Genomic DNA, 72,089 nt, shown 5'->3' with positions numbered 1-72,089 from the left:
TGTAAGATAATATTAACAATTCATGTAACATTTATCTCAGCGAATAGAAGCTTTTAAAAATTAAAATTGGTAAAATCTTACCTAAGATCAATAATTCTCAAAAAAAATTAAATGAGTTGGCCATATTATCATTCGAGAAAGAATTATTAGAAGATATCGAAATTAAAAAAATTAATAATAACTCTACATCTTAAAAGTTAAAAAATAGATTTTTTTTTTTTTGGAAAAAAAAAGTGTTTTCATTTTTTAAATTTAAGACCTCCAGATAAATTTTGGCTTTAGGCCACTCAAGTGCCATGGGCCACCCTTGTATAATGGAGCAGTCACTGTAATTAGTAATATCATCCTTTTTATTTATTTAATTACAATTAACGTAGTAGCATTTACTTTAGAATTTTTTGATGCTGTAATTTTAAAATAATAGCTGTAGCTTAACGTGGATAGAGTTAAAAGCAAATATAACATTCATTTCATGTTGGACTTCTTAAAAAAATTATTTGAAGAAATAAGATAACTTTGATTTCTCTTTTAGTATAGTATTAATTTTAAATCATGTCTGCATACAAAGAGCGGAAGTTTCAAAATGCTGCAGATGAAGGGCTTGGATTAGTACTTGTGCATTTCTCAATTATTGCCTGTTTGAGCTAGGTACTTTCTAATTTTTGAAAATGTTATTCATTTTTGTTAGAGCTCTAGATAAATATATTGGTTCTCTCTAATTACATAAAAGTTTGAATTTTAATATAAGATACCAAATATGGCAGTAGTAATTTACTTCTATTTGTAGAGAGCTCATTATGATAAATGATTAGTTACCTCCTATAGCAAAAGTTGATAGCTTATTTATTAAATAAATACCCTTTTAAAAAATTATATTTCATAGCTACATTTTGAATTTTTATAACCTAATATATATTTATGGTTACCTCCTACCCTTAAGCCATAAAATAAGCTTTGTATTATTTTTCTCTCTCATTCTTTCACATTTTTCTCCACCCTCTCTCTCAATGCCAGTTTTTTCAATGAATACAAACTCATGGATTCTCTCTCATCAGTTCCTCCGTCGATCGGTGTTCTTCCTAGAAAGCTTCACCACCAACAGCGACGAATCTCCGATGGAATTGGAGAAATTGGGATTGGAGAGAACGTAATTCGGAAGCTTTGATAGCAGAAGCTTGTTGCTCTTCTGTTGTTGGAGCTTTGCGTGGTCTTCCGTGCATTTTATTTTCATACACAATTAACATGCAGATGAGTTATCAGGGGAAGTTTTTGCTTTGGGTTTAAGGAATTCTCTGCAAAGCTGCAATTTGGTTGTTGTGTGGTGGTTTTGAATAAAGGTTAGATGTGCTTTGCAAAGATGTGATCTGCAAATTGCAATTCTGTTGATTGGTTTGTTCTCGCATAACTTTGCTTTCTATTGCCTGAATAGTATCACAGTAACGGGAACAATGATGTTTTGTGTGAGAATCGCGGCCCTCTCGACGAGACGACATTAGGGTTGTTCTTGAGTAAAGACGACGGAGTTTGGGGCTGAGCAACTTGAAGATTCTGTTACCTTTTTTTTTAAGTGTATTTCAATGTATCTCGCTGTATTTCCATGTATTTCGTTGTATTCATTGTCTTTTTTTTTATATTGTATTTCAGTGTATCTCGCTGTATTTCATTGTATTCACTGTCTCGCTATATTCCATGAATGTATTCATATATTTTTTTAATTAATATAATTTATGTATTCAGATGTATTATATAATTTCTCTAAAGATTGCTATGTTTTTGGGGTGTTTTTCGCTTTAGAATCTTTTTTATAACTGGAAATACAAATTTTGTGTGTTATAATTGAGTTTTTTGAGTTATATTAGGAGTCTATTATGTTAATTGATTCACTTTCCGTTTAAAACAGTATAATCTCCTGTTTCACGCCGTGAATACAATCGATACAATAATCTGTCCAGCTGTAATCCCATATTTCACGCCATAAATACAGTCGAATATAAAAATCTGTCTAGCTGTAATCCCCTGTTTCACGCCTAGAAATGCTACTGTATTCATGAATACAGTAGCTTAAATACATCCAATACACTCTAATGAATACAGTAGCTTAAATATATCGAATACACTCTAAAGTATCTAAAAATATCGCTATAGAAAGTAATATAGCAAACGCTATCAACTAGCCAATAATCACTAAAACATAATGATTTCCGAAAAGTTCTTTATGATTAATTAACTGGGGCCCGCATGGTACGTTTCATCACTAGGTTGCTACTGGAGCCCATGTTTGAGTACATCTATGAAGAGATATGCACGAAATGATGTTCAAGTGGGGCCCATAAGGAAAAAGGTACTCACATTATTGCACTTAGCACATCATAACTGAAGTATGAAAATCTATTAAAATACCAAAAATGCCCCTAATGAGCAAGCTAGCATATTGACGTAGAGCTGCTAAACTCTCACTTATAAGATTGTAGAATATGATGATAGTGGTTAAAAGCAATAAGAATCCTACTTAGGGAGATTTGATTGATTATAAATTAAAGAACTCAGAATAAAGGGGTTGGCTTTGCTCGTAAAGAGTAGGTAATCCGTTCCGTGTCTTTGTTTCTATTGCATTCTATCTCACGTCTTGGTTAACCTATGATAGCAAATCATTTATCATTTTTATCAGGTCATCAATTAATAATTATTATAAAAATTTATTTGTATATTCTATAAGTTTTATATATATATATATATATTACAAGATCAACGCATAAAACTTAATGCCTTTTTATCTGAGTATTTTACATTCCTGATCCTTTTTAGCGGTTATTTAAGTAAATAGAATATATATCATAAATAACATATATTATTTTTCAGTATTAGCATATTACTAAATTATCTTCAATATTTAATGAGTTAATGGAATGCAATAATCACGGGATCTACTTTTATTTTACATTATACCATACTCATCGATTTGCATAACATCATAATCCTCTCCATTGGAAAATCCTACGAAATATTGAAGTTTGATTCGTTAAAAATTGTATTCGAGCATAAACCATCATTAGCTTGCTCCTTTAATATTATACGCAGAGGATAATCAGTGAATGACATCTTTTTCCTTTTTAGTTTCATGTACAAGCCCAAACTTCTATCGTCGTATATTTTCATTGGCAAAAAATTCTCTTTTACAGTATATATAATAGCCATCATGTCCATGTTTGCATCAACTCCAAGAATCTTTGATATCTTAGAGAGAATGGATTTGAAATCCCTATCTGTATTGATCAACACCCCATCAACGCTAAAATTCTTAAAATTGTGTTGTACATCCTATTCCCCTCATGTTGAACCAAAATTGTGATTTTGTTATCCATGACAGGACAAATAAATCAGATATTTTTTGTTTACCCGTAAAATAGTACAGTTAAATTTATAGCGTGATTTATAGACAAGTGAATCGATTTGATAAAATAATAAATAAATAAGAACGAAAATAAGATTAATGACTGAAATTACAGGAGATAGACAAGACTGACTTAGAATTTAGCCTTTCCAAGAGAAAAAGTAAAAGCAATTGTGAAACTGTTTAAATCGAACGTAATATAAGTTATAGCTTTTGTGTGTAGAATGTTTTTTACGTCCTACAATGGTTGTTAATCTGCTATTTATAGCTCTACTCAGGGGAACAAGATCCTAAAATCAAGCTCCTCTTGAATGAGAATAAAAACGTCATTGATGGGTGCATAATGGCTGACTTTGAATGCAGATACTCTCTGTAACGGCTGCTCATTAAATGCTATCCTATGTCAAACCTTTGAATCTTTATCATGGGCTATGCTATCTTCGGGACCCATCCTATACCGGTTACACGCTTCGTACCCGGTACCAATTATTTGCTAACTCGTCTTTTGTCTGACTTTGGTTCCATGTGCCACCTTGCTGTTTGACCACCTGTTATCAACCAATTACACCCTATACAAATGGTCCCTTTTCTTTCTTGTGACGCAACTCAGTGTTACCGGGAAGCAGATGAGAATTCTTTTCTTGGCGGGAAATTTCCTGAACGGTCTCTGACACATGAAGGGACACATGTCTCCTCGCATTAATACCCCGAACACGTATTGCCCCGTGATTCAGCATGTATTTTTTGTCAATTTTTGAGGTAATCTTGACCACGATATTTTCCGTTTATAACTTCTCTGCTACTCATCATTTTTACTTCTTCACTTTCACAACCTTTCCTCTCTCTCTCTCTCTCTCTCTCTCTCTCTCTCTCTCTCTCTCTCTCTCTCTCTCTCTCTCTTTCTTTCTCTGAGTTTCCTTAGAACATTCAACTTTCTCAGCAAGAACCTCTTCACTGATCTTTTACCACCATGTCTTCTTACGATGCTAACTTCAGAAATACTGGTCTTCTCTTCAGTGGAGGCCCAAAGAAAAACAAAACCAAAGAGGTTGACATCGAGTCTAAACCTCCAACCATAAACACCATTATACCTCTTCATCTTAGCATATCATCCAATGTCCAGGAGAAAAAAGCACCTGCAAATTCCACAAGTGGAAGGTTTTGGCATGTTCGAAGGTACCCCTCCTCCATCCGTCCTTCTAGTATCCCTGTTGTGAAGGAGGACTGCAACTGCTCCAATGTTGAAATCTTCACCACATATGGGATAGAATGAGTTACCTACCCTAAAGAGGGGTTTATGTATGTCTATACATATCCCTTTACTTAGGGTCCCTTCACTTTGGGGTCGAGTGAAGGACTTGACCCAATAATTATGGAATTTTGCCATCGGTACCAGATCTGCTTGGCACAAGTAGGCTCATCCATATGGTGTACGATGGCCTGCCTTCGCTAGTTGTGCATTAAGACTGGGGAAACCCTAACCCTTGCACATATGATAAATCTTTACTCCCCCAAGATTTTCCGTGGGAGAATGTTAAACTTCAGCAGGCATGGTCACCACGCTCTTCTCACCAGCGTAGATAGTGACAATGATCGTGGATGGATGGAGCGATTCGTTGTAATTTCTACTAGGGACATCATCCCGACCACAACTCCAGCTTTCCCCGAATCGTGGAATCTTTTCCATAAGTCCTCGGATATTCGTTTCCTTTCTTCGTAGAAAGATAATTTCTTGCTTTGCTGGGAACCACCACGGCTTTACGGTCTGTAACGATAGGTTCAAAAAATTCTGGATATTATAACTCTGGAATTCCGACGGTGGAAAGAAATGGATTCCAAATACGGGTGGAGAGCTAAAATCACGGTGAGCAAAATTCCTCTTTCTGTCAATCTTAATAGTTTAAGAACAATTTACTAACCGTCGTTTTGCTTGTATAGGGATCCTGAGGGGTTTGTCGTGTGCCCCCACATCGACACTCTCGATGACCTAGAGGAGGCCGAGAGGGTATTGCAGAATGCCCTCAACCGAAGCAGGTCTCATGGATCTCGAAGTCCCCAGCCCAGAGGGTGCCTTATCTCAAAGTCCCCTACCCAAAAATAAGAAACCGAAGAGGAGACATTTCTCTTCGATTGGGACTCAGGAGAAAAGAATAAATAAAACACCAACCGAGCCGGCCACAGTGGTCCTCGATGATGAAGATGAAGGCGATGATGAGGATGCTTACTTTTAAAGAAGAAAAAGATCTTCATCAGCTCAACCGGATACTCAGCCAGGAGAGCTCAAAAATCCACGAGCAAAAGGAGTTCAGGCGCTCTAGGGGGGGATGGACTTGGTTGAGAGCCGCCGTTTCCGGTCAAAGGAGCTCGGCCCCTGACCTCCTTCTGCCATCAACTTCTGAGCAAGCAACAACTACCACTCCTTCTGCCACAATTGTTTCTTCTCCGTCCACACCAACAGCTCCTTATCCACTGACACCAGTTGCCCCTTCTTCACCAGCACCAATAGTTTCTCTTCCACCGGCTTCAGCCAAGCAAGTAGGGGATGTTTTTCCTCCACGGTCTCCCGACCATGGGAACTTGGGATACACGTACTCGACTTCTTCCCAAGATCCTCGTAGGAGGCGAAGTGCTACTATTTCAGTTTTGAAAGAGTGCATATTCTCTCCAATACGGTGGAGCTCGCTGATTACCTAAAGCGGTTGGCTTCAGCGAAGGACTGGAAGAAGATGGACTCCTTTCTGGGGAGTGCTTAATAAACAACAGCATGCACTGCTCAGCGCAGGTAACAATGTCACTTTTTCGTACCTCCTTAAAATTTATGCTTCAAAGTAATAATCTTGATCCCGTTCTTTTTTCATGCCAATTTTCTCGCCTCCGAGGGAATGCAAATGTTGATTCTGGACAAGCAAGTGCATGCTTCAAAATGAGAACAACTGATGGCTGAGAGGAATTACCTCGGTGAGAGAATATTCTGTGGTTGATTATCTAAACAAAACCCCTGCTCAGATATCCATTCTATCACTACTACAAAATTCTGAGACGCATAGGAATGCATTAATAAACATGTTGAACGAAGCTTACGTACCTAACAATATCACCAGTGGAGAGATGGCTAATATGGTAGGGCAAGTATTGGAGAGCCACAAGATCACTTTTCACGAAGACGAACTGCCACCTAAAGGACTGAGTCACAATCGGGCACTACATATCACAGTGCAATTTAAGGACAAATGCATCGCCAGGGTCCTGATAGATGGGGGTTCAAGCCTCAACATTTGTCCATTGACTACTTTGAAGAGATTGGGTAAAGGTTTGCATGAAATACGAGCAGGAACCATGAACTTGAAAGCATTTGATGGGTCCCAAAGGGCCACGATCGGGGAAATCAACCTATGTTTGCAGATGGGCCCGACCTGGTTCGATGTTGAATTTCAAGTGTTGGATATATCCGCCACATACAATCTGTTGTTGGGACGACCTTGGATAAATGCTGCTGGAGACGTAGCTTCTATGCGACACCAGGCCATGAAGTTCGAATGGAACCATCAGGAGGTGATCATTCATGGAGACGGGAGTAACCCCATTTACACCAATCAAACTATTCTGGTTATCGAGAATAGAAGGAAGTTGGTTGGAGAAACGTACCATCGCATCAAGCGCGTCAATGGAATTGAGAAAGACAAGTGGTGGAGTAATAAGATTGAAAGCATACTGTTATGGACAGGGTATGAACCCGGCAAGGGTCTCGATAAGAATCTTCAAGGTATCACTAAGCCAATCCAACCAAAATGTCACGGTACAACCTTTGGACTTGGATATCAGTATACCTGGAAAGAGTACGATGATTGGTCGCTGCCATGGCGTGGTATCTATTACCCTTTTGAACAGCCAATACCGCATTTGCACCAGACGTTTCAACAAGCTGACGTGATATGGGGATCTGAAGAAGATGAGGCTTTAGCTGGCCCGAGAAATCTATTTCTGGATGATGAAGACATGGACTGCAATGCAATAGTTGAAGAGGAGGAGGAGGAAGACCTTACAATTTAGACCGTGGGAAAGGGAGATGTTCTCAAGAACTAGACTGCTGCACTGTCCTGGGGGGCCCGTCGAGTTCCTGGGTAGCCTGGCAATTATCATGATCTATTTTTAAAAGCGATTTTCAGTATTTTGTTTTAGATGCATTTTATTTTGAAATAATTGCTCGATCATCGTGTCGTACTTGTTTTAACGTTTCAAGACTTATCTAATGCATTGCTATTTTAGTATTTATTATTATCCTTTATATTTTTTTTCTCTACAACATTATTATTACTTGTCCTTATGAACCGACGACTGTGCCATGTAATGAGACAACGCAACATAAGGATAGTGATTCAGAGGAAATAGAAGAATAAGATACAATCACTGAGGAAATTTTCAGAGAGGTGGAAAATTTTGAGAATAAGCCTAAGTGAAATTTGGACAAAACCGAGATAGTCAACTTGGGAGTTTCTGAAACAGTCAAAGAAACTCGCATAAGCATCCACCTATCACCGTCAGAGAAAGAAGAGTACACCCGTTTCCTAAAAGAATACGAAGATATCTTTGCATGGTCTTACGATGATATGACCGGGTTGAGCACATCTATCGTAGCTCATAAACTACCTACCAATCCAATGTGTCCGCATGTAAAATAGAAACTCAGTAAGTTCAAGCCTGGTATGAGTCTGAAAATCAAAGGGGAAGTCACCAAGCAGATCAAAGCTAAAGTTCTCAGCGTGGTCGAATATCCTACTTGGTTGGCCAACATCGTGCCAGTTCCGAAGAAGGATGGGAAGGTCAGAGTATGTATCGACTATCGAGATTTATACAAAGCAAGTCCCAAAGATGATTTCCTGTTACCCAATATACACATACTGATCAACAACTGTGCCAAGCATGAACTCCAATCCTTTGTAGATTGCTTCGCAGGATACCATCAGATCTGGATGGATGAGGAAGATGCTGAGAAAACATCCTTTATCACTCCGTGGGGGATGTATTGTTATAAAATGATGCCGTTTGGCCTGAAAAATGCTGGAGCCACTAACATAAGAGCCATGACGACTATTTTTCATGACATGATTCACAAAGAAATAAATGTGTATATGGATGACGTCATCATCAAATCTAGAAGAAGCGCAGATCATATAGCAGATTTAAGGAAATTCTTTAATCGGCTTCGAAGGTACAATCTGAAACTGAATCCTGCAAAGTGTGCCTTCGGAGTCCCTACTGGAAAATTGTTAGGTTTCATCATCAGTCGCCGAGGGATTGAATTAGACCCTTCAAAGGTCAAAGCTATCCAAGATTTTCCGCCTCCGAAGAGTAAGAAAGATGTGATGAGTTTCTTGGGGCGTCTCAATTACATCAGCCGATTCATAGCATAATCGACTATGATTAGTGAGCCAACTTTCAAAATGCTGAAGAAAGACGCTGCAACAAGATGGACTGAAGAATGTCAAAAAGCCTTTGACAGAATCAAGGAGTACCTATCCACACCACCACTCTCGATCCTGCTGGAACCTGGTAGACCTCTGCTACTCTATTTGTCCATACTAGATGGAGCTTTCGGTTGTGTCTTGGGACAACACGACGAGACGGGAAAAAAAGAACATGCCATATACTATCTGAGTAAGAAGTTCACACCCTATGAGGCACGTTATTCTTTGCTGGAACGCACCTGCTGCGCCCTGTCGTGGATAACTCAAAAACTTAGGCACTACTTCTGTTCCTATACAACAGATCTCATATCAAGGATGGATCCTGTGAAATATATTTTTTAAAAACCAATGCCGACGGGGAAACTAGCAAAATGGCCGATATTATTGAGTCAGTTTGATATCGTCTATGTGACTCAGAAGGTGATCAAGGGACATACTTTAGCAGATCATCTCGCAGAAAATCCTGTAGGAGGAGAATACGAACCACTGAAAATGTATTTTCCCGATGAAGAAGTATCATTTCTAGGAGAAGATATCACCGAAACTTACGACGGTTGGAGAATGTTCTTCGACGAAGCTGCAAATTTCAATGGAGTGGGTATTAGAGCAGTTTTGGTGTCAGAGACAGGTCAACATTATCCAGTATTCGCGAAGCTCAGGTTTTCGTGCACCAACAATATGGCAAAATACAGGGCTTGCATCATGGGGCTCAATTTGGCCATCGACATGAATATTCAGAAATTACTGGTAATCGGTAATTCAGACCTTCTGGTACATCAGGTTCTAGGAGAGTGGGCAAACAAGAATACCAAAATATTGCCATATCCGTGGCACGTACAAGAGTTGATGAAGAGGTTCACAAAGATAGAATTCAAACATGTTCCGAGAATCCAGAACGATTTCGCAGATGCACTAGCTACTTTGTCTTCCATGATACAACATCCGGATAAGAAATTCATCGACCCTATTCCAGTCAGAACTCATAATCAACCAGCTTATTGCGCTCATGTTGAAGAAGAAACGGATGGGAATCCGTGGTTCCATGATATCAACGAATACTTGGCAAAAGTAGAATACCCGTAGCATGCAAAAATCATACTCAGAAATGCAAACTCCGAAGATTATCCAACCATTTCTTCCTAAGTGAAGGAATTCTGTATAGAAGGACTTCAAACCTAGGATTATTACGGTGCGTTGACACCAAGGAAGCTTCCAAACTGCTCGAAGATATACATGCCGAAATTTGTGGACCACACATGAACTGTTTCGTTTTAGCCAAGAAGATATTGAGGGCATGATATTTTTGGATGACTATGGAAACAGACAGCATCAGGTATGTCCAAAAGTGTTACCAGTGTCAAATACATACAGATATGATACGGGTGCCACCAAATGAACTCAATGCAAGGAGTGCACCTTGGCATTTTGCCGCTTGGGGAATGGATGTCATCGGTCCGATCGAGCCTGCCGCTTCGAATGGGCATAGGTTCATTTTAGTGGCCATAGACTACTTCACAAAATGGGTTGAGGCTGCCTCTTACAAGGCTATAACCAAGAAAGTCATAGCATATTTTGTTAGGGATCGTATTGTTTGCCAATTCGGGGAGCTAGAATCCATCATCACCAAAAATGCCGCCAACCTCAATAGCGATTTAATGAAAGAGATGTGTGAAACCTTCAAAATCAAGCAGAATAATTCCACAGCATACAGACCTCAAATGAACGGAGCCGTGAAAGCCGCCAACAAGAACATCAAGAAAATTTTAAGGAAAATGGTAGACAACCACAAGAAATGGCACGAGAAATTACCATTTTCCTTATTGGGATATCTTACCACAGTTCGCACATCAACCGGAGCAACTCCCTACATGTTGGTCTACGGTACAGAAGTTGTCAGTCTCGCCGAGGTCGAAATTCCTTCCTTAAGAATTATGCAAGAAGTTGAACTCAGTGATGCAGAATGGATAGGAAGTCGTTACGAATAACTATCTCTTATTGATGAAAAAAGAATGAATGCGATATGCCATGGTCAACTTTATCAGAAAAGAATGTCTAGAGCTTTCAACAAAAGGATCAAACCCAGACAGTTCATACTAGGGCAGCTGGTGCTGAAGCGAATAATTCCACATCAGGATGAAGCCAAAGGGAAAGTTTCACCTAATTGACAGGGGCCCTACATGGTTCACAGGGTACTAACAGGAGGAGCACTCATACTTGCAGAAATGGACGGAGAAATTTGGCTAAAGCCTATCAATTCGGATGCAGTTAAGAGATACTATGTTTAAATTGTTTATATTTCTTCATCTGATCTAACTGAAGTACGCTTGACGTTATTCCCGTTTACGAGGGGATACGTAGGCAGCCTTGTGTGTTCGGTCACATCTTAATAAAATCTTCATTTTCCCCATGATCAGAAACTGGGGCAGAATTTTTAGGAGGACCCTCAAAATTTTGGAGCAAGCCAGCCAACTTTGTCATATGCAGAATAGTCAGAGAATCGCTTATTACACTAGGGTAGAATTTTAAAGAGGACCCTCAAAATTCTAGTGCAAAGAAGTCGCAATGTCTCTAAAGTGTAGCAGTCATTGGTTCATTTAATTTACTTGATATTATAAACTAATATGTTTTAAAATAACTATGTTGACCAAACACATGCATACTTTTCGAAAACTTTATTTCTATGGCAGCCAGATGTTACCAGGGTAACTCGAACAGGATCTCCAAAGCGAAGAAAAGCAAAGCAAGCAGACGAAGGCATGAACCAACCTTCCCCGCAAAACTCACGATTTTTCTTTGGATGCAGGCACAATGAACACGACAGGAATATTCGCAAGTATACACGTACCAAAGTCACTATCTTCATAATGACAAGGCTGGCAAATGCAAATTAGTCTCCAGATAAGAAAATACTCTACTACTACTTATTATCTGTTCACCACATGAGACTAAGCCTTGTCTCCCATTTTGTATTAGGCTAAGCCCTGCCTCCTTAATTGCATAAGGCAAAGCACTACCTTCCCCTGCATGAGACTAAGCATTGCCTCTATTTTGCATGATGCTAAGCCCTGCCTCCTTAATTGCATAAGGATAAGCACTGCCTTCCCCTGCATGAGACTAAGCAGCCTCCGTTTTGCATGAGGCTAAGCCCTGTCTCTTTAATTGCATAAGGCTAAGCACTGCCTTCCCATTTGCATGAGACTAAGCGTTGTCTCCTATTCTGCATGAGGCTAAGCCCTGCCTCCTCAATCGCATGAGACTAAGACCTGTCCCCTCTTCTTGCATAAGGCAAAGCCCTGCCTCCTCAACTGCCTAAGGCTAAACATTTCCTTCCATCACATGAGACTAAGCCCATTCTCCGCTTTTGCATGAGGCTAAGTATTGCCTCCTATCACACCTCCTTTTTACTATCCCCGGAAGGGGTATAAGGGAGTTTTTCCAATTTAAGTGACAATCGAAACGGGATTATTATTAAGATCAGAGTTGCCACTTGGGATAGTTAATGGTGTCCCAAGTCACCGGTTTAGAATCCCGAATCGAGGAGAATTGACTCTGGTTTTGTGTCTGCGAAACACAGAAATCCGGGTAAGGAATTCTATTAACCCGGGAGAAGGTGTTAGGCACTCCCGAGTTCCGTGGTTCTAGCACGGTCGCTTTGATCATACCTGGCTTAATCAAATTGCTTAATTACTGATTTTAGAACCTATGTGCATTTGCCTTTTTTTATTAAGAAATTATCTTGAAACGGGTCATGCGTATGTGTACCCATTGGTTTGGCGCTTCAAAAATCATGCCATGCGAACGTGTCCACAATTAATAACGCTTTGTTATTATCAAGAAAGTTTGGCCGAAGTTGCGCGAACGCATACACCGGTTTTGTTTTTAGAATCATAATTATGTCACGCGAATGTGTACAGAACCACGATGGTACATTAAGCGCGTCTAAAGCAAACTACGAATATCATTTTTAATATCTAAGTTATAACATTAACACGAGGGCCTTAGGGATTCAATTATGGATGGCACACCTCGGCCTATATGAACTAAATTTAATTTAGCGACCTATCAAAACAATTTTATTATTAAGAAAGTTTGATCGAAGTTGCGCGAACGCATACTCCGAATTGATTTTTTTAGAATCGTAATTATGTCATGCGAACGTGTACACGATCACAATAATATTTTAAATGCGCCTAAAGGCTTTACTACGAACATTCGTAAGTCAATATTCTAGGCAAACTCTGAGATTGATTGTGAGTCATCTGACGCCTAATAATTTGCAAAGAACGGGCTACTTAGTGGGGCCAACCAGGAAGGTTTCTTTGCCCATCTAGATAAAACAATTCAATATTAATAGAACCCAAACCCAGCGCCCATTTTAGTGGGTCTTGACCAAATTGGATTCCCATGGTCCCAACATACAGAGGCTCTTTAGATTACTACAAAGAATTCAGCAGCCCATATCATGTTATCACATAATGGCCCAACAAACAAAACCCAGAAGTCTGTTTCAATTTGATATCTGATATCATTGGTCACGTTACTTAATTAAAGAATCAAATCTATCTTAAACAACATTTCAACATCAATGCTTGAGATTAATCTCTTGTATACACACATTTAGACATAGATTTAGGCGCAAACAACACATGGGAAAAATTCTACATGGATAGTGACTATCAGGCACACGAACAGGTTAATAAGATATTTAATCACAGGGTGGAGGAATCTGTGAAGCAATAACACAGCTTTTACCGGGCTAATATGCCTATGAGAAAGCCAAGTATAAGACGAGTAGCCGCTGAACATTTATGCCAAACTTAAAACTTACACAAGATTAATACAGTAGTGGAAGAATATCATTCTTAAATACAAAATGAACTTTAAGTATAGATAGTTCAACAGCCGCTAATTCTAATAGAATAACAAATAAAGGAGAAGCTAAATAACTTGAAACAACACATGAGTTAACAACGTGCACATGTCTGCTTTCCATAACTCCACAGTACGTATATTTCTTTCATAACCGCATATTTCACATCTGATTGAGATCCAAAGATTCAAAAGAGGTACCTTGACACAAAAAATGAACTGAACAAAGAAATAGAGCTCAGGGATCAGCGAGTAACAACAGAAAATAGTGAAAGCAGCAACAAGAACACAGCAGGGAAACCGAAATGCTACAGCTTTCAGCTCAAATCAGCAAACCCAGCAGAAATGGAAATAGACCATCAGATTAAGCAAAGAACAATCATCTTGAACATCTCTTTGTTGTTTTTCTATTTCCTTGGTTTTTGCTTAAGGAGGAGAAAATCAGAAAAATCTATTCAAGAGAGTCAGTCTATCTATTTTGAAGGTTTTTTTTTTCTTCAAAAAATGTGTTCCCCTTGTGAGAGAGAAAAGGTCCTATATATAGGTGCCAAATCTGCCATGTGCTCCTTCAATTTCAGAAAAAAGAAAAACATCTTTCATAACTGAATATGGGCAGCTGTTGGACAGCTGTCCATTCCAGATATTCTGTATATGTTTTTGCCCTTTTTACTTCTCAAATTGATCATTTTCAACCCAAAATAGACCAAAACCAGCCCAAGACATCAACCAAATTCAAATCAGTAATTAACAAAAGAAGAAAAAAGAAAACAATCCAGAATTACATGATTTTTAACGATTAACCCTAAACTTGTGCTATTAACCAATTGAAAACAACGACCCTAAACAAACCAAGATTAATTCAACTAACAAAGAAAACATGATCAAAATAACGAAACAAATATAAAAATAATAGTAATAATAATATATAACAAAAACAGAAAAAATAATACAAGAAAACAGAATCAAGAGAGAAAAGAAGGGGAAGGTACCAATTTTTGCCGGAATGAATTGACAAATTGAGACGACTTGACGAACGATGAAAGAAGTCGAAGTTGGCCGGTATCCGGTGAGTCAGTCAAAATCCGATGACCTCGAAATGAACTAAAACTAATGCCAATCGATTGCTCTCGTTAAAAGCAATCGACTAAAGTAAGCTTTAGGTCAAAACGAGTTGGAATTTGCGCGAAATTAGAAAAGAAGAAAAACTAGGGTTTCTGGAATTCCTAGATTTGAAATTGGAGAAAATCTGTTGGGATTTTTGGGAAATAGATACGGGGATAGGGTTTAGGAGGGCCTGGGGGTTGCGTGGGAAAAATTGGGGGTGATTGGGGTGGTCCGTCGCTGGCCGGTGAGGTGTGGGATTTAGGGGCGGCTAGGTTAGACATTGAGAGAGACGAAGGGAAATGAAGGGAGTTTGAGGGGTTTGGGGTGTGGTTCAGACAGTTATATTGGGGGATGGGGACCAGTTCCGAGCCGTTGGATCTCAATGATCCAACGGTTGAGATGAGGGGGGCAGAAATGACGTCATTTGGTATGGGGGCGAGGCTGGACCGGGTTATTTGGTTGGGCTGCGGCGGATTGGCAAGAAAAAGGGTTTGGGCTTTAGCATTTTGGCCCCAATAAAAACAACCCTTTTATTTGTTTCCTCTAATTCCCTTTTTTTTTCTTTTCCTTTTACTTGATTAATAAAAATCCTAGATTAAATTCCTAAATTATCTAAATTGTAGAAATTACACTACTTATCTAATTAAAATAATTATAAAGAGTTACCTGACCCTAAATTAAAAGAGAAAAATCAACACCCTTAAAAAACATGAAAAATGAGCTATTTTTGTGCTTTTCATTTTTAATAAAATATGTAATTAACTAATTAACCTTAGAAATGTAACAAACATAACCTAAATGCAATGCATGCTATTTTTAGTATTTTTCATGATTTAAATAAAAGTAAACATGCACATAAATGCAAACAATTAACAAAAAATCCTACAAAATTCTATAAAATGGCAAATAACTGGAAAAAACCTACTTTCTTGGTTTTTATAGGAGTAATTTCTATAGGGCAAAAATCACGTGCTCACAGCTGCCCCTCTTTGCCCGGAAACACGAAGAGTTTTCGTGCAAAGATAAAGTGAGCGGATACGAGCGATTTTTGCCCGTTTGGATACTCCGTGGAAAGCATTTTTTGAAAGATTTGACCCGACCTTGCTTCCGAGGTTGCCTACATATCGTTGGCTATAAAGGAATCAGGTCAGTGTAGTTCGGGAAGTTTTGGTAGCTGGGACTACCGAGAAGCTGTGATTCCACTGTTGCTGCTACTGCTGCTGCTTGCTGAACTCCTTATTACACCGAGTCAAAACGAAAGAAGCTAAACTAACTATGACCTATGAATTACAAGAGTCCTATCTACGTATCTTCAAACTTGATCTTGCGGCTTCCGCGGCTTATTGTTGCATCTTGAGCTGTTGACTCGTACTTCCCAGGCAGCTTCCTTTGTTACTGACTTGAATTGCATTCTGAAGTGAATTCCCTTATTTTTCGGGTGGGCGCCTGATTGCCAAAACCTGAACTGTCTTCCTTTGAAACTTGAACTGTTTTCCCTTGTTCTCCAGGTGGGCGCCTGATTGCTGAACTTGAACTACCTTCCTTCAAAATTGCTTTCCCTTGAAACTTGAACTGCTCTCCCTTGTTCTCCAGGTGGGCGCCTGATTGCTTGAACTTCGAACTGCTTTCCCTTGCAACTTGAGCTGCTTTCCCTTGAAACTTCAACTGTTTTCCCTTGTTCTCCAGGTGGGCGCCTGATTGCTGAACCTGAACTGCCTTCCTTCGAAATTGCTTTCCCTTGAAACTTGAACTGCTCTCCCTTGTTCTCCAGGTGGGCGCCTGATTGCTTGAACTTCGAACTGCTTTCATTTGCAACTGCTACTTTCCCTTTTTTCCAGGTGGGCGCCTGATTGCTGAACTTGACCCGTCTTCCTCTTGACACTTGAGCTGCTTTCCCTTGTTCTCCAGGTGGGCGCCTGATTGCTAAATTCGAATTGCTTTCTCTTGAGACTACTTTTCCTTTGAACTGGCTTCCCTTGTTCTCCAGGTGGGCGCCTGATTGCTGAACTTCGAACTATTTTCTCTTGAGATTGATTTTCCTTTGAACTGTCTTCCCTTGTTCTCCAGGTGGGCACCTGACGGCTGAACCTGAACTGCTTTCTTTTCCCTTGCACCTTGTGTTGTCTTCCCTTGTTCTCTAGGTGGGCGCCTGATTGCTTGATCTTCGAAATGCTTTCCTTTGCAACTTGAGCTGCTTTCCCTTGTTCTCCAGGTGGGCGTCTGATTGCTGAGTTTGGACTGCCTTCCTTTCCCTCGCAACTTGAATTGTTTTCCCTTGTTCTCCAGGTGGGCGCCTGATTGCTGAACCTTGAATTGCCTTCCTCTAAAACTTAAGCTGTTTTCCCTTGTTCTCCAGGTGGGCGCCTGATTGCTGAACCTCGAACTGCTTTCTCTTGAGACTGCTTTTCCTTTGAACTGTCTTCCCTTGTTCTTCAGGTCCTGATTGCTTGAACCTGAACTGCTTTCCTTGCCTTGATCCTTGCGTTGTCTTCCCTTGTTCTCCAGGTGGTGCCTGATTGCTGAACTTGAACTGCCTCCTCTTGAAACTTGATCTGCTTTCTCTTGTTCTCCATGTGGGCGCCTGATTGCCGAACTTGAACTGCTTTCTCTTGGGACTGCTTTTCCTTTGAACTCTCTTCCTTTAAAACTTGAACTGTCTTCCCTTGTTCTCCAGGTGGGCGCCTGATTGCTTAACTTGAACTGTTTTCCATTGAAACCGCTTTCCTTTGAACCTTGAACTGTTTTCCCTTATTCTCCAGGTGGGCGCTTGATTGCTTGAACCTGGACTGCTTTCCTTTCCCTCGAACCTTGTGTTGTCTTCCCTTGTTCTCCAGGTGGGCGCCTGATTGCCAAAACTTGAACTGCTTCTTTTCCTTTGAATCTTGAACTATTTTTCTTTGTTCTTGAACTGCTTTTTCTTGAAGCTTGAACTGTTTTTCCTTGAAACTTGAGTTGTTTTCCCTTGTTCTCCAGGTGGGCGCCTGATTACACCAAAACAGACAAAATAAAAGAAATTTTTCTGCCCCCGTTTGATATTGGGAACAATCTGTGAGTGTTAATCGACTCTTATTATCAAAATAAGTTCTAAGCTAAATTCCCTTATCCTGAAAATTTCAAGCCAAGTCTCATCTTCTAAAGTGAAAACTTAAATGCTGAATTATATTTCCCAAAAGAAAAACTCTCATGAGACCTTGTCACTTGCGAGGGTCTCGAAACTTACTAAATCCCGTTATCCAGGAGAGTACTGAAAACTTACGGCCGAGCCTGTTTGGCACCTGCTTTCTTCACGGAGGGTTTCTTCGGAACAAATAAAATTTCCTGCCCTTGTTTCAATCAAAGAAAAATCTTGTCAGTTTGAAAATGCGGTGGTAAACTTGCGGCATTCTTGCTGAGGGCAGCCTTTCCACTGTCATGTTTTGTTCTACTCAACTGCATCCAACTGGCCAGGAATTGTTCCCCCTTCTGACTGAACCTTAACCACGGAACCCTGAATGACCTGAGTGCCCTACATTTAACCTGCTGTTTTAACCTTTCTGTCTTTCCAATTTGCATCTCTGTATTTCTCCCCACAATTCACGAAACCTCTTGATTACTTGAAGCTTGGCTAACACCTTATTTTCCATTGTGCAACATGCTATTTCTGGCATGCTATGGTCGCACCTCGCTTTGTGCAATTTGGAAGTTGGTAATAAGCTTTGCAATCCCTTCTTGTTTGCTTAGTAAGGCTATCATTGGAAAAAGCCTTAAAGAAAGTAGACCCAAAAGGAAATGAAATGCAATGATTTCGAGAGTTATGAATGAAAAAGATTCAAAACAAGAAGATTGTTTGAGGAAGAAAAGAAAAAGGGACTTATCTGAGTGAGGCTGCTGGCATCAATGATCATGACATGCATTTTGGATTAATCAACCTAGTCCATTCAGTCAATCACCTTTCCATCCTCACACTTTATGCCTGGGGTCCCTATGATCCAATTCCTTTGCAAAGTCAACAACCTTATTCGGCTTGCGGCGCCCTGAAGGGTTTTCACCAGCAAATCTCTCTCATTTGCTCGCCTCTCAACTCACCGTCGCCTTACGGTGCCCGTGAGGGTTTTCACCAATAAGACTCTCTCATTTTAATTTCTCTTAGCTTACCGTCGCCTTACAGTGCCCGTGAGGGTTTTCACCAATAAAACTCTCTCATTTATTTATTTTTCCTTGCGTAGACCGGAGTGTTGCCCCGATATGAATCATACCTCTGACTCGCCTGAACTGGCATCCCTCGAAGATTGATCGAAAGGTCTTTCTTTGGACCGTAATGTGGGCTTCTGGATAGGGTTAGAAAGAAAGGATATCATAAAGGCTCAAAACAACTTGAATGGGCTCAGAATTACAACTTTTAGAATCGGGTCTTTTACAAAACCGCAACTTCTGCCCCAGTTTCTTTGCTTGGGGGCTTTTGAATTTTTATTTTGATGGGACCGAACCATGAGGCTGCCTACGTATCCTTAAAAGGAATCAGGTCGAACGTAGTTCATGTCATAGGAGTTGCTTTGTTTTTGTACTTTTCTCTTTTTCTATTCTTCTTTCTCTCTCTTATTTTTTTCTTCTCTTTTTTTTTTATTTTTTATTTTTCTCTTTATTCTCTTTGTCCCTTCTCTCTTCTCTTTTTTTTTTTTCATTTTCTCTCCCTTTATCTTCTGTATCTATGTTTCTGATCTTTGCTACTGATTCCAAAAGAGGGGTATGAAAGAAAGCAAATAAGGATCAAGGGATAACAATGGATAAAGTGTTTAGATAGCAGAATAAAATGCCTCCGTCATTTCAATCTTCAAAACATGCCAAGTACAAATGAACACAATTTAAACCGAAGAATTCACACATAATATCTTTTGACCGCATCAGAATTGATAGCCATGTCTACGCACTTGCCTTCTATATCTGTTAAATACAAAGCACCATTGGACAACACTCTCGTTACCACGAACGACCCCTGCCAATTTGGGGCAAACTTGCCTTTCGCTTCCGCCTGATGTGGAAGGATACGTTTCAATACCAATTGACCCACTTCAAATTTCCTGGGACGCACCTTCTTGTTGTATGCTCTTGCCATTCTCTTTTGATACAACTGGCCGTGACATACTGCCGCCAGTCTTTTCTCATCAACCAGACTTAATTGCTCCAACTGGGTTTGAACCACTCATCATGATCAATCTCCGCTTCAGCAACAATTCGAAGGGATGGAATCTCGACCTCCGTGGGTATCACTGCTTCAGTACCATACACCAACAAATAAGGAGTTGCACCTACTGAAGTGCGAACAGTAGTGCGGTATCCCAGTAGAGCAAAGGGTAACTTTTCCTGCCATTGCCTGGATCCTTGCACCATCTTTCGAAGTATCTTCTTTATGTTCTTGTTGGCTGCCTCAACCGCTCCATTTGCATTTGGACGATACGGAGTGGAATTCCGGTGCATGATCTTGAACTGCTGGCATACTTCCTTCATCAAATGACTGTTAAGATTTGCGCCATTGTCCGTGATAATTACCTTTGGAATTCTGAACAGACAAATGATGTTTGAATGAACAAAGTCAACCACTGCTTTCTTTGTCACAGATATGAAAGTCAAAGCCTCAACCCACTTAGTGAAATAATCGGTGGCCACCAGAATGAACCTGTGCCCATTGGATGCTGCTGGCTCAATTGGTCCGATGACATCCATGCCCCAAGCAACAAAGGGCCAAGGTGCGGACATTGTGTGCAATTCAGATGGGGGAGAATGGATCAAATCACCGTGCATTTGGCATTGATGACACTTACGCACAAAGCTGATGCAATCTCGCTCCAGGGTGAGCCAATAATAGCCTGCTCGAAGAATTTTCTTTGCCAGAACATATCCACTCATATGCGGCCCGCAAACTCCCGAATGCACTTCAGTCATGATAGTCGTGGATTGCTTAGCATTCATGCATCTCAACAATCTGAGATCTGGAGTTCTTTTGTACAAAAATCCTCCGCTTGAGAAAAATCCACTTGCCAATCGTCGAATTGTTCTCTTTTGATCACCTATGGCTTGTACTGGATACACCCCCATCCTGATGTATTCCTTGATATGATGGAACCACGGCTCACCATCGAGTTCTTCTTCCACCATGTTACAGTAAGCATGCTAATCATGGATCTGAATATGCAAAGGGTTGATATAAGCCTTATCTGGTGATGTAACATTGATGCCAGAGTAGCTAAGGCATCAGCAACCTCATTATGGATCCTAGGGATATGCCTGAACTCCACTGATCTAAACCACTGACAAAGATCCTGCAGACATTTTCGGCATGGTATGAGCTTCAAATCTCGAGTCTCCCATTCTCCCTGAATCTGGTGTACTAACAGATCTGAATCTCCCAAAACCAGCACTTCCTGGACTCCCATGTCCACAGCTAACCTTAAACCCAGAATGCATGCTTCGTACTCAGCCATGTTGTTGGTGCAATAGAAACGAAGTTGAGCTATGACAGGGTAGTGGTGCCCTATTTCAGAAATGAGCACAGCTCCTATCCCAACACCTTTCGTGTTAGCAGCCCCATCAAAGAAAAGTTTCCAACCGGGTTTCTCATCCTGCACGACCTCCTCGATATGCATTACCTCTTCATCAGGAAAATAAGTCTTCAGCGGCTCATATTCTTCATCCACCGGGTTTTCGGCCAAATGATCAGCCAAAGCTTGGGCTTTTATTGCCGTCCGAGTCACATATACGTATATCAAATTCTGTGAGCAAAATCTGCCACTTTGCGAGTCTTCCTGTGGGCATAGGCTTCTGGAAAATATACTTTAAAGGATCCAAGCGAGAAATGAGGTAAGTAGTGTAGGATGACAGATAATGCTTCAACTTCTGCGCTACCCAAGTCAGGGCGCAACATGTCCTTTCCAGGGGGGTATACTTAACCTCATCGGATGTGAACTTCTTGCTGAGATAATAGATGGCCTGCTCTTTCCTGCCAGTGATGTCATGTTGACCCAACACACAGCCAAATGAATTATCCAGGACTGTCAAATAAAGAATCAAAGGTCTCCCGGGCTCCGGCGGGACCAACACAGGTGGGTTTGACAAATACTCCTTGATCTTATCGAATGCTTCTTGGCACTCATCACTCCTCTCCTATAAAGAAATCAAAAAATAATTGTTTCGTAAAATCTCGTCTAATACTAATATCTAATCACTAACAATCTAAAATCTAATAAAAAATTAAGTAATAAATTAAGGTTCTATTTCAACACGGAACAAAGGGGACAATATACAGGATGGGTAGAAAGAGGTGTGATACTTGGCTTGATTCAGGAAAACTACAAACTACAGGATAGAAAAGAATATACCAATCCTAAGGATCCGTAGGATTAATTGTGGATCCAAGACAACAATAGAAAGATTTGAGTCTTAGATTTTGATTTAGTTTTTTAGATTTTGTATTCCAAATCTTGTATATCTAGGTAAGTATATACTTAGTCAAAATATATGCAATAGAATCTTTGTTGTATTCGGCCCAATCTTTTACTTGACCGCAGCATCCTTCTTTAACAACTTGAAGATGGGCTCATAGGTTGTTGTCAATTGAGCAATAAACCTGCTGATGTAATTCAACCTCCCTAACAGACTCATCACCTCAGTCTTGTTCTTTGGCGGTGGTAATTCCTGGATAGCTTTGATTTTTGATGGATCCAACTCGATGCCCCGCCGACTGACTATGAAGCCTAACAACTTGCCCGACGGAACACCAAATGCACACTTTGCAGGGATGAGCTTAAGATTGTACCTGCGGAGCCTCTGGAAAATTTTTCTCAGGTCCCTAACGTGGTCAGAGTTCTTCGTGGACTTTATGATTACATCATCCACGTAGACCTCAATATCCTTGTGTATCATGTCGTGGAATATGGTGGTCATTGCCCTCATGTAAGTTGCCCCAGCATTTTTCAAACCGAATGGCATGACCCGATAGAAATATGTTCCCCACGGTGTGATGAATGCCGTCTTTTCCGCATCTTCCTCATCCATTAAGATCTGATGACACCCCGCATAGCAGTCCACAAAAGATCCAATCTCATGCTTGGCACAATTATCAATCAAAATGTGGATATTTGGAAATGGGAAGTTATCCTTCGGACTTGCTTTGTTGAGGTCACGGTAATCAACACATACTCTGGTCTTTCCATCTTTCTTTGGCACAGGCACAACATTAGCTAACCACGTGGGATACCGTGTAACTCAAATGGCCTTTGCGTCAAGCTGCTTTGTGACTTCTTCTTTGATCTTCACACTCATGTCAGTCTTAAACTTTCTTAATTTCTGCTTGACGGGAGGGAAAGCTGGATCAGTTGGCAATTTGTGGACCACCAGATCGGTACTCAAGCCTGGCATGTCATCATACGACCATGCAAAAATATCCTTATATTCAAACAATGCTTTGACTATTTCTTCCTTGATTTGTGGTTCAAGATGGACATTTATCTTGGTTTCTCTGACATTCTCTGGATCTCCTAAATTGATTCTTTCACTTTCACTCAAATTAGGCTTAGGTTTTTCTTCAAAATGATTAAGCTCTTTACTAATCTCCTCAAATGCCTCATCCTCATCATATTCCGTTTCATCATCACACTCTATTTCTTGAATTATTATTTCAGAGTTAGATTGACTTTTAAGACTTGGCCGAAGATTCCTCATGCATGTCATGTCATTGAAACCAACATAAAAAGAACTGTACAAAAAGAAAAGAAAACAAAATAAAAACTATCAGGAATGATGGAAAAAAGGAAATTGCATTTCATTGAAAATAAAGGATAACAGGGTTTGTACATCAAACAAGCGAGAAAATAAAAATCTGGGTCACAACCCTGGAATGACCCAGATAGAAAGGAAATCAAAGCGAACTACCAAAACTCCCTCCGGGTAGGGAGAGGAGTAGCCTTCCAATTGTTAAGCTTTACTTTCGGCCCGACAAACTGCACATCCGCTTTGCTGGAACCTTCTCCAACTTCTACCATGTTCACATCATCAAACAAACTCTGGAACCTTTCAATTAACTCTTCATCAACATCAACCACTAGACTTTGAACTGCTGTCACTGGGTGCCTCACGGCACCGGGTTTGACAAATGACCTGGAGAGACGCAGGATAGGCTTCGGAAGTGCCCACGCCTTATGTTTCAACCTTTTAGCTCTTTTCACATCTGCTGCTGTGGGTTTGAATCCAAGACCGAACGTACCCGAGTTTTTAGGGAGGGACACCGGCTGTATGATACCCTTTAAGGATGCACCCAAACCTTTACCTGGCACAAAGCCATTTTTCAGCATTTCAAAGGCCACCATGACGGATGCAGAGGCTATCTTTGGAGCTGGAATAGATTTCCCTTCTGGAACCTTCTCGACCGACACCGTTTCAGAAACCTGGTAGACCCAAGGCCCTTCGTCGTCTTTGGCCTCAATAAACGGGACAGGGGCATCACTGTGAGCACACAAATTCTCCTCACCATGCACGACGATCTCTTATCTGTCCCACTCGAACTTGACCATCTGGTGCAAAGAGGACGGGACTACTTTGGCGGCATGTATCCAAGGCCAACCCAACAGCAGATTGTAAGAGACGGCCACGTCCAGTACTTAGAACTCCATAGTGAATTCAACTGGTCCTATTGTCAATTCAAACACTATATCGCCAACCGAATCCTTTCCTCCACCGTCAAAACCTCGTATACATATGCTGTTCTTTCGGACCCTTTCAGTATCAATTTTCATCTTGTGCAGAGTGGAGAGAGGGCAAATGTTTGCGCTGGAACCATTGTCCACCAGCACCCTAGTGACCACAGAGTCTTCATATTTTACTGTAATATAAAGAGCTTTGTTGTGTTCAGTACCTTCCTCAGGCAACTCATCATCAGAAAAGGTGATCCTGTTCACCTCAAATATCTTGTTGGCGATCTTCTCCAAATGATTGATTGTGATTTTGTCGGGGACATGAGCTTCGTTCAGAATTTGCATCAGGGCTCGACGATGCTCATCTGAATGGATTAACAATGACAGCAAGGAAATCTGAGCAGGAGTCTTTCTCAACTGCTCCACGATGGAGTAATCTTGTACTTTCATTTTTATTAAAAACTCCTCCGCTTCTTCTTTAGTGACTGCTTTCTTTACTAGAACTGGATTATCTCTGAGTGTTTTAGCTTTCCTTAACTCTTCCGGGACAAAGCATCTCCCCGAACGAGTTAATCTCTGGGCCTCATTGACTTCTTCTTTCACTTTCTTTCCTTTTATATGTCACTATCACCCGTTCATAGCTCCATGAGATAGCCTTGGTGCTGATCACCGGCAGCTGGGTTACAGGCTTGATGATGACAGGGTCCGTACGGGCACCCTCCACAACTATGATAGGCTTATTTGCCAACCCTGGCACGATCACCTTTGACTTTTCTTGCTTTGGTACAGCATCACTTGGGGATCTCTTCTCAACTACCACAGATGGTCCACCATTTGGCATGCTCAAATTGTTTGTTGCTCCTTCGACCATTGGTTTTGTGACAATTGTTTCCTTGACTGGCTTGGCTTCACTAGACCGAATCATCATAACATATTGTGATGGCTTCTTGGGCTTCCCCTCCTTGTGTACTATCTCTATCATGTTTGTTTCATCATGGGTTGGCAATGGGTTCTGATTGATGTTGGGTGCTTCCGGAGTTTGGACCACAACCTGGTTTGTGTCGATGAGCTCTTGGATGGCATTCTTGAAGTGCCAACACTTTTCTGTATCATGCCCTGGAGTACCAGAACAATATGCACAGCTCAGGGAGCAATCAAGATTCTTCGGAGGAGGGTTTGGCAATTTTGACTCAATTGGCCTCAGCACATCCAACTGCCTCAATCTCTGGAATAAGCTGGTATAAGACTCCCCCAACGGGGTGAAAGTTTTCTTCCATTGCAACCTCTCGTTTCTGAACACTGGTTTGGGCCGGAAACTTGGACCTGTAGGATTACGGTAGGCTCGCGGAGGTGGATAAGCATTTTGTGGAGTTGGGTAGGTATTTTTTGGGTTTGGGTCACGCCACTGTGGGTAAGAAGGAGGTTGAGTGTATGATTGGGCGTGGTGAATAGAAATCTGAGGGTCTGGTGATGGGAAGTAGTGTTGGGGTGGATTATGTGGGTTTTGGGTGTAGGTTCGATGATGGGGTCGCGGCTGGGTATAATGGTGTGACGGGCCCCTCGGTCCAAACCATGATCCTGAATCAACTATTGCCACGTCTTCTTTCTTCTTCTTTCCGATCACTCCTTCGATACCATTCTGGATGGATTGGGTGGTTGCTTTGGTGCCCGAATAGCTCATGATTTTGCTCGACTTAAGCCCTTCTTCCACCATGCCACCCATCTTTACTACCTCGTTGAAAGACTTGCCTATGGCCGATATCAGATGGCCAAAGTAAGTGGGCTCCAAAGCTTACAGAAAATACTCCACCATTTCGTTCTCCTCCATCGGAGGGTTGACTCTTGCCGCTTGTTCTCTCCAGCGAAAACCATATTCTCTGAAACTTTCTCCTGGCTTCTTTTCTATCTTAGTCAGGGACAAATGATCTGGGACGATCTCTATGTTATACTGGAAGTGCCGTGCAAATGTTTGGGCCAGATCATCCCATGTATACCATCTATTGTGATCTTGACGTGTATACCACTATAACGCTGCGCCACTTAGACTTTGGCTGAAATACGCCATTAACAGCTCATCTCTTCCACCAGCTCCTCTCATTTTACTGCAGAATCCCCTCAAGTGGGCCACCTGATCCCTGTTCCCGTCATATAGGTCAAATTTAGGCATCTTGAATCCCACTGGCAGCGGGACATCAGGAAATAGACACAAATCTATGTAGGCTACGCTCACCTGGCCTCCCAATCCCTGCATGTTTCTGAAAGATTACTCCAAGCTTCCAACCTTCCTGAACATCTCCTCCTGTTCCGGGTTTTTAGGTGATTTCTCAGTCTCAACAGGGAGCTCGAAACGAGGAGAATAAGAGTGATGATCTGGGGCCCTAAAAGTAGGCTCTGGGGGATAGTACTGATTATCTTGGGTCTGGAATAATGGCTCACTGGAGGACCGATGGAGTGTAGCTGGCGGGGGTGCTACGAAAACAAAGATGGTTGGTGGAGGGGGGTATGGGGTTGTTTTGGCTGGTGGTGCTTGTCGGGTTTGCGAGGTGGTACCCTGATAATGGTGGTAGTGGGTGAAACCTGGTGCATTTTATGGTGATGAATCAACAGTGAGAGGTTCTTGGGACTGAGCTAATAGTGGGATGAAAGCGGGGTTGGCAGGGTATGATGGTGGGGGATGCCCTTTCACCCAGGCTTGGCACATTTCGGCCATCTGATGTTTCAACTTGTACAGTTCCTCTTTCAGATTAACCTCAGACTCTTCCCCCTCTCTTAACGGATCAATAACACTTGCATCCAGTTCCTGGCCGGCCATGATCAACTTGTTCTTAGACCTGGTGTTATACAGGTGGGTTTCTAGAATGCTGATCAAACTAACCACCTGCCAGTACTTGATGACAACAAGCAAACTTGTTAGCGATTAAGAGCTTAACAGATAGGCAACCGCACGTTGTGGATACAATAGACCTAAGCAGTTAACCATTTCTATTATGCATTTGAACGGCTGCTTGCTTCATCCCGGCTTTCACAAATTCTTTTCATCTTACATTTTCTTTCTCTCTTTTCATTCTCGTCTTTCTTTGTTGGCTTTCCTTTTTCTTCTTTTATTTTCGCAATATCTTCCCTCTCTTGTTTTGCCATTATTTATTTCCGCTCCCTTTTTTTTTCTTTTTTTTATTTTATGGTTATGATCGAATCCTATGTGTATTGCCTACGTATCATGACGTTGCACGAATCAGACCAAGCGTAGTTTTGGGGATAAATGAATAAAATAAAAAAAACACATTTTTTTTTCTTCAAATTTTATAAAATAAAACAAAACATCCTGATTACAACCACTTCCCTACAGACATAAACATTTTCAGAAACTAAACAAGACTCAAAATGGACTGACAGACTCTAAAAGAAATTGTAACACAGACTCGAAAAATAAAATTAAGAGTACATAAGTGCTTCCACTGCTGCTCCAGTTGACCTTGCTGCGGGTCTATGCGCCAGGTCTTCTTGAAAACGAAACAAGTCATCCATGATCTGTCGGACAAAGATCATAAATGAAGCGAAGAACAAGGACTGGGTCATGTCTTCACACTCGTTGCATTTCATCACGATGTAGTCCGCAATCTTCCTAACCCTTTCCCTGATAACACCCTTTTCTTGTAGTAACCGTCCGATCTGCTGAGATCGGGCCCCCAAAACTTGTTCGGCAGTATGATTTTGCTCTTAAAGTTGCTGCAGGTCCTTTTCTAACTGCGACATTAGGGCATAGCAATGTTCCCTTTCTGCTTTGAGATCTTTTGCCTGCTTGGTCGCTTCACTTTCAAGGACATTGATTCTTTTCTTTAGACCCACCATTCCTCTGTTGTACTTCTCTTTCAGCTGTCGGACGAAACTTGCCCGTCCCTCCGCACTCTTAGCTAACTTGGCTTGGGCTTTTGCTAACTCCTTTTCAGTCTTTTCCAGGTTCGCCTCATAATCTCCCACCTTTCTCCTAAGGCCGTTTATGAGCTTCTCATCTTGTCTACTTCTGGACGGATTTTCGGCGGCAATTTTCATTCTTTGAATTTGAGCTCGCAACGCTTCATTTTCCTGGGCCAATTTCCTTCTTTCTCCTTCAGCTTCTTGCAGTTGTAGATCATTATTAAACTCAACGTTTCTCAATTTCTCTTCAAGAGTGTGAATGGTAGCTCGGTACTTTTTCTCCTTCTCTCCCCAGGCCAACCTTTCCTTGACTTTGTCATCAAAAGCCTGCACATGTAATCTTTTTGCTGGTCCTTCGGGCTCTGGCTCATTGCTTACACCTGACTTTCCTTCAAACCACGCTGCATAATTCAGATTCACTTCCCCTTTAGCAATATCTGGTACCTGGGTGCCATTTTTCAGATACCGACAACTGTTCCAATCCTGCTGGACTAAGGCCTCTGGCAATGCTGCCTCTGGATGGAGTTCGATGACCTGGGTGGTCAGATCTTCATCTTCAGGAACCACCTGATATCTTCCTAGCTGTCTTAAGACTCTCTGTGGTGCGTACGGATGGACACTCCGCAAACCCATCAACATCAAATAACCCTTTGTGGCTGTCATATATATGATTTCTGTCATCGGGAGCCAACCTATAGTCCATTCGACTTGACTTGCCTTTAGAGCTTTCAAATGGGAGATCCAAGCTTTAAACCCTTCTGGAGCGTTGTAATCTTTCGCCCTTTCCTCATAGATTTTGATGAAATTATCTTTGCTTGAACCATAGCTCATGAACCTGGGGTGGTGGCGGAGATGCTCAATCAACCACATTTGTAGAAGAACACTGCAACCCTCGAAGAATTGGGCCCCGGATCTACACAATGTCAATGCCCGGTAAATGTCTGCCAGTACCAGGGGAGCAAGTGTGTGATCTTTCTTTGTAATCAGGGTTTGCGCAACTCTAGCCATGCGGTATCTACCGTCCCCTCGGCATTTGGAAAGACTATGATTGCCAGGAACGCAACTATGAAGGCGAACCTACGATGAATTTACCAAAGGTTCTTGTCCTGTTTGTTGTTCAGCCCTTTTTCAAGTGTTTCGAACCCGACCGAATGCCCGAATCTGGAATACAAAAATTGAAAGGAACAACAACCGCTGTCCACATGAGCCTTCTTCATTTGTTTGCTGATATTAAGAAGATCAAAGAATTTGTGCACTGATGGGGCTCTCGGGAATATCAACTATTGTTTTCTCAAGTCCCCGCCAAAATGGATGTAACCAGCTATTTCTTCCAGTGTAGGGGTGAGTTCAAAATCTGAGAAGCAAAAAACATTGTGCACAGGATCCCAAAAGGTTACCAAAGCTTTGATCAAATCTTCCTGTGGTTTGATTTCCAATAGATCAATGAGAGCACCCAACTGTTCTTTCACCCAGTCTTGTCTATCCCCATCCAAATCATACCACCACATGCGCAACTGCAACTGAGCCTGCTCTATGACTAGTAGTTTCGGGTCCTGGACAATGTTCATCTTGGTACCTGCGAATGGTTAGGGTTAGGGTTGACTCTGACAGACTTTTGAGGAAACAATTTTCGTCTTCTAAAAGAAATGACCTTTCCCCATTTTTACGCAAAAGTGGCTGCTTTCGTAAATGTGGCCCCTTCGCAATTTCAAGTAAATTTTGAGGCCGGGGGGAAGACACTTAGAAAAATGACCCCTTACTGACGGATTTGCTCGTTCTCTACGAAAATAGCCCTTTGACAACTGAAAATATTCTAAGGCTATCTCGGTGAGAACGTCGCCGAAGCTGGGTCGGCTTATTCTTGACAGAAATCCCTACCTACGACTTCACTTTATTTGGCTGATTTTGCAAAAAGACGTCGAACCCTATGTAGGTTGCCTATGTATCCCACATCCGGTGGGAATTAGACCTGCATAGTTCGGGCAGTCTTGATATAATTTTAAAAGAAGACTCGAGTGACTCGTTTTGAAAAAACTCTTTTTGCTTTTTTATTCTTTGCTTTCTTTTGTTTTGCTTTTTCAAATCCCTTTTTCTAAAAAAAAATTTGGTAGAGTTTCGGGATATTTTCAAATATCGGCTTTATTTCCTTTCTACGCCACTCTTGGTTTTTTCCCCTGATTGTCTTTCTTAGCCGGTCACCATGCAAGCCGAAACAAATAAATATTCACATAGCACGTAAGATGCATCGGGATGGTCTGTTATTTTGGGTACACCTGTCCTAGACGGACCCAACCCCTGTGTTGACTCCCCTAAGTCAAATGCACGTGATGCAAAACAAACGTTCCTACTAGGGATCCGGCATGAGGTTATGTTCTTCTAGGTTTTAACCTGGGGTTGTGTTCTAGACTGGGTTTACCCGAGTGGACAACTCGAGCCGAACTGGGGCAACGTACCGGGAGCACTAAAGTCTGCCCGGCCTTGTTGCTGGCCCATGCCTCGTTCTTAACTGGTATGACTTCTAACAGAAAGTGGGCCACGCGAACGTGTGCGCCAAATTTTAGAAGACTCAGAGGAGTGGCATAAGAAAGCATTTTAATAACATTCAGACAATATTGAAATGGCTCATAAAGGGAAATTAGCACATTGGGTTCACAAAATACAATAATATCAACAATAAATAAAGACAAGTAAAATCATATTAGAAGCTCTAATTCTTGAACCCTGAACCAGTAGTTCGGGGTTCTTGTCCCCAGCAGAGTCGCCAGAGCTGTCACACCTCCTTTTTACTACCCCCCGGAAGGGTATATAAGAGAGTTTTTCCAATTGAAGTGACAATCAAAACGGGATTATTATGTGAGATCAGAGTCGCCACTTGGGATAGTTTATGGTGTCCCAAGTCACCGGTTTAGAATCCCAAATCGTGGAGATTTGACTCTGTTTTAATGTTTGCGAAACACAGAAATCCGGGTAAGGAATTCTGTTAACCCGAGAGAAGGTGTTAGGCACTCCCGAGTTCCGTGGTTCTAGCACGGTCGCTTTGATCATACCTGGCTTAATCAAATTGCTTAATTACTGATTTTAGAACCTATGTGCATTTGCCGCTTTTAATTAGGCAGTTATCTTAAAACAGGTCACGCATACGTGTACCCATTTGTTTGGTGCGTCAAAAATCGTATCACGCGAAGGTGTCCACAATTAATAACGCTTTGTTATTATTAAAATAAAAGTTTGGCCAAAGTTGCGTGAACGCATACTCCTGTTTTGTTTTTAAATTGTAATTATATCACGCGAACGTGCACACAACCACGATGGTATATTGAATGTTCCTAAAGCAAACTACGAATATCATTTTAAATATCTAAGTTGTAAAATTAATACGAGGGCCATAGGGATTCAATTATGAATGGCACACCTCGGCCTAGAGGACTACATCTAATTTAAAGAGGATTATATTAATAACAAATTTATTATTAAGAAAGTTTGATCGAAGTTGCACGAATGCATACTCCGAATTGGTTTTGAGAATCGTAATAATGTCACGCGAACGTGTACACAATCACAATTGTACTTTAAACGCGCCTAAAGGCTTTTCTACGAGTGTTCATTTTTAACAACTAATTATAATATTTGTGAGGGCCATGGTGATATAACTAAAATGGCGCACCTCGATTCATTTTAAGAAATATGTTTAACTAAAGTAGCCTAAAAAAATTCAGATTTTGATCTATGTGGGGATTAAGGCAGGCCTTAGGCCCGTAATTATTTTAAGGAACAAAACTCCGGACCGAGCCCAAGAATGAAATCAAGGCAGAAGGTTGATCAGCCCCAAGTGGGCCAACAAATGTCAGGCCCAATATGGCACTCCGAATAAATTGCCTCTGGGGGAAATAGAAGCTAAAAGGTATAGGGCTCAAGATCGAGCCCAAACAGAGTGATAAAACTTCTGAAACCTAGTGAAATTGATCGAGCCCATTAGACTGTTATCAATGCGCAACAATACAATATACAGGCCCAGAATACCACCACACCCAAATGACCATGACATGCATCTAAAAGAAATACTGTTTCACCATCCAAACTAGCAATACACATCTGGGATTTAAATTACTATTTAGATATGCTGAATTCAAGATATGACTGTCATAACAATGGAAACCCTACACCATTTGAAAATCTTTAATAGTGGGTAGACAAAACCTTCTCACTCAATTATGACTCTTAAAAAAAACAGATGCTCAAAACCAGACTTCAAAAGGAGGTAAACCAACGAAATTACAATATGAATCAACCCAGCACATNCTAGTTTAGTAGAACGACACTGACCAACCTCGAAGAATTGGGCCCCGGATCTACACAATGTCAATGCCCGGTAAATGTCTGCCAGTACCAGGGGAGCAAGTGTGTGATCTTTCTTTGTAATCAGGGTTTGCGCAACTCTAGCCATGCGGTATCTACCGTCCCCTCGGCATTTGGAAAGACTATGATTTCCAGGAACGCAACTATGAAGGCGAACCTACGATGAATTTACCAAAGGTTCTTGTCCTGTTTGTTGTTCAGTCCTTTTCCATGTGTTTCGAACCCGACCGTCAAAAATTGAAAGGAACAGCACCCGTTGTCCATATGAGCCTTCTTCAATTGTTTGCTGATATTAAGAAGATCAAATAATTTGTGCACTGATGGGGCTCTGTTGTTTTCTTAAGTCCCGGCCAAAATGGATGTACCTAGCTATTTCTTCCAGTGTAGGGGTGAGTTCAAAATCTGAGAAGCGAAAGACATTGTGCACAGGATCCCAGAAGGTTACCAAAGCTTTGATCAAATCTTCTTGTGGTTTGATTTCCAATAGATCAATGAGAGCAACCAACTGTTCTTTCAGCCAGTCTTGATCATCCCCATCCAAATCATACCACCACATGCGCAACTGTAACTGAGCCTGCTCTATGACTAGTAGTTTCGGGTCCTGGACAATGTTCATCTTGGTACCTGCGAATGGTTAGGGTTAGGGTTGACTCTGACAGACTTTTGAGGAAACAATTTTCGACTTCCAAAAGAAAATGACCCTTTCCCCTTTTTACACAAAAGTGGCTCCTTTCGTAAATGAGGCCCCTTCACAATTTCGAGTAAATTTTGAGGCCGGGGGAAGACACTTAGGAAAATGACCCTTTACTAACAGACTTGTTTGTTCTCTACGAAAATAGCCCTTCGACAACTGAAGGTATTCTAAGGCTATCTCGGTGAGAATGTCGCCGGAACTGGGTCGGCTTGTTCTTGACACAGACCCCTATCTACGACTTCCCTTTATTTGGTTAATTTGAAAAAAAAGAGGCCGAACCCTATGTAGGTTGCCTATGTATCCCACATCCGGTGGGAATCAGACCTGCGTAGTTCGGGTAGTCTTGACATAATTTTAAAACAAGCCTCAAGTGACTCGTTTTGAAAGGACTCTTTTTGCTTTGTTTTTTTCTCTTTTGTTTTTCTTTTTCAAATCCCCTTTTTTTTCTAAAATTTCGGTAGAGTTTGGGGATATTTTCAAATACCGAGTTTATTTCCTATTTATGCCACTCTTGGTTTTTCCCCTGATTGTCTTTCCTAGTCGGTCAGCATGCAAGCCGAAACAAATAAATATTCACATAGCACGTCAGATGCATCAGGATGGTCTGTTATTTTAGGTACACCTGTCCTAGATGGACCCAACCCTTGTGTTGAGTCCCCTAAATCAAATGCACGTGATGCAAACAAACGTTCCTACTAGGGATCCGGCATGAGGTTATGTTCTTCTAAGTTTAAACCTGGGGTTGTGTTCTAGACTGGGCTTACCCGAGTGGACAACTCGAGTCGAGGCGGGGGCAACGTACCGGGAGCACTAAAGTCTGCCCGGCCTTGTTGCTGGCCCATGCCTCGTTCTTAACTGGTATGACTTCTAACAGAAAGTGGGCCACGCGAGCGTGTGCACCAAATTTTAGAAGACTCAGAAGGGTGGCGTAAGAAAGCATTTTAATAACATTCAAACAATATTGAAATGGCACATAAACGGCAATTAGCACATTGGGTTCACAAAAATACAATAATATCAACAATAAATAAAGCCAAGCAAAATCATATTACAAGCTCGAATTCCTGAACCCTAAACCAGTAGTTCTGGGTTCTTGTCCCCAGCAGAGTCGCCAGAGCTGTCACACCTCATTTTTACTACCCCCGGAAGGGGTATAAGGGAGTTTTTCCAATTTAAGTGACAATCGAAACGGGATTATGATTAAGATCAGACTCGCCACTTGGGATAGTTAATGGTGTCCTAAGTCACCGGTTTAGAATCACGAATCGAGGAGATTTGACTCTGGTAAAATGTCTGCGAAACACAGAAATTCGAGTAAGGAATTCTGTTAACCCGGGAGAAGGTGTTAGGCACTCCCGAGTTCCGTGGTTCTAGCACGGTCGCTTTGATCATACCTGGCTTAATCAAATTGCTTAATTACTGATTTTAGAACCTATGTGCGTTTGCCTTTTTTAACTAAGAAATTATCTTGAAAGGGTCACGCATACGTGTACCCATTGTTTTAGCGCGTCAAAAATGATGCCACGCGAACGTGTCCAAAATTAATAATGCTTTATTATTATCAAGAAAGTTTGGCCGAAGTTGCACGAACGCATACTCAGGTTTTATTTTTAGAATCGTAATTATGTCACGCGAACGTGTACACAACCACGATGGTATATTAAGCGCGCGTAAAGCAAATTATGAATATGATTTTTAATATCTAAGTTATAACATTAACACGAGGGCCATAGGGATTCAATTATGGATGGCACACCTTGGCCTATATGAACTAAATTTAATTTAGCGGCCTAATAAAATAATTTTATTACAAACGCACATGTGACCATACAATAGATGCATCTTTTAAAATCATATAATAGTAAACGGTTCACATGGCAGGTGACTGATCCCAAATATATATATCACCTTTTATTCGTTCCAGATCTTAAGGGATTCAACCCCAACCTTAACTGGTATATCATGAGAATAAGCAGCATAAGAGAATTCATAAAGAATCTTCTATTTCTTCAATATACGTGATGACCCTAAAGGTCATCTCTTGTTTTAGAAGTCAAAACTGCGTTCCGAGGCTTTGAAAACCTTTTTTTGTCTTACCTCGATTTGCGTGCGCAGTCCGGGTGCGTTTCCGGAAAGCTTTTATGTGAAATTTTAGAAAAATAATGAAATTGGCCTTTTAAATTGATTATAGTTGACTTTGGTCAATATTCTTTGTAAACGGACCCGGACCCGGACCCGTGATCCGACGGTCCCGTAGGGTCCACACTAAAATATGGGACTTGGGCGTATGCCCGAAATCGAATTTCGAGATCCCAAGCCTGAGAAAAGCATTTTTAAAGAAAATTGTTAGCTGGAAAATATAAAGGCTTTTTGAAATGAAATGATGCATGTTCTTGATGGTATCGGGCCCGAATGTTGGTTTCGGAGCCCGGTACAAATTGAAAATAATAAATAAGTCGAATATGTCAAATTTGGTAAGAATCGGAGTTGATTTGGTACAAATCGGACCTATAGTTGAGAAAATGGAAATTTCTATGTTCTTGGGTGATTCCATGAATTTGAGGTTAAATTCGCAGTTGTTGATGTTATTTTGATGATTTGATCGCACGAGCAAGTTCGTATGATGTTTTTAGACTTGCGTGCATGTTTGGCTTGGAGCCCCGAGGGCTCAGGTGAGTTTTGGATAGGCTACGGAGTGAGTTTGGACTTAAGAAAATTGTTGCAGGTTGCAGATCTGGTATTGGCCTCTGATCTCGCAATTGCGAGATCAGGGATCGCAATTTGCGAAGTCTGCTAGGATGGTAATTGTGAGGGGCTGATTGCAATTGCCAAATAAGCCATGCCAGTCTTGCTCGCATTTGGGAGCATTTCTTCGCAAATGCGAAGACTTCAGTAAGTCCCCAGCTGTCTCAAATGTGACAATTTCTTCACAATTACGAAGATAGCAGGATCCTAAAGGGTTCGCAATTGCACACCTGGTTGCAGTTGCGACATCTGAGACCTGTAAGTGGGATTTTTGACGGGATTCTTATTCATTTTTACAACTTTTCAAAACCTAAACATCCCATAGGCGATTTTCCAAAGAGAGATTCTTCCCCAAATCATAGGTAAACAACTTCTAACTTATTTTCTTCAATCTATAACATCTTTTTACATGATTTCACTTCATAATCTAGGGTTTTTCATGGGAAATTGGGTGTTTCTGGGTAGAAGTTAGGATTTTGAAATTTTGGGGATTTGGACCTCGATTTGTGGTCCGATTTCAAAACTAATTGCATATTTGAGTTCGTGAGTGAATGGGTGATCGGGTTTCGGTTCGAACTTTGAGTTTTGACCAAGCGGGCCCGGGGTCAATTTTTGACTCTTTTGGGGAAAACAATGGGATTTCTATTTTCATGCATTAGAATTGGTTTATTTAGCATTTATGGATATCGTAAGTAATTTGTGGCTAGATACAAGCGAATTGGAAGTGGAAACGAGAGGTGAATTTGTAGTAGAGGCTTAATTTGTCCGTGGAATCGAGGTAAATGTTTGGCCTAACCTTAGCTTGAGGGTATAGGAGTTGTGGTATTTTTGCTATGTGTTTGTATCTAGTACGACGTATAGGTGTGGTGACGAGTATCTATACGTTGGTGTCAAGCATGCCCGTGAGTCTTATACCATGACTGTTGTGACTCTATTATGTATCGATCATGCTCAATTGATGATTATTAGTTTTGAACAAATCTCATGAATGTTTCTTGGTAATTGACTATTGTTGAGTATTGACTCAATTGAAGTTTCATTTTGTAAAGAAATTGTTGAAACGAGATTGGTTATAGCTGAATCCCTTGCCGTGATGTTTGTTGATATAGTTGATTCCCTTGCCGGGATGTTTGTTGATATTGTTGATTCCCTTGCCGGAATAGTATTGTTGGTATTGTTGTTTCCCTTGCCGAGACATATTGTTTTCTATTTGTTAGGTGAGGAAGAGTGTAAAGCACGAAGGGTGTTGTCGTGCATGATATTGTGAGAGAGTGTAAAGCACGAAGGGTGATGCCGTGCCGATATTATGAGTGTTAACGCACGAAGGGTGATGTCGTGCCATGATTTGAGAGTTAAAGCACGAAGGGAGATGCCGTGCCGATATTGTGAGGAATAATACATGAAGGGTGATGTCGTGCCATGATTATGTGAGGTAATGCACGAAGGGTGATGCCGTGCCGTTTCTGTTTGATTCATATGGTGAGGACGAGAGTAAAAGCACGAAAGGTGATGATGTGCACGTGTTACCGTTTCATTATTCTTGTGGATTTATATATGATGTTCATTATGCTCCCTTATTGATGCTTCCTTATTGGTTTACTGTTAGAATCTGATACTTTGCCCGCAGCATGTCCCCTTCCTACCTTATTCTGTTGATTTCTGTTATTATGTTTCTGCTTGTATATGATTTCTCTACACAGGTACATATGATTGTCGTGTCCTAGCCTCGTCACTACTTCACCGAGGTTAGGCTTGACACTTACTCAGTACATGGGGTCGGTTGTATCGATACTACACTCTGCACTCTTTTGTGCAGATTTCGGTACCGGACCCAGTGAGTAGCTGAGGTAGCTAGCCTTCAGTCCAGGGAGACCAAGGTAGATTTGCTGGCGTCCGCAGAGCCTAGAGTCCCCCTTGTTTAGTTTTTCTACTGTCTCTTATCATTCTGAGAACAGTTGTACTTTTCTTTCCAGACTTATATTTATAGTAAAAATCTTAGTCGTTCGTGAATATGTGACACCAGATTCGTGGGTAGACATGTATTGGAGTACTTGGATTTATTTTAACTCTTTCGCGCTTTTCATTTGTTTAACTTTAGTTACTGTTTTCAATTGTTTGGGTTGATTGTAAATGTGTATAACCGTAATAGTTGGCTTGCCTAGCTTTCACGAGTAAGCACCATCACGACCCCCGAGGGTGGGAAATCCGGGTCGTGACAAGTTATGTTTCAGAGCACTAGGTTGCCTAGGTCTCACATATTCACGAACAAGCTAGGTAGAATCTGAGGGATCGGTACGGAGACGTCTGTGCTTATTCCCAGAGGCTACAGAGTTTTGGAATAACTTCACATTTATTCTTCTCTGTCGTGCGTTTTGACTTCTCAAAGCTAATTGAACTTCTACTTTGTTCTTTCGTAGATGGCGAGACCACGTGCTTCTTCATCCGCCGATCAACAGCCCGAGCCCCCAGTGGCAGCTCCTACGAGGGGCACAGGACGAGGCTGAGGCCGTGCTAGAGGCCGAGGTAGGGGAAGGGCTCAGCCCAGAGCAGCAACACCAGTGGCGGAGCCTCAGGTAGAGTTTGAGGAGGAGGCTCCAGCCCAGACCGTTCTAGCAGGGCCAGCTCAGGTCCTGGAGGGGTTCATTGCTACCCTGGTACTCCAGGATGCTCTGGTCCGTCTAGCGGGCCCTATGGAGAGTGTCGCCCAAGCAGGCTTACTTCTTGTAGCACCAGCCATCTCTCGGGCTGGGGGAGGAGCACAGACTCCCGCTAAGCGCACTCCGGAGCAGGTGGCTCCTTAGTTTCAGACTCCAGCAGCTCAGCCAATTGGAGCAGTTCAGCCGGGTGTGGTAGCTCAGACCGGTGATGGAGCAACTATGTCTGTTGATGCTTCGTGGAGGTTGGACAGGTCCACCAAGCTATTCACTACTACTTATGGTGGTACATCCTCAGAGGATCCCTAGGACTATTTGGACAGTTGTCACGAGGTTCTTCGGAACATGGGGATAGTAGAGACCAATAGGGTCGACTTTGCTGCTTTTCGTTTGTCGGGTTCTGCCAAGACTTGGTGGAGGGATTATTGTTTGGCTAGACCAACTGGGTCACCGGCTTTGACTTGGGATCAGTTCTCTCAGCTATTTCTGGAGAAGTTTCTTCATATCACTTAGAGGGAGGACTATCGGAGGTAGTTTGAGCGTCTCCAGCAGGGTTCTATGACTCAGTACGAGACAAGATTTATTTCCTTGGCCCGTCATGCTATTATTATACTTCCCACTGAGAGAGAGAGAGAGTGAGGAGGTTCATTGAGGGACTCGCTCAGCCTGTTCGATTGCGGCTGGTTAAGGAGAAAGGGAGCGAGATTTCTTTTCAGGATGCGGCCAATGTGGCCTGGCGAGTTGAGATGGTTATATCACCGGGGAGTGGTCAAGGGTCTGACAAGAGGCCTCGTCATTTGGGCAGATTCAGTGGTGCCTCGTCTGGAGGCAGGGATTCTTTTGGTAGGGGCCATCCTCCCAGGCCGTTTCATTCAGCACTTCAGGCTTCTCAGGGTGCTCCAGGTGGTCGTGGTTCTCATATGCAGTATTCGGATCAGCTACCCTACAGTGCATCACCAGCTCTTATCAGTGTACCTCCGCTCCAGAGTTTTCAAGATGGTTACTCAGGCCGTCAGGGTCAGTTTCAGGGTCAGCAGTGTCAGTAGCCGAGGACTTGTTAAACTTGTGGCGATTCGAGGCACATTGCTAGATTCTGCCCTCGAGCCTTGAGAAGTTCTCAACATCAGGGTTCTCGTGCTGTGGTTCAGGCACCGGGTGTTCCTCAGCCCGCCCGACCAGCTAGGGGTAGGGGTGAGGCAGCTAGACGTGGGGGTCGAGGTGTTAGAGGTGGAGGTCAGGTCGTTAGAGGTGGAGGTTAGGCTGCTAGAAATGGAGGCCAGCCAGCAGGAAGTCGTCCCGGGGATGTAGTTCAGGGTGGTGGGGCCCAGACCCGATGTTATGCTTTTCCAGACAGACCTGAGGCTGAGGCTTCCGATGCAGTTATCACAGGTACGGTTTCAGTTTGCCATAGAGATGCTTCAGTTCTATTTGATCTGGGGTTTACATACTCCTATGTGTCATCTTATTTTGCTACGTATTTGGTTGTGCCTCGTGATTCTTTGAGTGCTCATGTATATGTTTCCACACCGGTGGGTGATTCCGTTATTGTAGATCGTGTCTATCGCTCGAGTGTGGTTATTATTGGGGGTCTTGAGACCCGTGTAGATCTCTTACTTTTGGATATGGTTGATTTTGATGTCATATTGGGGATGGATTGGCTGTCACCTTATCATGCCATATTGGATTGTCACGCCAAGACCGTGACCCTAGCCTTGCCGGTGTTGCCTCGATTGGAGTGGAGAGGGATTCCTGGTCATTCTACTAGTAAGGTTGCTTCTTATATGAAGGCTCGGGGTATGGTCGATAAGGGGTGTTTGGCTTATTTGGTGTATGTGCATGATTCTAGTGCTGAGGTTCCTTCTATGGATTCTGTGCCAGTTGTTCGTGAGTTTCCAGAGGTCTTTCCTGAAGACCTGCCGGGGATGCCACCCGACAGGGATATCGACTTTTGCATTGATTTGGCTCTGGGCACTCAGCCTATTTCTATTTTTCCATATCGTATAGCCCCGCCAGAGTTGAAGGAGTTGAAAGAATAGTTGCAGGATTTACTTGATAAGGGCTTCATTAGACCTAGTGTCTCACCCTGGGGTGCGCCGGTATTGTTCGTTAAGAAGAAGGATGGATCAATGAGAATGTGTATTGATTATCGGCAGTTGAACAAGGTCACCATCAAGATCAAGTATCCATTGCCGAGGATTGATGATTTGTTTAACCAGCTTCAGGGTGCCAAAGTATTTTCGAAGATTGATTTGAGATCTGGCTACCATCAATTGAGGATTAGGGCATCTGATGTCCCTAAGACAGCTTTCCGCACTCGGTACGGGCATTATGAGTTTTTAGTGATGTTGTTAGGGCTGACAAATGCCCCAGAAGCATTCATGTATTTGATGAACGAGTGTTCATGCCTTATTTGGATTCCTTCGTGATTGTCTTCATTGACGACATTTTGATCTATTCCCGCAGCCGGGAGGAGCACGAGCAGCATCTTCGAGTCGTTCTTCAGACTCTGAGAGACAGTCAGTTGTATGCTAAGTTTTCGAAGTGCGAGTTTCGGTTGAGTTCAGTTGTATTCTTGGTCCACATTGTATCAGCAGAGGGTATTCAGGTGGATCTGAAGAAGATAGAGGCAGTCAAGAACATGCCTCGACCCACATCAGCTACAGAGATCCGGAGTTTCTTGGGTTTGGCGGGTTATTACCGTCGGTTTGTAGAGGGGTTTTCATCTATAGCAGCCTCGATGACCAGGTTGACCCAGAAGGGTGCCCAGTTCAGGTGGTCAGACGAGTGTGAGGCGAGCTTCCAGAAGCTCAAGACAGCTTTGACTACAACGTCGGTGTTGGTATTGCCTACGGGTTCAAGGCCTTATACAGTGTATTGTGACGCATCTCGTATGGGACTTGGTGCGGTGTTGATGCAGAATGGCAAGGATATAGCATATGCTTCACGGCAGTTAAAGATTCACGAGAAGAATTACCCAGTTCATGATTTGGAGCTAGCAACCATTGTCCACGCGCTGAAGATTTGGAGGCATTACTTATATGGTGTGTCATGTGAGGTGTTCACGGATCATTAGAGTTTGCAGTATTTGTTCAAGCATAAGGAGCTCAATTTGAGGCAGAGGAGGTGGTTGGAGCTTTTGAAAGACTATGATATCACCATCTTGTATCATCCGGGGAAGGCGAATATAGTGGCCGATGCTTTGAGTAGGAAGTCAGCCAGTATGGGTAGTCTTGCATATATTCTGGTCGGTGAGAGACCGCTTGCTTTGGATTTTCAGGCTTTAGCCAATCAGTTCGTGAGGTTGGATGTTTCTGAGCCCAGCCATGTGCTAGCTTGCACAGTCGCTCGTTCTTCATTATTTGAGCGTATCCGAGATCGGCAGTATGATGATCCTCATTTGCTTGTCCTTAGGGATACGGTGCGGCATGGGGTTGCCAAGCAGGTTACAGTTAGAGATGATGGAGTTTTTAGGATGCGGGGCCGTATTTGTGTGCCTAATGTGGATGGACTTCGTGAGTTGATTCTAGAGGAGGCCCATAGTTCCCAGTATTCTATTCATCCGGGCGCCGCCAAGATGTATCAGGACTTGCAGCAGTATTATTGGTAGAGGAGGATGAAGAAGGATATTGTTTCGTATGTAGCTCGGTGTTTGAATTGTCAGCAGGTGAAGTACGAGCATCAGAGACCTGGTGGTTTGTTCCAGAAGATTGAGATTCCTCAGTGGAAGTGGGAGTGTATCACTATGGACTTCGTTGTTGGACTCCCACGGACTCAGAGGAAGTTCGACGCGATATGGGTTATTGTTGATAGGCTGACCAAGTCAGCGCATTTCATTCCTGTGGCAGTCTCCTATTCTTCAGAGAGGTTAGCTGAGATCTATATTCGGGAGATTGTTCGTCTTCATGGTGTGCCCGTGTCCATTATTTCCGACCGAGGTATGCAGTTTACCTCGCATTTCTGGAGGGCAGTTCAGTGTGAGTTGGGTACTCGGGTCAAGTTGAGCACAGCATTTCATCCTCAGATGGACAGACAGTCCGAGCGTACTATTCAGATTTTAGAGGACATGCTCCGAGCATGTGTTATCGACTTTGGAGGTTTGTGGGATCAGTTCTAGCCATTAGCGGAGTTTGCCTACAACAACAATTACCAGTCGAGCATTCAGATGGCTCCATATGAGGCATTATATGGTAGGCGGTGTTGGTCGCCGGTTGGATGGTTTTAGCCGGGAGAGGCTCGGTTGTTGGGTACGGATTTGGTACAGGATGCCATGGACAAGGTTAAGATCATTCAGGATAGGCTTCGTACAGCTCAGTCCAGGCAAAAGAGTTATGCCGACCGCAAGGTTCGTGATGTGGCATTCATGGCCGGAAAGCGAGTGTTGCTTCGGGTACCGCCCATGAAGGGCATGGTGAGATTTGGGAAGAAGGGCAAGCTAAGCCCTAGATTCATCGGTCCTTTCGAGATTCTTGATCGAGTGGGAGAGGTGGCTTACTGACTTGCGTTGCCGCCGAGTTTATCAGTTGTGCATCCAGTGTTTCATGTGTCCATGCTTCGGAAGTATCACGGTGATCCATCCCACGTGTTAGACTTCAGCACTGTCCAGTTGGACAAGGACTTGATCTACGAGGAGGAGCTGGTAGCTATTCTAGACCGACAGGTTCGTTAGTTGATATTGAAGAATTTCCCTTCAGTTCGTGCGTAGTGGAGAGGTCGGCCTATTAAGGCAGCGACCTGGGAGTCCGAGTCCGATATGCGGAGCCATTATCCTCATCTTTTCACCGACTCAGGTACATTTCTATGTCTGTTTGAGGACGAACGGTTGTTTTACAGGTGGAGAATGTGAAGGTCATCTCTCATTTTAGAAGTCAAAACTGTGTTTCGAGGCTTTGAAATCCTATCTTTGTCTCACCTCGATTTGTGTGCACAGTTCGGGCGCATTTTCGAAAAGCTTTTATGTGGAATTTTAGAAAAATAATGAAATTGGCCTTTTAAGTTGATTAAAGTTGACTTTGGTCAACATTCTTGGTAAACGGACTCGGACACGTAATCCGGCGATCCCGTAGGTTTCGTAGTAAAATATGGGACTTAGGCGTATGCCCGGAATCGAATTCTGAGGTCCCAAGCCCGAGAAAAGAATTTTTAAAGAAAATTGTTTGCTGGAAAATATAAAGGCTTTTTGAAATAAAATGATGTGTGTTCTTGACGGTATCGGGCCCATATGTTGGTTCCGGAGCCCGGTACAGGTTTAAAATAATAAATAAGTCGAATCTGTGAAATTTGGTAAGAATCAGAGTTGATTTGGTACAAATCGGACCTATAGTTGAGAAAATGGAAATTTCAATGTTCTCAGGTGATTTCATGAATTTGAGGTTAAATTCATAGTTGTTGATGTTATTTTGATGATTTGATCGCATGAGAAAGTCTGTATGATGTTTTTAGACTTGCGTGCATGTTTGGCTTGGAGCCCCGAGGGCTCGGGTGAGTTTTGAATAGGCTACGGAGTAAATTTGGACTTAGGAAAATTGTTGCAGGTTGCAGATCTGGTATTGGCCTCTGATCTCGCAATTGCGAGATCAGGGATCGCAATTGCGAAGTCTGCTAGGATGGTAATTGCGAGGGGCTGATTGCAACTGCAAAATAAGCCCTGGCCAGTCTTGCTCGCATTTCTTCGCAAATGCGAAGAACTCAGTAAGTACCCAGCTGTCGCAAATGCGACAATTTCTTCGCAATTGCGAAGATAGCAGGATCCTAAAGGGTTCGCAATTGCGAACCCCAGGTCGCAATTGCGACATCTGAGACCTGTAAGTGGGATTTTTGACGGGATTCTTATTCATTTTTACCACTTTTCAAAACCTAAACATCCCATAGGCGATTTTCCAAAGAGGGATTCTTCCCAAAATCATAGGTAAACAACTTCTAACTTATTTTCTTCAATATATAACATCTTTTTACATGATTTCACTTCAAAATCCAGGGTTTTTCATGGGAAATTGGGTGTTTTTGGATAGAAGTTAGGATTTTCAAATTTTGGGAATTTGGACCTCGATTTGAGGTCCGATTTCAAAATTAATTGCATATTTGAGTCCGTGAGTGAATGAGTGATCGGGTTTCGATTTGAACTTCGGGTTTTGACCAAGCGGGCCTGGGGTCGATTTTTGATTTTTTTTGGGAAAAATAATGGGAAATCTATTTTCATGCATTAGAATTGGTTTACTTAGCATCTATTGATATCGTTAAGTAATTTGTGGCTAGATACAAGCGAATTGGAAGTGGAACCGAGAGGTAAAGCGGTAGTAGAGGCTTAATTTGTCCGTGGAATCGAGGTAAGTGTTTGCCTAACCTTAGCTTGACGGAATAGGAATTGTGGTCTTTTTGCTATGTGTTTGTATCGAGTACGACGTATAGGTGTGGTGACGAGTATCTATACGTTGGTGTCAAGCATGCCCGTGAGTCTTATACCATGATTGTTGTGACTCTATTATGTATCGATCATGCTCAATTGATGATTATTAGTGTTGAACAAAGCTCATGAAAGTTTCTTGGTAATTGACTATTGTTGAGTATTGACTCAAATTGAAGTTTCATTTTGTAAAGAAATTGTTGAAACGAGATTGGTTATAGCTGAATCCCTTGCCGGGATGTTTGTTGATATCGTTGATTCCCTTGCCGGGATGTTTGTTGATATTGTTGATTCCCTTGCCGGAATAGTATTGTTGGTTCCCTTGCCGGGACATATTGTTTTCTATTGGTTGGGTGAGGAAGAGTGTAAATCACGAAGGGTGATGACGTGCATGATATTGTGAGAGAGTGTAAAGCACGAAGGGTTATGTCGTGTCGATATTATGATTGTTAATGCACGAAGGGTGATGCCGTGCCATGATTTAAGAGTTAAAGCACGAAGGGTGATGTTGTGCCGGCATTGTGAGGAATAATGCACGAAGGGTGATGCCGTGCCATGATTATGTGAGGTAATGCACGAAGGGTGATGCCGTGCCGTTTCTGTTATTCATATGGTGAGGACGAGAGTAAAAGCACGAAGGGTGAAGTCGTGCACGTGTTACCATTTTATTATTCTTGTTGATTTATATATGATGTTCATTATGCTACCTTATTGATGCTTCCTTATTGGTTTACTGTTAGAATCTGATACTTTCCCCGGAGCATGTCCCCTTCCCACCTTATTTTGTTGATTTCTGTTATTATGTTTCTGCTTGTATATGATTTCTCTGCACAGGTACATATTATTGTCGTGTCCTAGCCTCGTCACTACTTTGTCGAGGTTAGGCTCGACACTTACTCAGTACATGGGGTCGGTTGTACTGATACTACACTCTGCACTCTTTTGTGCAGATTTCGGTACCGGACCCAGTGAGTAGCTGAGGTAGCTGGCCTTCAATCCAGGGAGACCAAGGTAGATCTGCTAGCGTCCGCAGAGCCTAGAGTCCCCCTTCCTTGTGTAGTTTTTCTACTGTCTCTTATCATTCTGAGAACGGTTATACTTTTCTTTTCAGACTTATATTTGTAGTAAAAATCTTAGTCGTTCGTGAATTTGTGACACCAGATTCGTGGGTAGACACATATTGGAGTACTTGGATTTATTTTAACTCTTCCGCGCTTTTCATTTGTTTAACTTTAGTTACTATTTTCAATTGTTTGGGTTGATTGTAAATGTGTTGAACCGTAATAGTTGGCTTGCCTAGCTTTCACGAGTAGGCGCCATCACGACTCCCGAGGGTGGGAAATTCGGGTCGTGACAATATATGCCAATGTGAATTCTCAATTAATTTTTGCATCATAATTGTACCGGGATGGCCAACCGGTCATGCCAACTAATATTTGTTTCAGTAAATAATTAATTTACTATGGCATGTGATTCCATCATCATGTTTATACATCTGTAGTATAAATAGAAGAAAAGTCGGGTAACCTTTAATATTTACCCGGTATGATTATAGTAATATGAAGATATTCAATCTTCATTTTATTTATAGTCTCAATATGCCAACCACTTTGGCTAATATATTTAAAACTCAAAAAGTTCCTTTTGAGACTTACAATAATATCAATGTCATAAATATTTTCATTCATCCGGGTAGTAATAAATTAGTTCTTCCGGAACTCTTAGTTAATTTTGTACTACAAGATCTTTTATCAGACCATCCATATGGTGAATGTCTCCTTCTCGGAAAAATTATATCACAATAATTGTCATGGTCAAAATCGTCAGAAGAAAAATCATTTCTTGCTTTAACTCTGCCTTTAATAACCTTTTATAAGGCACAGCAAAATACTTTTGGCGTACCACATATACGCGACCAATGACATAGTCATGTAACCACATTGTAATATTCATTATCTTTATTTCTCTTAAACCTCCCTTAGAGGTGAGCTGTAATATTTATCCAACCATGCATAAGCATATTCTTATGCAGAATTTGTATCACATATATATTTTCACATTCACTTTCAGGAATGAGTCTGCATTTACAATGCTTATCACAAGTCACATTTTCAAGTAATGGACTATAATCATGTGAGCGTGTCTCGTATTAACAGATCACATCGATACATATTTCCTTCACCTTTGAAAGATTATTTTGAGAATCCTTATTGTTCTCCTTTATACATTTACCATAATGATGACTATTATTATTTTGGTCTTTGGCACGCCCACGTTCATTGGTCCATCACTTGTCTTCATTTAGACTTATTATGCATCACTATCACATTCACTTCAAGAATGGAGCAAATTAAGTGGGACAAGCTTCATGCTCTTTCATGAAAAATACATTATTTTTCATTAGTCATCATGATATCATCAATATAGTGCATTGGAACTCAAACCAATACCTTACCCAAATAAAGGCGTGTAAGACTATAATGCGTTGGGACTCACACCCAACTCTTATCATCATGTGCATCAGAACTTGAATTCGATGTCTTACCTCAAGCCTTTAAAATACTGCACATTTATAGTGATTACATGCATAAAACCGATTAGTACTCTAGTGGTATCATATTTTCAGGTTCATATGAACTAATAGTATAAAAATACTTATTCTACACTACATAACTAATATATGTGGTATCGGTTAAAAATTGAACATTGATATCTCTATAACTCAACGCAAATATCATGTCCGTTAATTTGATTAAAACAAATTAAGTGGTGCACAAATATGATATAAAGATATCTAATCGTAAATTAGATAGTCGAAAAGATGTCTAAACCGTCAATATGTCCAGTTAGTGTATGGTATACATCATGAAATTATACATGTTAATTAGCATAGCTTAAAATGTACTATAACGCATGTAGCAAGTAGCAACTATACTGATTAATACGAATACCCTTATTACACTAAGGTCTATATCATGCAATTCCAGTAACAATTTAACTATGTGATTTGACATGCTACATAACTAGTATTATAAAATAATACTTATAACCTATTGAAAGATTATATTCGGCCATTTATTTGACCCATTAGAAGTAAAAGTCCCCAAAGACTTAAATTTGAAGAAAATAAATCACACGATGACAAACGGCATCGACAAACAGTGTCTGGCAAAAGAAGCCTCGCTGTTAGAGAAACAAACCTTAGTTAATGGTTCAACCATTTCATAACTTTTACCATAACTCACCATAACGTGTGTGTTACCTTTGTATTTTTCTGGGAATGAAACTGGATTGCCTTGAGCAGGAATCCAGCGACGACAGAACAAAAATTAATAAAGGCTCGTCCACTTATTGTTCATATTTTGTGAGCAATTCGTGCTGATAACGTGTTAAGAAACTAAATCAAAATAACAATATTAAACAAGAAAATAGACAAGAATGTAGAGAGCAAGAGAAGAGAGCTTCTTATTTCTTTCAAGTGTTTCAAGTGTATCCAATGTGATGCCCAAACCCTATATTTATAGGATGATATAGGTAATACAAAGGGATGCCATGAACATGGTATTAACTATTGAGAACATGGGGGAAGATCATGGAGGTGTGGGAGTTACATCCATAATATTAAGAAGTAGTGGGAGGTTAATGGAGAAGAGTAGTAGGCGTTACTCCCTAAGGAGTTATGGACATACACCATAATCAAGTATTTCATAACATTCTTTTTAATTTATAAAATTTAGCAGGATCATAATATTATCTGCAAAATGTGCAGTTACTAATACTAGTAGACAATTATGGCAAATGTTTAATTAGAACTTTCTTTATAAAACGAAGAAAACGTACGAATAAGGAAACAGTCAAATTCTCCTTTCCCACTTAATATTCATGCAATTTCAGTAACAATTTAACTATGTGATCTGACATGCTACATAACTAGTATTATAAAATAATACTTATAACCTATTGAAAGATTATATTCAGTCATTTATTTGACCCGTTAGAAGTAAAAGTCCCCAAAGACTTAAATTTGAAGAAAATAAATCATACGATGACAAACGGCATCGACAAACAATGTCTGGCAAAAGAACCCTCAGTGTTAGAGAAACAAACCTTAGTTAATGGTTCAACAAATTTCATAACTTTTACCATAACTCACTATAACGTGTGTTACCTTTGTATTTTTCTGGGAATGAAACTGGATTGCCTTGAGCAGGAATCCAACGGCGACAGAACAAAAATTAATAGAGGCTCATCTACTTGGTGTTCATATTTTGTGAGCAATTCGTGCTGATAACGTGTTAAGAAACTAAATCAAAATAACAATATAAAATAAGAAAATAAACAAGAATGTAGAGAGAAAGAGAAGAGAGCTTCTTATTTCTTTCAAGTGTTTCAAGTGTATCCAATGTGATGCCCAAACCCTCTATTTATAGGATGATATAGGTAATACAAAGGGATACCATGAACATGGTACTCCCTCCGGTCCAAAATAAGTGATTTTTTGGATGTTTTCACACAGATTAAGAAATTCACCTTTTAGCATTAATTAGCAATAGAATTTACCATATTAACCTTTACTATCTCACATAAACACTCCTAACACATATTCCAACACTATTTACTCCAAGGACAATGTAGGAAAAAAATAATTAATTCATTCTTGAAATCTGGAAAAATTACTTATTTTGGACCACAAGAAAAAAGCCAAAAAAATCACTTATTTTGGACCGGAGGGAGTATTAACTATTGAGAACATGGGGAAGATCATGGAGGTGTGGGATTTACATCCATAATGGTAAGACATAGTGGGAGGTTAATGGAGAAGAGTAGTGGGTATTACTCCCTTAGGAGTTATGGACATCCACCATAATCAAGTATTTCATGACATTCTTTTTAATTTATAAAATGTTGCAGGATCATAATATTATCCGCACATTGTGCGGTTACTCATACTAGTAGGCAATAATGGGCAAATGTTTAATTGAAACTTTCTTTATAAAACGAAGAAAACGTACGAATAAGGAAACCAGTCAAATTCTCCTTTCCCACAACCCTTCCGTTGACACGTGAAAGCAAAAATTCAAGTCTCTAATTGTTCTCCTACTGTTATCCGAATAATAGTTTGGTAGATTCAAATTCGTAATCGAAAAAGTGTATAAAATTCGTATAATTTTTTTATATAACATATAAGATGTATATATACAAAAAAATTTATAGTTTTCGATTATTATTTTGAAAGCGACTATACAATATCGAGAAATTTTATTTTGCATGAGATTCAACTATTATGTGGCAGACACAACTTGCATGAGACTCCTTTAGAATTTTGCCAAGTGTATTTTTGGTCCCACCTTTTCTCAAAATTGAACAACTCCAGCCCTTGCCCTATTATTCTCTCCTCTTCCAAATCTCTCCAACTCCCTTAACTCAATATCTCCATTTACCAGAATTCAAGTTTCTAATTCGTTCTCTAATTTTATTCTCTCAAGCAATTAGCCATTTTTCAAAGACACTCAAAAGTGAAACCCATAAAATACTTTAAAAAGAAGGGAAAAAGGCATAAAAAAGCACCATTAACGTTGACATATATATTTAAATTTTAGCACTGTCCATGAAACCCAATAAAAAGCAGATAGAACCTCTATAATCTTTATTTTTCTTCCTTTCGAGAAATTATGCTTTGGTCCGAATTCCTCTGGCCTCTTTTTCTCTTCTTTTTCTCTATGAAAATGATGAAAAAGGCATAAAAGAATACTTCTGTTTTCAAATAAGATTGGTAGAGTATCTATGGAGCAATATTTTGTTGATTTCAATTTGAAGGAGATGGAAAGTAAAAAATCAGATTTTTTTCTCAGCAAATATCTTATTTTACTGGGGAAAAAAATCTGCTGCAATTTGACTTGACAAGCGGTAATGAAAGGGGTTGTCTCTCTTTGGTATTCTCTTTCTGGGTTAAGTTCAAAACTTCTAAGGCGTGAGCGAGAGATACTCACAACGTCCCAATTAAAAAAAAGGATACACAGGAGTCCATTGAATCTGACGCTCGGAGTCATATATCCCTCGAATAGATCTGTTAGGAGGAAGATGCAGTGTTAAGAAAAAAGAAAAGAACTAAGAAAGAAGAAGAAAAGAACTGAAGAAACGAGAGTTTTTGGTTAAAATTACATTTATCCCTTAAATATGGATATGAGCACATATTGTCCTTTAAGTTTACAAAAGTTGAGCAGATATAGTCTACTTAACACAAGTTAACAAACACACCCTAAAATTAACGGTCCTTAATTTCGTTTGTGAATTCACCTGGGTAAACAATAATTTTCCACCGTGAACCCTTCTTCCCCGTTGCACTTCCTCAATCTGCCTCTAATGGGGAGAATCCGTACGAGCTCATGAGACTACTCGCTGGCTTCACCTTGCAAGCCATTTTTGTTGGATTATTTTCAGACTTCCATGGTGGACATAGTCCCCACTAACTGGAATATGATTTGTACAAAACTCTATGGAGCTCACCACCATCTTAATTGAAAGCTGCTTGTTGTGGTTTTGTCCACCACCACTTCAATTATTTCATAAATAATCTTACTAATAAATTTTTCTTGAAAAGACTTGTTGAATTCTAATTAATAATATGCATCTGCAAGCGAAGGCTCCAGCGGAAGGTTTAGACAGCGATGCAGCAGGCAGATAAGGGTTGAGCTTTGGAAGGATCCTCATCTTGGAAAGATATTAACTGCAAAAAATAACGATAATCTCAACGTTGGAACAAGGCTTTGAGGGCCTGATGTCATGTGGCTATGCTTCCTGAAGCTTGACTCCGCTCCAACTAGGGAAAAAAGAGGCGGAGACATCAAAATAACGAGGAAAGTGAACGTGGAAAAAGAATTCACAACCAAGTTAAATAAATTTTTCACCCACTCAATTCACAAACGGAAGGACCGTTAGTTCCTAGATGTGTTTGTTTAAGTAGACTACATCTCCTCAACTTTTGTAAACTTAAAGGACAATATGTGCTCATGTGCATATTTAAGGAATAAATATAGGCCTAACCCCAAAGATAAAGGACTATTGGCTAAAAGCTCGAAGAAATGACATTGAAGGAGAAAAAGTTGAACAAATGGGTCCATAAATTACAGATATCATTAAATAAGAGCCTCACATAAGTATCACATGGTATATGAGAATGAGAGTATGAGATTCAAAGTAAAATTTCTCATACAATGTCATTTTCCCTAAAACCAGCACTTTAGGTATTGCCCTATGGACCACCTAGAAGGATGCATGCTGAGGAGCGAAAGTTTAATGGGACACGGAAATTTCAAAATCAGTCACACCACAATTCAATTGGTGACATGATAATTATTCAGCCCAAATTGCAACGAGTCGAATCCTCCCTTTTGTTGCTGGCTCAAGAGTCTCAAGACCATTCACATTTCACCAATGTAACATACATAAATATTCAACCCACTTACTATATACTTCCTTAGCTTCATATTATGTTTAAATTTATTTGAATAAACACAAATTTAAGAATTACAACAACAATAACATACCTAGTATTGTCCCACACCGTAGAGTCTGGGGAGGATAGTGTGTACGCAAACCTTACCCCTACCTTGTGAGGATAGAGAGGCTGTTTCCAATAGACCCTCGGCTCAAGATAGTATAAGTACCACATTAATAAGAATATAGGCAAGAAGGGACAGTATCAAAAAACATATAAAAGCAGAATAACACAACAAGACAGTAAAGTGATACAAAATTTAAGCATTAAAAAAAATTAAAATTTATGAGCTTAAACATGATTACAGTAAATTCATAGTGTGAGGATATATCATTAAGAATAACAAAATATAGAAATATATTTCTGACCGACTAAAAAGGAAATAATATCACAAAACGAAAACAAAGGAAGTATGTGTTTTCAAGGTATTTGTTTAATTGAAACTTTTATATAGAACTATTGTATGTGGGTTAATACCTATATTAATATGGTAAAATTTGATTCAAATGATTCTTATATATTCTGGAAAACTTTGATCAATTCAATTGAAATGTGTACCCGAATATAGGTTAAGTAATAAACAAGAAAAGAGATAGAAAAGGGGTACTCTATCTCTTAATTTTATTTATATGCATCGCCACAATATTTGATAGTACTTCGCAAATTTAATCGAAAAAAGCATGTAACAGTGCTTGTAAAATATCTTTATAGTAATATATTTTAAGTTATAAACATAGTCAGTAGGGGTGTTCATAAAAATCGAAAAACCGAACCAAACCGAAAATCAAACCATACCGACCAAAAAAACCGACACTTTTTGGTTTGGTTTGGTTTTGGTTTTGAATTTTAAAAACCGATCAAATTTGGTTTGGTTTTGGTTTTAATCAAAAATTAACCGGAAAAAACCGAACCAAACCGACTATAGGAGTAGCTATTTCAAATTTATTATTACACCTATATATATATATATATATATAAAGTTTCAAAAAATTTATGGTGAATGTTAATCGTTTGCTCTTTTAGTACAGTTCTTTACCTTTATATTCTAGTTTGATTGTTAGTTTTCTTTTGTTAAGTGTAAGAAACCATTTCATGTTATTAAAAATATATTTTTAATTGAGTCCTTAAATTATTCATCACTATTTGATTCAATTATCATCAATATATTTTAGTGAATAATAAATTTCTCAAAGGGCAATTGATTTGATAGTGTTACGTTGAAAATGTGGTCGCCTGAATATGTGTTTAGTAGTGTATGTCTTATATTTGAGAAAAAACCGACAAATAACCGAAAAATTTGAAAAACCGACATAAACCGAATCGAGAAAAAACCGACTTAATTGGCTTGGTTTGGTTCTAATATTTGAAAAAACGACTTACTTGGTTTTGTTTATTTTTAGGGAAAAACTGATCCAAACCGAACCATGAACGCCCCTAATAGTCAGAGTTAAAAAGAAAAATTACACTCAGATCAACCCCAAGAATATAGAAAATGAGCCTCCTTAATATCATCTCATCAGTCGCTGGTAACTAATTGTGTCGAAAAGATGACAAAATCAATAGAGAATGTGATCCTCGTTTTGAAGCGAAGTTATATAAAGGACAAGCGTATAACACATAATTACACATGTTCAAAAACTTTATGAGCTGGCAAAGTTCTTTTTTACGTCAACTGTCCACACTGTTCAGATTCTTGTGGGCTCTTCAAACTTTCCTTTCTATAAATAAAATACCCATCAAATTTCTCCGTAACCCATAAAAGGAAAGTTCTATAAATAATTATTCTCCTAACTTAATAACTAAGAGAGAGAGAATGGAATTCGTCCGGTTTTCTCAAGTTCTTAGCTTGTTAAGCATGGCTGTCATTCTTTTGTTTATGCTAGGGAAAATGATATATTCTTGTTGGATTTTGCCTAAGCTGATGTATCGAAAGCTTAGGGCAAATGGATTTGACGGACCAGCTCCAAGTTTCCCTCTTGGAAATATAAATGACATGAAGAAGGAGTTGACGAAGATAGCTTCTCCTTCTTTGAGCATTAGCAATCATGACATTCATTCATTTGCATTCCCATACTATGCTCGGTGGCAGAAATTGCATGGTACGTAAACTTGCATCATATTTTAACACATTATCTTGATAAAGAATACTCCATAAGTTTCATTTTTCATATAGGGGTTTGAGTGTTCTTATTCTTAGATTTTTATTATATCTTTTGTTTCGTTTGGTTCAGTTTTCTTATTATCTTGCTGCTGTTATTGTTTCTTTTTCATGGCTTTTTCACTACCATATTTTATTTTTATGCTTTTCTTGAGCTGAGGGTCTATCATAAATAACTCTCTGCCTTTACAAGGTAGGAATAAGGTTTGTCTACACACTACCCTCCTCAGATCCCACCTGTGAGATTATATTTTTAGTTGTTATTGTTGTTGGTGGTGTTTGAGTGGACACAGAATTTATTTTTTATATTTGCGCAACGTATGCCATTTAAATGAACCAATATTCGTTTACTTCTTGTAGGTAAAGTATTTGTCTACTGGCTGGGAACAGAGCCATTTTTGTACATAGCAGATCCTGAATTTATAAAGAAGATGTCAGCGGTTGTAATGGGCAAAAGTTGGGGAAAGCCAAGAGTATTTAAGAGGGATAGAGATCCCATGTTTGGGAATGGCCTTGTTATGGTGGAAGGGATTAATTGGGTTAATCACAGGCATGTTGTTAATCCTGCTTTTTCCCCTGCCAGCTTGAAGGTATCTCTCTTCTCTCCATGTGTCTCTCTCTTGGCACTTCCTTAGATTCTTAATTAACAAACTAATCAACAAATTCGTCTCAGTCCCAAACAAAGCTAGAGTTCTAACTCATATTATTATCATACCGAAATCAAATTAGAGTGATAGCGAAAATAAATTCTTTTTAACAAACATAGTAACAATATTTAAAAGTTGTCTAATAAATTTAAAGCCTATTCCTAACTATTAAGTATTACATACATGAATCTTTTTCTTTCATTGTGCCCTATCTTTATCTAAGGCAACATTAATTCCAAGGATTTATAGGTCTTTCAATACAACTTCCTTCCATCTGATTTTAGGCCTACCTCATCCCCTTTTAATATCTTCACTCACCATAGTTTCATACTTACGTACCAGTGCCTCTATAGGGTAATGGAAGAATGACAAAACCATCTCAAGCGACCTTCCCTCATTTTATCATCAATGTGTGCTACTTGCACCTTCTGAGAAATGTGATTTAATCTTATCTAATCTTATATGACCGCACATCCATCTTAATATCCGTATTTCTGGAACACTAATCTTGTGGGTATGTGGGATTTTAGCAGTCCAAGATTCATTATCATATATACCGATCTTATTGTTGCTCTATAAAACTTATCTTTCACTTGAATAGACATTCACTAATCAAGTAGGGAAATTGTCACGAATTTAGTCGTGACTACATAATTAGGACCTAATGTTATAATATACAGATGAGTGACACTTTAGTCCCTAAGTCAATTAATTACTATTTTCAATCCTAGGAATAGCTAGCTAGTAAATCAAGGACATGTGTCCATTAGTACTGTTAGTGGTTATCTTTTTGGACCAGCTATCAACAGCTGTCTTTTCTTTTTTTCCCTATAATTGTATTCTGTCATTCGACAGAGAGGGCAGAAAATATTTTGAAATCCAATTTATCTTCATCTGCTATTTTCTCTTTCTCTTCTTCTTGAGCTCTCTTCGATCCAAATCGATCGCTAGCGTTATATTTGGTATCAGAGCAGTAATCTTAGCACTGATGGTAGATAAACAACGCGCCGGTGACAGCGCCAGAGGTTCCTCCAATCTGGAATTTTAGATGCAAACCTTCATGGAAGCATCCAACCGGAGACTAGAATCTATCGAAGACATGCAGAGAAGGATGAATGATGAAACACAAAGAAGAGTGGATACTATGATGACAGAGCTAGGCCGGCGTGAAGATTCTCGCACCTCAGGAAGGTCTTATTTGGCTGCCTTAGGAGTATCGCCGGTAGAGAGCCACCAGTCATCTGTGAGTGGGGGTCACCGTTCAAGTTCTACACCGGCAACTCCAGCCACGCCGGTATCCACAGGTGCCAACCAGATCTTACCCCTTCCACCCGTCACAGCACCCATATCTCGAACCTCACTACCTTCCTCCCTAAATGAAACAATGTCTCTGGGGTTGATGAACCCACATTTCTCCCACGCGCTGCACGCGTACCCCCCACCACCTACAATAGCCTATCCTCGCCCAGCTAACATTTCTACTAGCCTATTTGTTTCCCTACCCTATGTACAAACCATACTGTCTCAGCCCATTATCAATACATCCACCTCATTTGGAACATTTGGGTTCACTTCGGCTCGAACACACCCACAATCTTATTTTCCTTCTTATACCACCCCTTCTAATGTACCAATTTACACCACCTTGGCACACATGCAACCACAACCCTTGCCCCCAGGTCATTACTCTCAAGTCCATTATTCCCAGCCCATACCTGCAGAATATTCTTCAACAGTCACTTTACTCAACCTATTCCAACCACCCATTTTCCTCAATCCCTCAACTCATACACCCCTACTACCCAGCCCAACCGTATGCCCAAAGCTAAACTAGCCTTTCCAGATTTCAATGGCATTAATCCTCGAGGATGGATTAGGAGGTATGATAATTTCTTTGCCTTATACAAGGTTCCAGAGGAGGAGAAAATGACTTATGTGGCCATTAACATTAGAGACCAGATTGACCACTGGTTTGATTCATATTTGATAGATAACGGGGGACAAGTCTCTTGGGCTCAATTCTGTGTGGACATTTGCCTCAGATATGGCCAGGCCCAACCATTGGATGTGGTTATTGAATTCAATAGGCTTCAACAAGTAACAGATGTTGCTAGTTATCAACACCGTTTTGAGGAGCTGAGAGAACCAGTTCTGTTAGCTAGGCCACACTTAGACGAGGCCTATTTCATCACTTGTTTTATTGGTGGGCTAACTGCAGATTTAGGCCCAATGGTTAAGGTGGCCAACCCCCAAACACTCTTAACAGCTTATGCTACAACTAAGTTATACGAACAATCCTTGAATGCACATGCCAAAGCCCACAACCCAAAACCTTTTCAAAAAACCAGTTATTACCCTTCTAACCTAAGATCCCAATTTCCTTCTACCAGTCAAGGACCAACTCTTACCAATTCCAAGCCCAACCCCACCAGTAGCCATACAAAACAGTTAGCCCAAAAGAACCCCACCATTGAGTCTCTGAGAGAACGAAAATTGTGTTATAAATGTCATGATCACTACTTCCCTGGACATTAGTGCAAACCACGAACCTTAAATGCTATGGAGGGAATCGAAGTTCCTATAGAAGGAAAGGAAGAAGAAGAGGTGTTTGAAGAAGCTTTAGGTGAAGCAGTAGAAGAAGGGGAGGTGACATTGGCTATGCTAATGGGTTTGTCACACCAACCCACCACAATCCGAATTCAAGGGTGGGTCAAAAAGCATAGGGTGTCCATACTAATCGATAGTGGGGCTACCCATAGTTTCGTTGGCCCCAAGATTGTGAAGCAATTTGGGTTAATGATAGAACCACTTCACAAGGTTATGAGAGTGAGGGTAGCAAACGGGCAATTGATGCCTTGCAGCTACAATTGTCCAGAATTTACTTGGACTATGGGAACTGAGTCCTTCACCTTCACTATGGTACTACTTAAGGCAGGGGGGAGTGACATTATACTTGGAATGGATTGGGTGGATTCTGTGACACCAATTATGCTGCATACACGACCCCGTAGTGTCTCATTTTTTAAGGACCAAAGACTCATTACTATAATGGGTAGTGACACTGAAGATGTATTAGCTGAGGGGGATGCAAAATCCATTGCCAAGTTACTACGAATGGGCCATGGCTGCTTGTCAGCCCATTTGTTAGGCTTGGACGGTGAACAGGAGACACAACAAAGGGCGGGTCCAGTTCAAGAGCTCATCGAACAATTTGCTGCGATTTTTCAAGAACCAAAAGGACTTCCTCCGAGCAGAGGAAGTGATCACGCCATTGAATTGTTGCCAGGGTCCAAGCCAGTGAACCAACGACCTTATCGTTACTCTTATGAGCAGAAGAATACAATTGAAAAAATGGTAAGGGAAATGCTTGAAGCCCAAATTGTGACAACCAGTACATCTCCTTTTGCATCACCAGTCATCCTTGTTAAAAAGAAGGATTCAACTTGGCGATTTTGTGTGGACTATCGAAGATTGAACGATATAACGGTGAAGAACAAATACTCTATCCCAGTGGTTGAGGACCTGCTTGATGAACTACATGGAGCTCAGTTTTTCTCAAAAATAGATTTACGCTCGGGGTATCATCAGATTCGTATGAAACAAGGGGATGAATACAAAACAGCATTCAAAACTCATCATGGCCTTTGGGAATTTCGAGTAATGCCTTTTGGATTAACCAATGCACCGGCAACCTTTCAAGCACTCATGAACAAGATTTTCAGTACCTATCTCAGGAAATTTGTCCTAGTATTTTTTGACGACATCCTCGTCTACAGTGTGACCCTGGAAGATCATGTTAAACACTTGAGGGTAGTGTTTGAGTTCTTAAAGGGAACCAGTTGTTTGCAAAGCAGTCCAAATGCAGTTTTGGGGAGGCCCAGATTGAATATTTGGGCCATATCATTTCGGGCCAGGGCGTGAGTACTGATCCAACCAAGATTGAGGCAATGATTAATTGGCCTTGTCCGGTTAATATTAAGGGGTTGCGGGGTTTTCTGGGATTAACTGGGTACTATTGCAGGTTTATTAAAAACTTTGCAGCTATTAGTAAACCATTAACAGATTTACTCAAAAAAGGAGCTTTTTCACGGAATGAAAGTGCTACTACTGCATTTGAAGAGTTGAAGAACGCGATGGTGCATGCCCCAGTTTTAGCATTACCAGATTTCACCATTCCTTTTGTTGTGGAGGTGGATACCAGTGGAACAGGATTAGGAGCAGTACTAATGCAGAACCATAAAGCAATTGCTTTCATTAGTCAAGGCCTCAGTCAAAGACATTTGGGTCGATCAACTTACGAAAAAGAGCTGTTGGCCTTATTGCTAGCTGTTGAGAAGTGGAGGCATTATCTCCAACCCAATCATTTTATCATTAGGACAGACCACTTCAGCTTGAAATTCCTAAAGGATCAGCGAATAACATCGGCATTACAGCATAAAGGGATTTCCAAACTAATGGGCCTGAGTTATGAGATCCATTACAGGAAGGGAGCAGATAATGTAGTGGCTGATGCCCTGTCAAGAAAACAAGAATTTATGGAGGAATGTAATGGTCTTACTGTAGTGCAGCCCAAATGGGTACAAGAAGTACTGGAAAGTTATGTTGAAGATGCTGAAGTCCAGGACATCATTAAACAACTCAGTTTAGATGCAAGCGCAATTCCGAATACAACATTGCAAAAACGGATCATCAGGTACAATGGTTTAATTTGGGTAGGCAGCAGCAAGGGATTGAGGAAGTCCATTATTGAGCAACTGCATGCCACACCATGGGGAGGGCATTCGGGAATTACAGCAACGCAGAAAAGGTAAAGCTCATTTTCTTTTGGCCTAATCTAGGGAAGGACGTGAAGGAAGTAGTACAAAATTGTATGATATGCCAAAGAAACAAGGGGGAACATGTGCCTTATCCAGGGCTTTTACAACCATTACCAATACCCTCGAAGGCTTGGGAACACCTCACCATGGACTTCACGAAGGCCTACCTAAATAACAAGGGAATGATTCGATCTTAGTAGTAATAGACAGGTACACTAAGTATGCTCACTTATTTTCCCTGTCACATCCATATAATGCAGCACAGATAGCTCAGTTGTTCTTAGACAATATTTGCAAATTACATGGGATCCCAAGCTCTGTCCTCTCCGATAGAGATCCCATCTTTACTAGTTTGTTTTGGAAGGAGCTCCTCAAGGGGATGCAAGTGGAGCAACGTTTGAGCTCAGCATATCATCCACAAACCGATGGCCAATCAGAGAGGTTGAATCAATGTGTGGAAACATATTTGAGGTGCATGACAAGCCATAAACCACGGGATTGGAACAAGTGGCTGCCCATGGTAGAATTTTGGTACAACACGAACTATCAGTCGGCAATAGGAATGACACCATTCAAGGCTCTTTATGGCTTCGACCCTCCTCAGCCCTCTTTTGAGCTAGTGGCGCAGACACGATTGGAGTCAGTAGACCAAATCTTGAGAGAAAGACAGCTACTCAATAGGATTCTCAGGGACAATCTAACCAAGGCACAAAATAGGATGAAGCAGTACGCTGATTCCAAGAGAAGTGATAGGAATTTTGAAGTTGGCGATATGGTGTTTTTAAAATTACAACCCTATCGCCAAACATCAGTGGCAATCCGCCGGAATTTGAATTTGGCGGCTAAATTCTATGGGCCTTTTGAAGTGCTCCGCAAAATTGGCAAGGTCGCTTATGAGCTCAAGCTTCCATTGGAATCAAAAATTCATCCCGTTTTTCATGTATCTCAGTTAAAGAAGGTAGTGGGAAATTATGTACAACCATCAAAGGAACCACCAATCTGCACTGATGATGGTCAGGTCTTGACTGAACCAGTAGCCATCTTAGACCGCCGAATTGTGAAGAAAGGCAACAAAGCTGCTACCCAAGTGCTAGTACAGTGGGCAAACTTATCCAAGGATGAAGCTACATGGGAAGACTACACTTTCCTCACATCCCAGTTTCCAGATTTTGATCAGTAATGGAGAAGGAAGGACATAAGAGGGATGGAATGTCACGAATTTAGTCGTGACTACATAATTAGGACCTAATGTTATAATATACAGATGAGTGACACTTTAGTCCCTAAGTCAATTAATTACTATTTTCAGTCCTAGGAATAGCTAGTTAGTAAATCAAGGACATGTGTCCATTAGTACTGTTAGTGGTTATCTTTTTGGACCAGCTATCAACAGCTGTCCTTTCTTCTCTTTCCCTATAATTGTATTCTGTCATTTGACAGAGAGGGCAGAAAATATTTTGAAATCCAATTTATCTTCATCTGTTATTTTCTTTTTGTCTTCTTCTTAAGCTCTCTTCGATCCAAATCGATCGTTAGCGTTATAGAAATTTCATCTAAATTAAAGTCAAATATTTTTAAAACTCTGAATTGATTGATGTGACCCAGACATAGCAAGAGCCAAGAGGACAATATTAAAAGTGGATGATTGAGTCGCGACTCTCGATCGTGTAGAAAGATCAAAGATTTGTATTGCATAGATAGATAGGGATTTTCTTTTTGGTTTTTTTCTCACCAGTAATCGAGAATTCGAGATAATACATAGGGATTTCGATCCAAAGCCATGCGTTTTGCACCACTGCCTCAGCTGATATGTAGGTCCAAGATCGTAATACTAATAATTGAAACAAAAACAAAATACGATGACTTAAAATTCCAAGTAAATATTCCTTTATGAATTCAATTTTTAAGGTATTTAATATTAAATTTATTGTATTTTTAAAAGTGTGATTCAGATCTATTAGTTGTTACAAGTTTAATAGTAAATTTTGTACATAAATTTATGCTCGGCGCTGAAAGTACTATATTAGATGACTTAACATCCAGCTCCGACTACATAGTACGCGTATCACCGTATCAATACCTTCTGACACCATTTTCAGGTACTCAGGTAGTATGCTCCGTGTGAAATATATTCACATAATTCGATCATTAAAAAAACTATGATAAGCAGCCTATTGCAACCAGTTAAATTATAGTGTAATGAACGTGTTCTTTGAAAATCAAAATTTATTATTCATCATCTAAAAAGCCTTCCCTTAAAAATAATATTGTTAAAAGATCATGATATTCACTAACAACATAAGCACCACTAAACATGGTTGACAGGGTATGACAAGCTTAATGGTGGAGTCGGCCACAAATATGCTAGACCGCTGGGCGGCCCTCATCGACTCAGGGAAGAAAGAAATCGAAATCGAAGTCGAGAAGGAAATCACAAGCACAGCGGGGGAAATCATCGCGAAAATAACCTTCGGAATCAAGAACGAAAACGGGGGAAAAGTGTTTGATAAATTAAGAACACTGCAAACCGCTCTTTTCAAGTCCATACGTTATGTTGGAGTACCATATGGGAACCTGATATATCATAAAGAGACGTTGAAAGCCAAGAAACTCGGGAAAGAGATTGACGCTCTCCTTTTATCGATCATTGAAGCTCGAAAAAAGATGGACAAAGATCAATATTCTCAACATGATCTTCTGAGTCTGTTAATGCTAGATGAGAGTGCTAATGGCATGGATGGCCGGCTTGGAAAGACGTTAAGTAAAAGGGAATTGGTGGATGAGTGTAAGACGTTTTTCATTGGAGGTCATGAGACCTCTGCCTTGGCACTTACCTGGACTACGTTGCTTCTGGCCTTGCATCCTGAATGGCAAACTCAGCTCAGAGAGGAAATGAAACAAGTGTTTATAGAAGGTGAAATTGATGTTACACGGCTTAATGGTCTCAGAAAGGTAATCCCATTGTCCTCTTTTTTTTCTTTTTTGGAACTCAAACGAGTAGCTTTAATAAATTGAATCAAGCACCAACAAGTTTACAATAAAACTAGCAGCATGCTCCAAGTACCAAGTCAGACACATTATCACAAACGAATGGGATAAAGACGTTCATAGTTTACTTGTTTCAATTATGTATACCTACACTACATCGGTATTGAACAATTGAAATGTTTGTTAATAATGCAGATGGGATGGGTGATGAACGAAGTGCTAAGACTATATTCACCAGCACCAAATGTACAGAGGCAAGCTAAAGATGATATTCAAGTGGACAATAATGTAGTCATCCCTAAAGGAACAAATATATGGATTGATGTGGTGTCGATGCACCACGACAAGCAGCTTTGGGGTGAAGATGTTAACGAATTCAAACCAGAAAGGTTTAAAGATGACGTGTACGGTGGATGCAAACACAAAATGGGATTCTTGCCTTTTGGTTTTGGAGGACGAATGTGCATTGGCAAGAATTTGTCTCTCATGGAGTACAAGATTGTGTTATCCTTAATCTTGACTAGGTTCTCTTTCTCCATCTCCCCAAACTATAGGCACTGCCCTTCTATCCAGCTTTCTCTTAGGCCCACACAAGGATTGCCTCTTATAATCCGACCCCTTTGAATTACTCACTACAATAATTACTCTTTTCATGATTGATTACCATCAAAGAAAAGAAAAAAAAAATACTCCTACTAATAGCCAGCTACACTTTAAGATGTCGAGATATGTTTCTCTCTCAATTTTCTTTATGTTCTCATTTGTACTTTCTTTAGTCGTACTCAAATGCATAAGTAAGGATTCATATAGCCGATCCCAACTTGTTCGGGATGGAGGCGTAATTGTTGTATGCTTCAAGTCATAATCAAATAAATGTATAATTGAAATAAAAGTTTGAGGAAAGATTGTTTGGAGAAGATATTGCAAATGGATTATGGAGGACGACATTTTCAGAGGTGAATTCCAACGATATGCGAATAGAGTGGACAGAACAGCCTGTAATGTAAGGATTGATGATTGAACCACTTTGGTTTGTCTATTAAGAAGAGGAAGAAAAGAAGTGCTTAGCTCAGAAGGAGTTTGTTAGAATAACGTCTCGTTCCATACTCTATGTTGACTACCAAGTGGCCTTCCAGTAAGTTATTACTCAGGCACCCACATTCTTGGTATGTCAGCTACAGCTTACAGCATGTCTTTGTTACTCTTTTCTTTTTACTTTTTATTCCTCAGCGTTAATTTGCAACATAGTAAAATAACATGTAATAATAAGGCCCATTGGTTTATGTTGCACAAAAAGGCTACAAGAATGGTCTATTAGAAGAATTATACCGGTGACAGAAGAACCTGACTTACTTGAATATACAATGGCATGGAATATTATCCAGAAGTGCCTGTTTGCCCAAACCACCTTCACATATAACAATGGGCGCGCAACTTATCATTGAATATCACAGCATCATCACTAACATCTCTTCCAGAATGAAGTGCTTTTGATCTTTACACCAACAAGGTTGCAGACCTCTGACTCCATCTCCAAACAGCTGAATACAAATGAAGTTTACAGAATGCTTTGTAAAACAGAAAGAGATTATAAATAAAATATGATTGATCTGATTCTGATTCAGCAACTGCATCAACTAAAAACATATACACAACGGGAAGATCAGTTACCTGGTGAAACTTCCTTGACATGACGTACAACACTGCATGACAACTATCTCACTCAAGAATTGACGGGGATTTTATTGCAGCTCAAGGAACTGACACAGGCTGCCAACTCATACACTTACACGCCAGTCAGTCATTAACCAGACCAACTTTAGCATAATCACAAAAGGAATATCACTGACATGCCCAACCTCGTGCAACCATACATAAAGAAAAATTGAACTAAAAGGAAGTTTCTACTTTGGTAACAAGTTCATGAGAACCTATGTAAATGCATCTAGACTCTAGAGATACATTAGTCTTTGAGATGAGGAGGAAACACGGTATCAAAAACAACCCTTGCAAAAATATGCCTAATTTCATGCAATTTTCCTAATGCTAGGGACTCATAATCAATTTTACTGCCTCGTTTTCGTCGAAATCCCTTCTCTTTTCCCCTTCTAACACACTCAAATATTGCATCAACCTTTTGTGACAGTGCCCATGGGATAAACACCTGCAAATTGAAACGGAAAGGTGATAAAGGGAAATTGTATAACCCCAAACAGCTGCTTGAACACAAAATCACATCAAATTTTTTGGAACATCAACTTGAAAACAATCTAACTGTCCTGATACTGGTGGCAGAGACGAAAGGAAACAGGTAAAAATACAAAACTACCCAGCTACAGTGGCAGAAAAGATGAGGAACTTGTTGCTGTAATCATTCTTCTTTTGTACCAAAGGGTGAGGCTTAGCGTTCAATGAAATGGGTGAAAACATGAGAAATTAGGGTTCTAATCCCAGTACAGGAAGAAAATGGTAGGTGCTTTCTTCCCATCAACCTAAGTCTTGATGGGCAGTCACTTGACATAGAAGGTATCCGGTGGAATAATTGGAGATGTGAGCAGGCTGGCCCGGACTCCAACATAATACAAACAAAAAAAAAAGGGGGGGGGGGGGGATAATGAGGAAGTTCAATGAGAGGTGCAACAAACAACAAACCCGGTGTAATCCCACAAGTGGGGTCTAGGGAGCAGTGCAACAAACATGGCAATAAATGACAGCTAAATATATTACACCTTAAAGCAGATTAGCTCATTTTAACAACAAGAGAATCTCTATGAGATAATGCAAGATATACTAAAAAAAAAACAGCCATAGATCATGTACAAGATATCCAAATTCCGAATGCATGAAGCTGGAAGTTGGAGTGAGTTAGGTTGCCTGTATAGAATTATGACATATGCAAGGTAGCCCTTGATTATTTATTTGAAGCAACAAAACCAACAAAGAAAGAAAAGTTTTTATGTAGAAATTTCCTACGAACCAGATCCGACTTTGGCGCTTGAGGATACTCTGTCAGAGCTTGGGAAATAAAATGCTCATCAGTCATCTTTCGTAATGCAGCTTCCACATAAGTGGCAAGATCCATCATCTCATCCAACAATGCTTCATCTGACTCCACAATTCGGAAGTCTAAGAGCTCAGAAAACCTTGTATCATGTGGTTGAGAGATCTTTCTCGCTACTCCTAACACATCTGACAAAGATCCACCACAGTGGACAGCAACGCTAAAGGCAGCAACAACCAAAGGATCTCTAGGTCTGTCCACCAGTGCTTTATGGAATGCTAAGATCGCAATCCTAAAGAATCATTTTTAGTGATCACAGAGTCAGAAAAAGAGAAATTTTAATCTTATAAGCAGCTGCAGACAACTTCCACGAGATGCAGTAGATCACACATAAATCTATAGCTATAGCCCAAAGGACTCATTGCATATATATATATACACACACAAAATTAAAAAAAACTGTTCCCCACCCCACCTCCCAAAGCCCACGAACAAACCAAAAACTAACCCTTCCATTTTCCTCTTCCTTCCAACCAGCAAAGAAAAGAAAAGTTCTCCTTTTCTGTTCTTTTAGTTTGAAGGAGACGAGACAAGCACAAGTAGCTGTGAGTTATGAATTATGATAGCAAGGTAATAAAAAGAGAATTTCAACACAAAGGGCATTGCTGCCCATTGTCTCTACATAATGCTACGGGAAAATCCCTTACTCAGAATTCTTTATTCCACGACACTAGTCAACAAAACTTTCACTACATTTTTCTTTTCTCCTTCAGCTTGGGATTAATTGAACTCTTATAAGTATTACACTTGCCCTGTCTTGTCAGAACAAAGAAAAGACTATTTCAGGAATGTAAACAAACAAGAAATATTTGCAGCATCATTAAGTTTCTTTTACAGTGACTATGTTCTAGATTTGCTACTTCAGATTTTAAATCTATAGATCATATATGGAATCTGGAAATGGAAGAGGCAAGTAACAAGTTCAAAGGCAGAAATAGTTTCTCACCATAAACTAGAATGACAAGGCCTGTCGGGAGCCAGAAGGTTGTCCAATGTTGAAAACAAAGTCTGTATGACGCCAACATGAAGACGTGATTGATATGCTATAACCACCACGCAAGTTATACAACTAGAAAATTCAATCTTACTCATAACAGTATAACTACAGATGATTTTAACAAAACTGCATTTTCTGGGAGACAATTTTCTATTCCCTTTCTTTATCTCAGTCATTTTGAACAAGAATACATACTTGCTGAATGCATAAAAGATACATGTAACGATAAAAATATAGATTCCTGTTTACCAGAAGCATATTAGATCTCTTGTCACGCCTGCGAAATCCCTGGGAAATAAAGTAAGAAGCCTGCCAAATGGAGTGATACATCAAACACTTAGTAGAAGTAGTATAAACAAAAAAAAAGGTTAAACTTTCATACCTGGATTGGTAGAAGAATTTCTAGAAGTCCAAATTTCCATAATAATCTCAATGAAGCTTCAGCAGAACCATATGCCAGCATGTAATTCATTTCCATTAAGATCCTTCCCTATATCATGGGGATAAAAGTATAGGAACTCAAGAAATTCTTTTTGCTGACTAAAGGTAAAAGAATATAGCTAACATAATGAAAAATCTTAAAAAATGGAAACTCTTACCTTATCAAGTCTTGATATAGAAGATGCTAATTCTTTTACAAAATGAGCTGTTTCTCTAGAAAAACGAAATCCTAAACGGCCTGCTATCCTCACTCCACGCAAAATGCGAGCTGCAAAAAGCCCACCCAAAGTTAATGAAAAGATATTACAACTAGCAGGTCCTGCAAAATAAGATCCAACAAGAATTATACAAAATGACAACAAGACAAAGGATATTCTAGCTTACCACAGTCCTCGATGAAAGAAGCACTTGCGGGAATCACACATCTCACCTGCAAATGCAGCTAGGCTAAGCACAATTTTACACTATTAAAGGAGGTTAAACAACAATAATGAAAACTGTAAAAGATACATGCACACTTTAGCCCTTCTAATATCTTCCAGTCCACCCAAGTAGTCATAGACTATCCTTGCAAATGGATCAAACATCAATCTACAAATCAAAATTCTTCATTTAGTTTTTCTATTGAAATACAGAAAAAATGTCTATGCTTTAGCATATGAAATTGATAATTCAGACTACATCTGTTTTACATACCCATTGATAGTAAAATCTCTTCCCAAACAATTTTTCCAGCGAATGAAATCAGCCTCATCGCACATAGCAGGTCTTCGAACAACATTATAGGAATTCCTCTTAAATCTCCTCCCAGTGGTGTTAAAGCTAGAAACCTGTTTTGACACAGATTGAGAGAAGTATATAGTAGGCGTTTGGACACAACTAATACTATTTGCAAATCAATGCTTGTTTTAAATTGTGTCCATTAGTTAAATTTCAACTTGAAATAGACAATTTGAAGTTGAAAAACTGGGTTGAGGAGTATTTCAAGTAAAATAATGGTTTCCACTTACAAAACTTTAATTTTTTTTCAAGCAAAACTCATATCCAAACACCAACTTCCAAATACTCTTTTTGAACTTCAACTTCAAACATTCGTGTTTGCAACTTCAACCAAATATTTGCCCAAATGGGCCCTTCCAAAAGATAACTTCAAAACCTTCACCAGTCTAAGGAGATTTACTCTACTTAATAAGGAAAAAATAGATGTCAAACCAAGAAAAAGATGTTGCCCGAGAAAAACCTCCACAATGGTATCATCGACATGCACGTGGCATATAGGGAACCTCCTTCCAACAATTTCACATCGCTGAAATGTTTTCAGTACCTGCAAATGATTAATTGTATCCCAAATTAGCAAAAAAATGGCTCCATCATTAAATAACGATGTGTTCAAACCTCCAGAAATCAAAACAATTTCTACTCAGTACCCATAAAATAAAAATTGGTTAACAACCCTATGCTCATGCTCATGCTCATGCTCATGCTCATGCTCATACATCATAATTAGTGCCAAATAATTCCATGGAAACAATAAAAGTCAGTGTTGCCATGAAAGTTATAGTAAAAGGATGAAGTGAAGATTCAATTTTAAAGAGCACATGAGAGAATATCATTACTAGTTAGGAGCACTTAAAATTAAGATAGAAGGTTGCAGATGCAAGTGATAAGATACCACAGTAGCACTATTTTGTGACAAAAAAGGATATAGAACAATCTTCACAAAATATTGACAATTTTCCTTTCCTCCTTTTCCTGTCTATAGAACAATCTTAACAAAATTAAAAATTAAAAATGGGGTGCAGCTTACCTCTTTAAGTTCAGCTGACGTTATTATATCGAAATCTTTAGGAGTTTTGTTCAATAGAAGATCTCTAACACAACCTCCTACAAGGTACACCTCAAACCCTGTGAAAAGAGAGTAAAAAGGTGATAGTAGCAAGGAGGCGAAACAAAAATCATCATCTTACAAAGAGCAATACACAATATACAACGAATTCCTACATAAATATATTAATTAGCTTATTCGTGGGGATTGCACATTCATAAAAAGTCAAAATTCTCACATCCTTTTCTACCTTGTGCTATTGGACTAACTTTATATCAAAGAATAGCATAAAACCCCAACTAAACAAATATTACCATTTACAACAACAGCCCAATAATAGTCCCACTAGTGGGGCCTGGGGAGGCTAGACTATATGCAGACCTTACCCCTACCCCGGAAGGTAGAGAGGCTGTTTCCGGGAGACCCTCCGCTCAAAGACATAAGAGTTGTATCAAGTATTACCATTTACAATTTCCAAAATCAAGATTGGAAGGAGATAATCAAATACTCCCTCCGTTCCAATTTATGTGAACATGTTTGACTGGGCACGGAATTTAGGAAAAAATAAGACTTTTGGAATGTGTGATTCTAAACAAGTCAAAAAGGGGTTCAGAGTATTTGTGTGGTTATAAAAGATTCTCATTAAGGGTAGAATTGTAAGTTTAAACTAAATTGTTCTCAAATTTAGAAAGGTGTCCTTCTTTTTTGAACGGACCAAAAAGAAAATAGGTTCAGATAAACTGGACGGAGGGAGTATCATTTTTGAGCACATACCCTTTTTCTTTAGCCCATTCAGAACCACTCTTGTAGGCTTTGCAATCATTGAGGTACTAATTCCAAGTTCTTCTGAACTCAATTTCTTCCATTTAGGTCCACTCTCATCACCTATTCAATTAAAATAACATTCTAAAGTGCCAATTCACAATATATAGCTCCAAACAAAAATTGGAACTTAATATCAAGGTTTTACCTTTTACATGTGAAGTATTATGGGATCGATTGTTTAATACAATTACCGGATCCACCAGCGGTGCAACATCTAGTGCAGCAATAGAACTGCGCTTACGGACCTGAAATCAAGTGAAAGTAGAAAACTTGAAGTGCTAACAATGAAATTCTGGTTTCATAGAGAGACAAAATATGTGAAAAAAGTAAGGACCTTGTGAAGGCAGAAGATGAGAGGACGATGAAAGTTGAGTTTGGTTCTAAAGACGAGAGCTTGAGCTGCAGGTATTGACATTATGATACGGGGAGAAGAGCTCACTTCCACTTGTAATATCTTTCGAAATAGGGCTTCAATGTCTTTGAGAGGGAAAGGATATGGGTAGGGCTTTGGTATTACCTTTCAAAACTTACTACACCAAAGGTTTTCTTTTTAAAGCATAATCATGTCAGTTAGTTAAATTATTGTATTTGATTGGGGTATATACAATTTCTTTATGTGTAATAAACTAAGATTATGTATTCCTTCATCATACACAAAAATTGTTATGTTTGTTTGAGGTATATAAATGGGTTAATAAATTAATCCTAATTTATTAAGGAAACTAGTAAAATTTTTCGCCTTCGTGGGTTATAAGAAATATTACTAAATTAAAAAATTAAAAAACAAAATAATGATATATAACGGATGAGAGAGATAATTTTTTAAATTAATATGGATATAAAAGATAATTCTACATATTGATAAATTATATACTTAGCATTTTAATTAGAATTAGATTTTAGGTTACTGTATTTTTTCCTGGTTTTCTTTTAAAAAGGTAATAAAAGAGAAAGAATTTCTAAGAAAAAAAATTCACTTACATATATTATAATAAATAAATGAGGAGAAAGTGAGAGGTTGACACATGACTTTTTAAGTATAATTATAAGTTAGAGACATGTAACTAGATAATTTTTTCATTAGATAGTAAAACATCGGCTTCGCTAGAATTTCTTATATTCTAATAACAGAAATATGAAATAAAAGTAAAGAAACTAATAACGAAAAGAAAAGAAAATAAAACAAAAGAAATATGTGGAAATTGCAGCGTATTCTTTGTTCTATTCCTTCTTGTTATGCCATTTTAGCCTTCATCTTTGTCGTTTCCCTCTCATATTCTCCATTCCAAGGAGAACAAAGTACTTCACTTCAGAATACCTCAATTATTTGTATCCTCTCAGCAAAATAAAAAAAGTTTTTTTTGTTTTACAAATAATAGGCAATTCAAAGAAGAAATCAAAACATAACTTTCAAAAATAAAGATAATTATCACAATACTTCAAAAGAATCAAAAGTAATAAAGTAAACCAAATAATTTATTTTATTTTGTCGTACATATAATACATGTTCCAATCATACGAATAAAATAACTACTTTATAAAAATCACAAGTAAAACTGAAGTAGAAAATAATTTCT

General features: G+C 40.0%; 2 protein-coding genes and 1 long non-coding RNA gene across 3 annotated transcripts; 1 reads left to right on the top strand and 2 right to left on the bottom strand.

Moving 5' to 3' along the window:
- Positions 1 to 50,504: 50,504 nt before the first annotated feature.
- Positions 50,505 to 52,349, bottom strand: LOC109241959. Its single transcript, XR_002070326.1, has 2 exons — positions 51,553 to 52,349; positions 50,505 to 51,322 (listed from the first exon to the last, which is right to left on the bottom strand). It is a non-coding gene; the product is annotated as an uncharacterized LOC109241959 (long non-coding RNA).
- Positions 52,350 to 54,494: 2,145 nt separating this feature from the next.
- LOC109241958 (cytokinin hydroxylase-like) lies at positions 54,495 to 64,449 on the top strand. The gene is made up of 4 exons (XM_019408786.1): positions 54,495 to 54,852; positions 55,272 to 55,501; positions 62,701 to 63,327; positions 63,559 to 64,449. The coding sequence occupies exons 1-4, from the start codon at positions 54,567 to 54,569 to the stop codon at positions 63,985 to 63,987; spliced, it is 1,572 nt and encodes a 523-aa protein (XP_019264331.1). The 5' UTR covers positions 54,495 to 54,566; the 3' UTR covers positions 63,988 to 64,449.
- A 159-nt stretch (positions 64,450 to 64,608) lies between these two features.
- Positions 64,609 to 71,051, bottom strand: LOC109241957 (poly(A) polymerase I-like). The gene is made up of 15 exons (XM_019408785.1): positions 70,847 to 71,051; positions 70,658 to 70,757; positions 70,462 to 70,572; positions 69,670 to 69,767; positions 69,103 to 69,186; positions 68,559 to 68,692; positions 68,381 to 68,453; positions 68,247 to 68,292; positions 68,021 to 68,130; positions 67,804 to 67,911; positions 67,671 to 67,730; positions 67,371 to 67,432; positions 66,341 to 66,656; positions 65,035 to 65,527; positions 64,609 to 64,904 (listed from the first exon to the last, which is right to left on the bottom strand). Exons 1-14 carry the CDS (start codon positions 70,925 to 70,927, stop codon positions 65,327 to 65,329), a joined length of 1,584 nt encoding a protein of 527 aa, XP_019264330.1. The 5' UTR covers positions 70,928 to 71,051; the 3' UTR covers positions 64,609 to 64,904; positions 65,035 to 65,326.
- Positions 71,052 to 72,089: the final 1,038 nt, after the last annotated feature.

The sequence above is a fragment of the Nicotiana attenuata genome, unplaced genomic scaffold, assembly GCF_001879085.1.
Source record: "Nicotiana attenuata strain UT unplaced genomic scaffold, NIATTr2, whole genome shotgun sequence".
Classification (NCBI taxonomy): Eukaryota; Viridiplantae; Streptophyta; class Magnoliopsida; order Solanales; family Solanaceae; genus Nicotiana; species Nicotiana attenuata.
This window is presented reverse-complemented; position numbering and strand designations above follow the sequence as displayed.

What these genes read in the sequence shown, in the direction of transcription:
- LOC109241958 (XM_019408786.1), top strand. Translation starts at nt 54,567, where the DNA reads ATGGAATTCGTCCGGTTTTCTCAAGTTCTTAGCTTGTTAAGCATGGCT. An exon ending in TCGGTGGCAGAAATTGCATG is followed by an intron (nt 54,853 to 55,271) that starts GTACGTAAACTT and finishes TACTTCTTGTAG; the next exon opens with GTAAAGTATTTGTCTACTGG. An exon ending in GGCTTAATGGTCTCAGAAAG is followed by an intron (nt 63,328 to 63,558) that starts GTAATCCCATTG and finishes TTAATAATGCAG; the next exon opens with ATGGGATGGGTGATGAACGA.
- LOC109241957 (XM_019408785.1), bottom strand. Translation starts at nt 70,927, where the DNA reads ATGTCAATACCTGCAGCTCAAGCTCTCGTCTTTAGAACCAAACTCAAC. An exon ending in TAATACTTCACATGTAAAAG is followed by an intron (nt 70,573 to 70,657) that starts GTAAAACCTTGA and finishes TTAATTGAATAG; the next exon opens with GTGATGAGAGTGGACCTAAA. An exon ending in TTCTTTCATCGAGGACTGTG is followed by an intron (nt 68,131 to 68,246) that starts GTAAGCTAGAAT and finishes GGCTTTTTGCAG; the next exon opens with CTCGCATTTTGCGTGGAGTG.